The 72,089-nt window shown below is 36.0% G+C and overlaps 4 protein-coding genes and 1 non-coding gene across 9 annotated transcripts; 3 read left to right on the top strand and 2 right to left on the bottom strand.

Annotated features, from left to right (window-relative positions):
- Window positions 1-20,467: 20,467 nt before the first annotated feature.
- LOC140183412 (serine/threonine-protein phosphatase 7 long form homolog) lies at window positions 20,468-21,683 on the bottom strand. The gene is made up of 2 exons (XM_072231826.1): window positions 21,044-21,683; window positions 20,468-20,790 (listed from the first exon to the last, which is right to left on the bottom strand). Exons 1-2 carry the CDS (start codon window positions 21,681-21,683, stop codon window positions 20,468-20,470), a joined length of 963 nt encoding a protein of 320 aa, XP_072087927.1.
- Window positions 21,684-24,758: 3,075 nt separating this feature from the next.
- Window positions 24,759-26,462, top strand: LOC112776133 (uncharacterized). Its single transcript, XM_025820159.1, has one exon. It carries the CDS (start codon window positions 24,759-24,761, stop codon window positions 26,460-26,462), a length of 1,704 nt encoding a protein of 567 aa, XP_025675944.1.
- Window positions 26,463-32,704: 6,242 nt separating this feature from the next.
- LOC112790255 (uncharacterized) lies at window positions 32,705-54,213 on the top strand. Of its 5 annotated transcripts, none has more exons than XM_072232792.1 (6): window positions 32,705-32,974; window positions 51,663-52,038; window positions 52,154-52,392; window positions 52,489-52,683; window positions 53,212-53,304; window positions 53,431-53,522. In XM_072232792.1, exons 1-3 carry the CDS (start codon window positions 32,840-32,842, stop codon window positions 52,357-52,359), a joined length of 717 nt encoding a protein of 238 aa, XP_072088893.1. In that variant the 5' UTR covers window positions 32,705-32,839; the 3' UTR covers window positions 52,360-52,392; window positions 52,489-52,683; window positions 53,212-53,304; window positions 53,431-53,522. The 5 variants fall into 5 exon arrangements, with proteins under 5 accessions (XP_072088893.1, XP_072088892.1, XP_072088894.1 ...); XM_072232793.1 differs by lacking the exon at window positions 32,705-32,974 and adding exons at window positions 50,671-50,806; window positions 53,641-54,213 and having other exon boundaries at window positions 51,663-52,392; window positions 53,431-53,532; XM_025832568.3 differs by lacking the exon at window positions 32,705-32,974 and adding exons at window positions 50,672-50,806; window positions 53,641-54,196 and having other exon boundaries at window positions 52,154-52,683; window positions 53,431-53,532.
- Window positions 37,791-39,436, top strand: LOC112776147 (uric acid degradation bifunctional protein TTL-like). Its single transcript, XM_072233751.1, has 4 exons — window positions 37,791-38,027; window positions 38,168-38,269; window positions 38,936-39,029; window positions 39,128-39,436. The coding sequence occupies exons 1-4, from the start codon at window positions 37,791-37,793 to the stop codon at window positions 39,304-39,306; spliced, it is 612 nt and encodes a 203-aa protein (XP_072089852.1). The 3' UTR covers window positions 39,307-39,436.
- On the bottom strand, window positions 43,748-43,855 carry LOC112792881 (small nucleolar RNA R71). The gene has a single exon (XR_003197601.1). It is a non-coding gene; the product is annotated as a small nucleolar RNA R71 (small nucleolar RNA).
- Window positions 54,214-72,089: the final 17,876 nt, after the last annotated feature.

The raw sequence follows: 72,089 nt of genomic DNA on the forward strand, positions 1-72,089 counted from the left end.
GAAAATTTCATCATCTTTTTGAACCACTTCAATGCCAAGAAAGTAAGACATCGAGCCCATATCTGTCATTTCAAAGTGCTTTATCATAGTCTCCATGAATTCTGTAATTATCTTCAAATTATTGCCAGTGAAGATCAAATCGTCAACATAAAGACACACGATCAAGATATTTCCAGGTTCAACGAAATTGATATAAAGAGTATGTTCAAACAGACATCTTTTGAAACCATTCTCAATGAAATAAGAATCAATCTTCTTGTACCACGCTCTTGGTGTTTGCTTTAACCCGTACAAAGCTTTCTTTAATTTGTAAACTTTATCTTCTTTTCCAAGAACTTCATATCCTGCAGGTTGCTCAACATACACTTCTTCTTCTAAAGTGCCATTTAGAAATGCAGACTTAACATCCATTTAATGTATCTTTCACTTATTTTGGGCCGAGAGTGAAATAATCATATGAATAGTGTCTAAACTAGCAACAGTAGCAAATACTTCAAAATAATCGATACCTGGCTTTTGTTTGTATCCCTTAACAACTAATCTTACTTTGAAATGATCAACTTCACCGTTGGGTTTGTACTTAGTCTTATGAACCCACTTTATTCCAATCGGCTTCTTATCTGTTGGTAAATCTGTCAGCTCCCATGTGTCATTCTTTTCAATGGCATGAATCTCCTCATCCATTGCTTTCTTCCAATTATTGTTTTTAGAGGGTTCTTCAAAGTTCAATGGCTCACAATCTGAAAATAGAGCAAAGTTTATGATTTCTTCATCGGACGGATCATTGTCATTGCCAACTTCATAATCCGCTAATCTAGCAGGTAGTCTCCGTTCTCTTTGTGATCTTCTAGATGATTCTAGTTGTTCAGTTGTGTCAGGTTGCCTTTCTTCTACTTCATCACATGTATTTGGAATTATAATCAGCTGCTTTTCTATCTTTGTGTTCCAGTCCCACATGTCTTTCTCGTTGAACGTCACGTCTCTGCTGATGATCACTTTCTTTGATACTGGATTGTACAACCCATATGCTTTTGAGTCTGTGCTATAGCCAATAAAGATACACTTCTCGCCTTTTTCATCTAACTTCTTCCTTAATTGATCTGATACGTGGGCATACGCAATACACCCAAAGACTCGGAAATGATGGATGGAAGGCCGCTTTCCACTCCAAGCTTCCTCTGGTATTTTATCACGAACACTCTTTGTTGGACATCTGTTTAAAATATGAATTGCTGTTGCAACTGCTTCTGCCCAAAACTCTTTATGCATTTATTTTGACTTGAGCATGCATCTGACCATATCCATGATGGTTCTATTCTTTCTTTCAGTGACTCCATTTTGTTGAGGAGTATATCTAGTTGTTAGTTGATGTTGAATTCCGTGTTGCTTAAAGTATTCTGAACATGCAAGATATTTTGTTCCTCTGTCTGTTCTGAGAATTTTGATTTTGTAGCCACTTTGTTTTTCGACAAACGCCTTGAATGTCTTAAAGACATCACATGCTTCTGATTTTTGCTTCAAAAAGTATACCCATGTATATCTACTAAAATCATCAATAAAAATGATAAAGTACCTACTACCACCATTACTTGAAACTTCTACAAAACAGAGATCTGAAAAAATGAAAATGCTTATACCGCATATGCCATAACCAATTATCATCAAGTATCACAGAACTCATGCACGAGGGATTAACATATTGAATTTTTAATGGAAACATTCTGTTTGAAGTCATCTTTGCTTTATCTATGAACCTTCCGTTGCTGTTAAACACAGTGCAATATCCATGATAAGTTATCATCTTATATCCCTTCTCAGATAATTGCTCCATACTCAGTAAATTGTAATCAAGTTCAGGAGCATAGAAAATATCAGAAATATAACTCAGAGAACCATCTTTCAATCTAATTGGTATGTGCCTTTTTCCTTCAATAGGGATCTTTGTACTATTACCAAACTTCAATAATGGTTTAACTGAATCATTTAGAGAAGAAAATAACTCCTTTCTACCAGACATATGATTACTGCAAGCATTATCCAAGTACCATATATTTGCATCTTCAGCACATGAATTACTTGTAAAAAATAAAGTTTGAATACCCGGATTATCATCAGTATTTTGATGCTGATTTTCTGCAACGTGTGCTTGATTGTTATTCACCATTTTGAATCTGCAATCTGCTGCTTTGTGTGCATACTTTCCACAATGAAAGCAATTAAAATTGGTTCTTTCTTGATAAAAATTTCCTCGACCTCTTCCTCAGTTGACAGGCCTGAAATTCGTTCCACCTCTTTCTTGATTAGGTGGTGTAAAATTATTGTAACTTCCTTGGTTATAATTGCCACGACCTCTACCTCTGAAGCTTCCTCTGCCTCTACTTTGAAAATTAAAACCACGACCTCGTCCTTCTTTTGTATGACTTGATGCTACAATATTGTTTAAATTCACTCGATTTTTCAGGGCTTCCTCGGTTGATTTTTCTGATTTCTTCAGTATTCTACTGATGTGACTTTTCATGGTTCCTTGCAACTCTGCAATCGTTATGGCATCCATATCATGAGACTCTAGTATCATAGTCACCACATGGTCATACTTCATCAGCATGGTGCGAAGAATTTTCTCCATCACTTTGCTATCGGACATATTGATACATAAAAATCAAAATTTCACATGCAACCGGCAAGTATTCCGGATCGTATCAAGTAGTAAAACTCACTGGAGTGAGGTCGATCCCACGGAGATTGGTAGATTAAGCAAATTTAGTTAAATGGTATTTTAGTTAGGTAAACATTGTTTTGATTTCATGAGATTTCAATTCTTGAAAACAATTGCAGAGAATTTAATGACAAGGAATTTAAAAAACTAAAGTAGGAAAAGCAAATTAAATGACTGAATGTAAATTACTTGAAGCTTAAATGGCAAGAAATGTAAATGACATCAAAAGTAAATTACAAGAAGGTAGAAGTGCAGAATTATAAAGTGCAGAAAAGTAAATTGCAAGTAATTGAGAGCAAAATGTAAATGGCAAGAATGTTAAATTGCTAAAAGATAAAAGGGAATTGAGTAGTGGGTATTCAAAATAACTACTGATCAATAGAAATGAGAATTGATGGAGGAGATCATTAGGGATCAGAGGTGTAAATTCTCATGAATTGATGGTGATCAATTCCTTCTCAATCATGGGGATAGATCCATGGCGGATTGTGAATAATTGAGTCCCAATCTCTTGGTGACTCAATTTCTCTCAACACAATCAATTGCTACTCTCGTGATCTAATTGTTCACGAGAAGAGATGAAGCTCAATAGCTAATCCTTCATGCCACACAACTCTCAGAATCTCAACCAAGGGTGGTTACATCTCACATACCAACCCAAACTATATTAATCAAGAGAATTGTGAAAGGATGAACTCTAATCTGAATTATATGACTTCTTTCTCAAGTTCATCACAAAATTTAAGTAGATCCAATCCCCCTATCGGTAGTGATTGGATCTGTGAAGAGCAAGAGTTTCCTCTTGGAGCAACCACTTAAATTGAGAAGAAAAGAAAAGCTACCAATTCATTTGAACAAACAGAGCTCCTCCCCCTAGTGAAATTGGGGTTTAGTGAATCATGGCTCCAAAATCAACTACAATTACAAAATAAAAATTAAACTAAGTGTAGAGAGGAGCGAAGAGTGAAGAGGAAGAGTTCTTAAAATTCAAGCTCGAAGAAAACAAAATAGCCGACGGATATTCCTCCCAAAAATGCAGTACAAAAGTAAAGGTAAAAGTGTAATGTAAAAGTAAAAAATGTCTAAAAATCCCCTTAAGTACAAAGCTTTCTCCTATTTATACTAGTCCTTAAGCTCTTTGAGAGGCCCTCAATCATGTTTGTTGGGTTAGCAATTGGGCTTTGTTCTTGTTGGATTAGCTAGCTCATGAGTGGAGTTGCTGCCCCTTAAGGAAAATAGAGAAAACAGAGAGCTTGTTCACATCAATTCTGGCCCATTGAGCACGTTGCTGGCAAACACGCCTATGCAATTGCAAGTTAGCAACGTGCATGTAAGTTTCCCGGGCTGTGGCTTGGTGAGGGCGTTGCCAACTTGGTTTTCAAGTTGCCAACGTGCTTCCTGCTCCTTGGATTCAATTCTTGTGCTTGTTTTTGGAGCTTAAAGTTTCCTATGGTTTGAGCTTCAATTTTGTGCTCCACTATAGACTATTATACATGGTTGGAAAGCTCTGAATATCAGCTTTCCAACGCAACTGAAAGAACCTCAATTGGATCTCTGTAGCTCAAGTTATCCTCTATTAAAGAGAGCAAGGTCAGACTTCCAAAATCGCGGGTGTTGTTGGCAAACACGCCTTTGTTCTTCCAAGTTGCCAACGCCTTCAGATTCTGAAGATCTAAATGAAGCCAACTTTTGAAACTTTAAATGAATGTCAACCCCATACTATGATATATGGTTAGAAAGCTCTGAATGTCTACTTTCCAATGCCATTGAGAGGGCATCATTTGAAGCTTTACAACTCAAGATATACTCCATGGAAGAGGGCAAGGTCAGGCTGCCAGGGTTGCCGGCGTTATTGACAAACACGCCTTTGTTCTTCCAAGTTGGCAATGTGGATTGCTTCCTTCCAGGGCTAGAACTTCTGTCGCAGGCATTGCTGGCTCACACGCCTTCGTTCCCTAACGTTGGCAACGTGGGTTGCTCTCCAAGGTTGCTTAGCTTGCTGGCGTTGTTGGTGGACACGCCCTTGCAAGTCTAAGTTGGCAACGTGCTCCCTCTGCTTCCTAGCTCCAAGCTTGCTGGCATTGCTAATGAACACGCCGTTGCAAGTCTAAGTTGGCAACGTGCTCCCTCTGCTTCCTTGCTTCAAGCTTGCTGGCGTTGCTAATGAACACACCTATGCTCTTTCAAGTGGGCAACGTCACCTTCATTCTTCATCATCCAAAGCTTCCTAGCATTATTGCTGAACACGCCAATGATACCTTGAGTTGGCAACATTCAAATGGCTTCAATCTTACCATCCAGGGCTTCCTAAGTTGCCAAGCCTGCTGTATTCCCAAGCTTTTTTGCTCCAATTCTTGCTCCAATGCCTTCTTGCTTCATTACCTATCATTAACCAAAGAAACTTCCTCAAAGTATTGCCATTCTACGCAATCAATTTCAAGAGATTCATCCACATTAACTCATTTATAAGCTCTTTGAATTATTTGCATGAATTTGGCCAACATTTACCTAGTTCTTGGTGTTTTAATGCATGGAGGTAAAACTCATCAAAGTGTTTGTTTATTTCAAAGATAATGAATGAAATTAAGCTAAAACTAATTAACCTAACTAGCTAATATAGCAAAGATGCAAATGCATAACATATCTTCTCCATAGACTCTCATCTTATTGACAAGGTTTGTAACACGAGTAAAATATTGCTCAACAGTTTCTGAGCTAGACATCTCGTACCTTTCATATTCTCTTCTCAAAGACTGTAGCTTTGCTTTCTGAGCTTTATCTATGCCTTTGAATGACAGCTTCAACGTGCTTAATGCTTCTTTTGCACTTTTGGCATTTGCTATTTTGCCAAACACCGTATAATCTACTCCTTGATGAATTTGAGATAGCGCCAATTGATCTCTCCTCTGTTGGGTAGCATCTGCTCCTTCTTGCAAACCTGGTTCAATGAAATTCCACAAGTTCTGGGCCTTCAAATGGGTAGACATCAAAGTCTCCCAATAACTATAATCGAGTTTTCCATCTAACTTGGAACCGGACCACACAATATTAAAAGTGTTTGCCATACCGACTCTATGAATCAACAACTATGTGAGAACTCTCCCACACCTCACAAACTCTCACACACCAGACGCTGGATTAACCAACTCTGATACCAAATGAAAGTATAATACCCACAACTTACTTGGCCCTAGGATCACTCATTCATATAAATGACGCTATCATATTTTTCATCTCTCAAACTCACTAATACTCATATGAAATAAGGTAACGTTTGTTTTGAGGTACTGAGACAGAGACTGGGGGACTCCGTCTCAGTATTATGTTTGTTGGCCTAGAGACTGGTACTAAAATTTTAGTCTCTGTCTTAAAAATTTCAGTATTTCAGTACTTTCAAAAAGTAGGGACATAGAGACTGAGACGGAGACAGAAATTTAAATAACAATTTATGTCCAAAATACCCTCATTCTAATTATCTAATTCCTAATTTGCCCTTTTGACCAAATCAAATAATCAAGGTTGAGTTCTTCTAATATAATGTCAATCAGACCTTGGAGCTAACCCTGAAGCTGCTGCCACTGCCCATTGCCGCCTGCAAGACCACTACCTCGTCGTCGAAATCGTTGAACCACCATGAGCAAGGTTAGTCGCTATCACACCTTCATCTTCATAGGCATATTTTTCAATTCATGGTATCCTCGTGAAGCTTCTAGTTCTCTTCTCGTCTCCTCCATATTTGCATTTTGCTTGTCGTCTCTTCGTGTATCTTTCGCATTTGTGTTGCTTTTTATTGTAGTTTTATAGAAGTTGTATGGAGTTATATGATTTTTTATTCAAAATTTCTACTACTTTGCTTGTTGAAATTTTTGGTAAATTTCAGTGCCTTCTGAAGATTATCTTCTATTTCGGTATTTTCTGTTTTTGTTTCTTGCATAATTTAAATTTGTACTCGAAATTGCTTGCGTGGAAATTGTTGTCGTGTTTTTGTTATGCACTTTTCTGAGACGAATCCCTAGCTCCCTTCTGGTGAGTTTATCTTCACACCTACCATTCGTCTCTGTCCACAGTTTCATTCTTATTTTTTCAATTTTTAATATCTAGCTCGTATGGTACTCGATTTACATCTCACAAATTATTCTACATTTATTTGCAAGTTGAAAACTTTTCTGTAATAACCAACAAAAATTTTTGAAGCTAACTTTTTTATTTCAGATCTAGAATTGTAATGCACAGGGTATCTAATTAATTCATGGTCTATGCAAACTGCAAATGCATGAATTTTTCTAAGCTATGTTGCTTCTGATTTTATTTTTTATTTTTATTTTTCCCCTTTTGACCTTTTTTGCTAATAAAGCTGGCTTTTTTTGCAGGGGACAATGTTTTGATGCTCAAGGGGAGCACCATAGTAATGAGTAATAAGATTTAGGGTAAGATGATTGGGGAATTTGGGGGAGAATTATGCAAATTAAAAGAAGATTAACCAGGAGAAGAAAGTTCAACTATCCTCTAATGCACTTCCTATTATCCTATTTATACTAATTCCTTCAGTAACTAATTCCATTGCTATAAATTGTACTACTTTAGGCTATTTAGGCCATAGTTGTTACATAGGAATTAGAATTTGAAACGCTGAAAAAGATTAAGCGTGTGATTGTACTTTGATGGCTTACACTTTTCTTTAACCATGCCTAATTTTACACATGGTTTATAAATATAGCCTGGCAATTTTTTGTTCTCTTATCCTACTTATATCTAGTTTAGATTTTGATTTGAGTAAATTGAATGTTTATGCTTATTTTGTATGAAATGATTTTGTTAGGAAGGAATGGAACGGTCGGAGATTATTAAACGATGTGTTTCTTTTTATGAAACGATGAGATCGAAGCATGATAATTTGATGTTGAACTTTGTTCTTACATTATTTGTGTACTTTAGGAATAGAAGTAGTGGAGAAGTGTCATTAGGCGGAAGAATGAATAGTAGAATTAGATGTGATGCTATAGAACGTATTATTGTTGAGGGTGAAAGGAATTGTATTTGGGAGTTAAGAATGAACACAAATGCCTTTGCTAATTTGTGCGAGTTGCTTCAAGTCCAAGGAGGACTTTGTGAGGATGGTAAAGTAAGCGTGCCGGAACAAGTTGCAACTTTTTTAATTATCTTAGCTCATCACAAGAAAAACCGTAGTCTACAAGTTAGATTTTGTAGGTCTGGGGAAACAGTTAGTAAGTATTTCAATAAGGTTTTAAAGGCTATTATACGTATGCAAAACTTGTTATTCGCCAAGGCATCACTAGTTGAAGAGGATTGCATAGACCCAACATGGAGAAAGTTTAAGGTAAACCTAAATAGATTATGTATGTAATTTGTTTTAAGCCTGGAAGGATTGTCTATCTAAAAGTTGTAATTTTTTTGTGAATTATAGGGTTGCTTGAGAGCATTAGATGGCACTTATATAGAGGTGACAGTTCCGGAGTCTGATAAGTCAAGATATCGAACAAGAAAGAGTAAAATATGTACTAATGTCCTAGGAGTGTGTAACCGAGATATGAGCTTTGTTTATGTACTTAATGGATGGGAGGGATCGGCATCTGATTCAATAATACTTCGAGATGCAATCACTCGTGGTAATAATCTCAAGATACCTCATGGTAATATCTAATTTATAAGTCATAAGTTAGATTTTGACATTAAGCTTGACTGCACAGTTGTAGAGCTTATTTTGTTTGTATGTAATATTTATAGGTAATTACTATTTAGTGGATGCGAGTTACACAAATGGTCCTAGGTTCCTAGCACCATATAGAGGCACTCGCTATCATGTTAAAGAGTGGGCTCAAGGAACACGTGCACCTCGCAACTACCAGGAGTATTTTAATAGAAAGCATTCTTCTGCTAGGAATGTCATAGAGCGATGCTTTGGATTACTTAAGAAGAGATGGTCAATTTTAAGAAGTCCTAGCTTTTACCCTATAAAAACACAAAATCATATCATAATTGCTTGTTGTCTGTTGCAAAATTTTATTCGGAAGAATATGGATATGAATCCGGAAGAGTAAACTAGCTTCTTAGATGAATTTCTGCCCATCGGAGAGGAAGCACCAGATGAGTTGATCGATGTGGTTGAAAATACGAATGAGTGGACACAATGCCGTAACAACATTGCAATTGAGATGTATGAAGAGTGGCGAACTAGTCGTACGGAATAGGAAAGCTTATAGGCCCAACTTGAATCTCTTTGTTTAATTTGGCATGAAACTTGTGATGTAATAGCTAAATTTGTGTGCGAAAGACTTTCCATTGTTTTGTTGGACTTTTTGTCATTGAAATTTTTAAATGATTATTGTAAGCCTTGTTTGTAATATTCATAATTATTAATATGACTAATTATTGCGTTGTTAGATTTCTATTATCATAGGTGATGTTTGATTTTAATGGATTGTACAACTTATTGCATGTTACATTTCTTCTTAGATGACAATGGACAAACGCATGTGGACTGATGAAGAAACTGAAGCATTTGTTGGTTTCAGGAGGAGTGTATTGTTGATGGTTTGAAAGCTGATTGTGGACAATTCAGACTAGGAACTTTTGAAAAATTAGCCTTGAAGATGTTGGAAGCATTCCCAACTTGTATGGTAACTGCCAAGCATTTCAAGAATAAGCATAAGCGACTGAAGGAGAAGTATCAATATGCCTCTGAGATGCTGGCATATAGTGGACTTGGGTAGAATTCTGAAAAATAGTGCGTAGATATTGACAGTAGAGACGTTCTTGATGCGTGGATGAAGGTTGTTAACAAACTTACTGGAAATTATTTTATTGGTGACTTTAGAATATGTATACTAACTTTTGTAAGTTTCATCACAGGCACAACCAACCAAATTTTATACTCCTGGTAAGCCATTCCCTTTGTTCCACAGATTAGAGGGTATATTCAAAAAGGATTGAGCCACGGGTGCAGGTGCAATAAGTGGTTTTGACGCACAAGAGCAAGTTCAAGAGGAGGAGGAAGATCATTGTCCAAATTTGGACGATTTTGGAATGTCAGCAAATGTAAGTTTTCTTGAAGGACAAGGAGCACGTTCACACTTTGATGCTTGTGCAGCTAGCAGAAGACATTCGGGAAAGAAGCAGAAGCAAAATGATATTCTAGAGAGGATGGTTGAACAGGTGCAACTTTTTACTGCTAAACAAGGAAGGAATGCCCAAGTTCTTGCTGATGCTATATCTGGGGTGAATGAGAAGTTCATGGTCTGTGAGAAACTTGAACAGCTTGGATTCGATAACGATGAGGTGGTGCAGGTTGCAGTGAAGTTTGCTAATAATGCACAAATGGAGAAAGTTTTCTGGGGTTTGAAGGATTCTCAGAAGAGTGGTTATGTGCGATCCATTCTCAATTAGAATAAGTGGTTCTAGTTAACAATTCTTGTTGAACATAGTTAGGATGATTTAGTTATTTTTATGAATTCAATAACTAGTTAGGATGATTTAGTTATTTTTATGTAGTTATTTTTATGAATTCATTAACTTATTAGGATGATTTAGTTATTTTTATGAATTCAATAAATTATTAGGTGAAATGTCCTAATTCACAAGTTATTACTAGATTCTGACTTTTCAACTTATTGCTTCATAAATTTTCAAGGTAATATTAGATACTGAATATTCAAACTAATGCTTCATGAATTTATATTAATGATTTCAATATGCTAAATTCAGTCTCCTTCCATCTATGTTATTAGCAAGTTGTTATTCCCATCTATATTAAATACTTTGTATGATATTATGATAATATATCTTTTTAGTTGGATCTGATTTTGCAGTTGTTTTGTTTGGAATTAGGTAAAGAATACAAGAATTTTCCAAAACAGCTAATCTAATTTCAACAATTTAATGTCAACAAATCAGTCAATCTAATTCATTAATATACATGCTTTTACAACATGTTTACAAATACAAATAAATTACACACAAATACTCCTGCTGCAATTTAAAACTCAACACTATAACTTAATATGTAGTTCCTTTTGCCTTCAAGAGATTCTGTGATGCATAAGTTATGTATTCACTAGGTTTCTCACTTGTATATCATTAGCTTGCTTGGATTTCTCACTGGTGTGCTCAATGAAGTTTAAATGTCTCGAAATAGATGATAGCGTATGTAGCAGATCTATAGATGAAATAAATTAACTTCAACTTTAAGCCAAAACAGCTTGAAATTTGATTGTAGAATTTTAGCAAAAGAGAATACAAAAGCATAATAATTAAATAGAACACAAGTAAAAGAAATATAGTGTGCATAAAGAGCTTAGATATTTTAGTAAATAGAGATCTCACAATGGACCTTTTTATAGTTTCAGCCCTATCACAACAAAGAAACCAAAATTAACATACCGTGTTTGATTTTTGAAGGCTTCTGAAATCATCAAGAGATATAGGACCCTTAAGAGCACCAATGCCTAAACCCTTCAATCTCTTGTTTTCAGAAACAAACTCCTATACATACAAGGGGGAAAAGTTAAAGCAAAAAGAAAATCAGTATCAATCTCGATACAATATAACCTATACAATCGAATAAACTTGTCTCAAAGCAACATCCTGCAACAAAGCATAGCAAAATTATGACATTTATCACATATGAAGCTTTAAACTTTGACAAAATAGAGGTCTGAGTCTGCTTATGAGCATAAACCAGAGTATAATGCAAGAATGACTAAGAATAGTATGTATGTGAGCTGCTAATCATAATGCTACATGCTTTCTGTTTGAGAACTGCATTATCTGTTGTGGGAGTGGACACAACCACCTCTCGATATACAAAAGCATATGCAAACTCTGTTAAGATAAGACAAAAGTTTTTCAATAGGGAAAGAGAACAGAAAAAGTTTCCTTTTGGAAAGAGAAAAAAAGATACATTGCAAATTCTAACAAATATCGATGCAAGTGTGTGGGGGGTGTGATGAGAGTGAGTTGTACAATGGTGGGATTGGTATAAAAGATAAAATCGTAATAGAATCACTGAATTCCAAAAGGAACTCATATTACCATGTTGAGGGGGAGCTGAAAATGATATAATATCTCCATGATGAACTTTTATAGCAGCATTATTCTTTTTCAATTTCTCCCAGTTCAGATAAGTCCCATTTGTGCTAAACAAAAAACAAAATATGAAGGGAGCAAGACAAATTCCAAATTATACAACTTGCAGCACTTAAATACAAAATGACACATCTTCAACAGAAAGAAAAAAATTAAAATGACTTGCCAATGGATGATACAACAAAAATAATAAATCTATACCACTAGGTGGGACAAGCTACATGTAAATTACACCTCAGTAGAATACATGTAAAATAAATCCAAAAAAGAAATGGCAACAACCTCGTATCTTTCAAGAATACAGACATAATGTCCTCCATATTTTCATTGGTAACCCTCATCCTATAAATTTTGCAATGGTTTGCACTAATAGAGCTGGAATCAATCTGAAAACGCACATCCTCCACCAATATGCATATCAACTGCAAGCAATTTTGGTTCTTGAAAAATAATGAAAAACAGCAAAGACAGACTAGGTTATATGCTCTAAAACTCAATCACCATGTAATTTGTAACACCCTAATATGCAAATCTTTATGCTCGAGTCATAAGTCAATGATATTACGGTGGTACGACTCACGGGTGGATTTTTTTTAATATATAAATATAGGTAATTTCGAAAGGAGTATTAATCGAGGAGCCTGAAAAGAGTAGAAACAAAATTGCGAAGACGTATCACTCACGTTTTGACAACGAAAAGTTAAACTGTGAAGCCGAAAACGATATACGGACAAGGCATAAAGGAGATTAAGAGATAAATAACGGATAGATATATATAACATAAGTAATAGCCACTAGTCGCGACCCGCGAAGTTTAGGCCGGCTAGGGTACAGTATGAAAGTAGTTGACAACAGTATATCCTAATCTCTCTCAAAGGAAACATAAGAGCCTCTATAGGCAAGTTCCAAAAGAGTTCAATACATAATATAATCATTTCAAAACAAGGGTGGAGAGATTTTAAGCAAAACACAAGGTAGAGAAAATAAATATCTTCGCCGTCTCTCAGACGAACCGCAGCTCACTTCTGAGCACCTGAACTTGTATCTGAAAAACAAGAGATATATACGGAATGAGAATCCCGGGCCCATGGGTTCCCAGTACGGTAAAAGTGCCAAATAAATACAATGCACTGCAATAAAAACCCACTAAGCATCCTAAACTTCTTCACCAAATATCCAGCCTAGATTCTCACTAATCCATGAATAGGCAACTGTTGTAAGGGAATACTAAATCTAGTTCATGTTACACATGTTTCCCAACTCGCTGACTCTTCCACGAATCAGACTCAGAATCATAAGCAAACCATCACCAGTTGTTCTGCCTCAGCAACTCTATATCAATACATCATACCCTCGCCTGGAGCTAGTGAAATCACATCACTGCGTCTACCCAGGGGGCTCAAATTATCTCATTCAAAAATCATCATCATCATGCAATCGCATCACCAATTCATCTCATCAAGAACAACCCCCAACATCCACCGACACCAGCATGAGGGGCCTCTCAGTTGTACAAACACAAGCAATACAGGCAAGTAATACACAAATAAGGTACAAGTAGAACAAGTAGCACATAATCAGGTAACATAGTATATATGATGTAGAAATCCAAAACAAATAGGCAAACCCAAACAATTCAAACATATGCAAATGATGTATGCCTGCCCTATGGCTGATGATATCATCTGTCGGTTATATAGCCAACCCAACATGTCCTGGTAGCTAACCATTAGACAGAAACACCCCTTGCGGAGCAAGTAGGTTTGAGCTACAACCCCCTTGCTACTACCCGCTCAGCCCAGAGCCAGTGGAACAACCACTACTGCGGCTACTACCCAGGCGGGTGTTTAACAGCTCAACCTGGAGCGAGTGGATTCACCACTACTGCCGCTACTACCCAGGCGTCACAATCTCTGACCTGGAGCAAGTGGGACGAACCACAACCCTTGCTACTGCCCAGGTATCTTAAGCATTAACCCGGAGCAAGCGGGACGAACCACAACCCTTGCTACTGCCCAGGTATCTTAAGCATTAACCCGGAGCAAGCGGGACGAACCACAACCCTTGCTACTGCCCAGGTATCTTAAACATATATTCATTCAATCTCAATTCATATTATCAATCCTCATTGTTATCAAATCTCAAACATTAACCTGGAGCAAGTGGGACGAACCCCAACCCTTACTACTGCCCAGGTATCAGAGTTACATTCATTCAAAACTCCATAATTAACTCATTTATCATAAACATCCTTTTCCGTCTCATACCCGGAGCAAGTGGACAACGCCACTGCCTACTACCCGGGGTTACACATCACATTTCAACATTTTCCATTATTATCCATTCAACACATTCATTCATTAATCATATATGCATTTATACTCAGCCATAATCAATAATGGCTTTTCCGTGACCCGGCAATAACTCAGCCATCCGGCTCATGGTTCAATCAAGAACCAGCCATTTATCAATAGATATAGCCCTTCGGCTCATGGCATACACGGTACTCCTACCGTCATCCTCCATATCTCATATAATCATCGTTGATCACCATTGATCATAACTTTTCCCCTTACTTCACTCGCAAGTTACCACAACCCCTAGTTCCTTTCTCATTACTAAGCATATCATAATGATTTAATACATAACGGGTGAGATCGGAGGCTTAGAAGTATGAGATTTGGCTTTTAGAACTCAAAAATCAACTTTGGGATGAAAATAGGGCCACGCGTACGCGTACTTCACGCGCACGCGTGGATGCCCACAAAGCTCATCGACGCGTATGCGTCATACAGGACGCACAGATTGAAACACAGCCAGACGACGCGTAAGCGTCAGCCACGCGTACGCGTGGGTGCATTTGCGCCCCAGGCACAAAACTGGCACAACTCTGGCACAACTCTCGGGAAAATGGCTGGGCATTGGGTGCAGCGCATCGACGCACACGCGTACACCACGCACACGCATGGATGGTGCCTTTTTGAAAAACGACGCGTACGCGCCAAGTGCGCCTACGCGTGGAGGGTCATTCTGCTAAAAATTTTCTAAGTTAAAAGCTGCAGAATTCACAGATTCAACCCCCAATCTTCCGACGGACATAACTTCCTCATTTTAAATCGTTTTTCACCCGTTCTTCAAACAGCAGGGACATCCCGGATCCAATTGCATTTCTAAACAGATTTGGTACAAAATAGAGATCCGTAGTCCAAGTTATGTCCCGTCAAAGTATGCCCAAAAACCATATTTTTCATACAAAACCACAAGGTGCCCTTTTCAAAACAAGCCATTTTCAACCCTTTTTAAAATCAACCAAAACATGCTAGTTTCAACCCTTTTTGAAATCAATCAAAATATACCAAAATCAACATCAAGCCTCCTCAACTCATACATTAATACTTTACCACGATGCACAAAACCGCCATATAACCATTTTTACCCATTTCAAACAAATGGCTAAATTACAAACACATTAACATGTCATACATCTTTCCTCATCCCAATTTCCAACAATACTATTTCCAATCAATCATCATTACACATAATCAATATTATACTCACTGTCACATGGTTTCACCCACAAATCAACCTTAATCATTTCTCAAGTATATACCACAACATACATATCTCTTATGCATCATCATACCATCAAGGCATCAATAATCATGATCACATATATGACCACATAACATACCTCAACCAAAACCAAACATACCTCATCTATACAATTTCACCCAAAATTACCAATTCCCACACTTCAACTCCTCAAACCTCATTATTCAATAACCAACCCAATCATTCATATATTCATTATCTAAAATCCATCCAATCACTTGTGTCATCATACAATGCACACATCAACTTACCTTCCTTACCTCTTACCGGCCTCCGGCCCAAAATTTACGGCCTCTGGCCCAATTTCACAATTTAAATGCATAAACCACAAATCAATACTCATTACCCAATACATCAAATTTTCAATACACCAAACATACAAGGCCACACAATTCTCAATCCAATCATTAATTTTACATTACATACCAACTATGCATATTAGCACCAACCATTTACACAATCCAAACTTAATCCTAGGGACATCTAGCCTAGGAATTCTCATCACACCACACGGTACTTAAATGAAACTTAAACTGTACCTCTTGTAGCCAAACCAATTGAGCCTCTTCTTTAGAAGTCTCCACCAACCTTAGTCCCAAGCCTCACTAAAGTTCCTCAAGCAACACCAATCTCCCAATTGTGCACCAAGATCATCAAATGCACTAACATAACCAATATCACATACATACATCAACCTAGGGCTCATAAAATGACAAATTACAAGGGTTTGAGCACTTCTTACCTCAGCCCATATGAAATAGGGATAGAACCCACTTGGAATCCATGTTGGAGTATCCCTAAACACCCAAAATCACAAGATTTCAACACTAACTACCCAAAAACGTATAACAGTGGGGAATTTCAAAAACTGGGCAGAGATGAATGGAATACTCACCACAAAACTTAGATAGAATTATAGAGGATGAAAAGAGCGACGCGTGGCCGCAAACGGCTCGTCAATCGGAGCTCCGTAGCTCAAGTTATGGTGATTTGAAGATCAAAGAGAGTTAGGTTTTCTCTCTTCTCTTCTCTCTTCTCTATTTCAACGCCCCAACCTCTCTTTTAGGGTAAAATGAGCTGAAATGCTCATAACTAATGTTTATATATGTTGGGTCTTGGGCCCACTTAGGCCCAGTTCACTTATTTTTTTTCCGTTGGCTCAATTTTGGACCAAAACCTTTAAGATTAGCGCTCTAAATCGCACTTCAAATATTTCTACCTCCCCTAATCATAATTCCTCATTTCTTAATCCTATTTACTCATAATCAATTTTTTTAGCTGCAGTACCAGACAGGTCTCAGCCGGTACTCCCGGTCAAAATTTCACTGCGCGCTTTTACGCAGAAAATTATGTCTTCTGACTCGGAAAAATTCACTGAATCCAGATATCATATTTAAATCATCAAATTCCAATTGCCAAATCTTTCAACCATATTCGCTCCTACTTAACTCATTATTTAATTAATTTCGGTTAGACCGGGTATTACATAACTATTTTTTCCTTTTAAATTTCAGACACCACAAACTCAAAATCACTCACTGTGAAAAACAACTTTTCAAATCGTGACTTTATTCAAAGTTAACAACGATGCTAACTATCTCATATCAGTGTCATTATCGAATCATCAGAAATTTGGTATCAAAATTATTATAATCATCAGCTTACATACCTTATTCGGAGGATAGCCCCTGTTTCCAGCATGAAAGTGAGAGAGAGCGAGAGAGAGAGAGAGAGAGAGAGAGAGAGAGAGAGAGAGAGAGAGAGAGAGAGATCGAACGTGAGAGAGAGAGACAGATGGAGAGAACCGTAAGCGAAGGAATTGATGAAACGGTGGCAAGGCTTCCTCGTCGACGGTGAACTTGACGCCAAGCAAGAGATTGACGCGGCCAAATTGGGTGAACTGACGGGAGATTAAGGATTGAGAAAGGAGGAAGGGAAAATAGTTGTCTGAAGGATTGGATTTGGGTTTTATTTTTGTTTTTTTCTTTTAATTAGTAGGGATAATTTGGTTATTTCATTTAGTTTAGTCTCTGTATTATATTTTGAACGATATTTTATACCAAACGCAATACTGAGACTTATTTTAATTCTTGTCTCTCTGTCTCTGTCTCTCGGTCTCTGTATCTCTACCAAATGCTACCTAATAGAATAAAGAAGGACTTCACATAATCATATCTTTTTTCATTACATGGAACATACAAAATACATAAGGCATATGTGCTTTTATATAGGCAAAGTTTCATACTAAAAGTTTATGATTCTACTAGCTTCTTAATACACATATTTATCCAACTTTGTTTTCTTACTTTGACTATTTAAATAAGTAACTTCTTGTAATTTCTAGCACATTTTAAAAATTTGTTATTAAACTTAGTCATCAATCTTAAAATTTTCAATGCACTTCATAATTTTTTTAGTATTTTCTTAAATATTTTTGATTTAATTTTCTAACAAGATCTTCTCAAGATAAAAAGGGTGATAACCGTCCCCATTCTAGATCTGTTTAAAGCAGAACAAAATAACAAAGGTTATGCTAATGTATCACCCAATCATTGCTATTTTTTATTTAAATTTTGCAACTTTACATGAGGGGCATGATGATAAAGGGAATCAGAAAACCCCAACTTTACATAGTGAGAAGCGGAATTGTGACTTTCAATTTATTTTCTTAATATTTGTTTCAATTAGTTCCCTCTTTTTTAACTATGTTTACCCTTATTTCAATTAGTACAATAAAATATCTAATTAATATTAATGGGTATTTATTAATATTTTTTTATTGTCTAAAAAATATTATTTATTTTAAATTTAATTAATACTAGTGAGTACTCATTAATATTTTTTATAGTATAATAATATTTAAATATACGTTGTAAAATAGAAAAATAAGGGTAAATATAATAAAAAATGAATAATAAATTGTTGATAATACGATGCAAAAAAATTTATAATATATGCCAATAGTAAAAAAAATTATTATAGATATCCCATAAAAATAGATGATTTTTTTATATACAAAAGATATTATTTTATTATTTATAATGTGTGTTTAATTATTTTTAGGTGGCAGAATATGATAAAATTTGTCGAGAAATTAGACAAATTTTTTCAAAAAAAAAATTGGTTCCTGAAAAATAAAGATGGATGAATTTTTTTTAATTAAATCTTTTTATTTTATTTCAAAAAAAACTCCTATTTTAATGCTATTAGCTGTAACTCTATTTTAATATTTTTGTTTTTTAACTTAATTTATTTGTTTATATCTACGTATCTGTTGCAAGAGAATCTTAAGTATAACATATTTTTAAAATGTGTATATTTAATTACGGTGCAACTAGGTATTTATCAAAATTCATCTTTTAATCAATCATCATCTATAAAAATTTAAACAAATTGATGTAATAATTACTTTTAGATATTTTCTCTCAAATTTCTCTCTCATATATTTAAATTTTAAAATTATATCTCGTTAAATTTAGAATATTTAAATTTAAGATTAAACTGAATAAAAAAAATAACAAACTAAAATTAGAATTAAAATAATATTATCAAAATCAATTTTTTTGTTCTAACTGTGGTATATAATTATTTGGGCAATTTACACATAAAATGATTGAAGAAAACGTTTACGCAAATACAACATTGACGATTTCCAGACGCAAATGCAACAAACGTAACTATATATAATCCGCTACACTCTGCAGCGGAACTTAATTGCACGTAATCCACTACAGGGTATCGCGGATTACGTTGAGGGCGGGGTTACTCATAAACCGCTACATCCTGTAGCGGTTTATGACCAAATGGCTTTTATGCATAATCCGCTACACCCTGTAGTGGATTATGAGTATAGTGGTGTTTATATGTTAGGGTTAAAAACCCATGATGCCAAATGCACGAATTGATACAAAATATAATCGTCATTCGCATTAACTCGTACAAAAATAATACAGGTATAACTACATAACTAATACAGATATAACTGTCACAAGTCGTTAACCCTAACAGAAAATAAATAAGTTATAATTCATACATGGATAACTGTCAGAAATTAAGAGAGTCGGACGCTACTGCTGGTCACCGTCAACATCATGATCGCCTCCGAATGGACCAAGTAAGTGCGAGTCTGTGCCACATCGAATCGGACGCCTAACCCTAGCCGCTCGCCGATCTCTCGCGCGGAGCCTCCTGTGCCCCAACTCCAAATGCAGATGGTGGCGTCCCCCCATCCCGAACCAAGTGTCGTATGGGCTGCCTGCGGGCTCATTCAAGTCGACCGGAAGTTGGGTCTCAGGAACATGGATCTCAGGAACCTGGGTCTCAGGCATATCTGCTGGCTGTGGCCTATACTCCGTAGGGTCTGAAGGGCCGCCTGGAATCGGGCTCTGGTACTGATGAACGTCGTCACCCCGTATGAACTCACCAAAATCCGCATAGAACTGGGGTCCATACAACTGATCGTCGAAATCCATGGTGAAAGAAGTGGTAGCAAGATCGGCTAACAGCTGTGTGCACACCCAGGTAGTACCTAAGAGCAAGATACGTGGGTAAAAGGTGTACCACCCATACTAGCCTCTGCGGTGCCACTAGCATGAGTGTCTGTAGGGTGCTGACGGGACGATCCTGCCTCGTCATCGTGGTGGACGGGAGGTGCTCTTCCACCACGAGCAGCCCGTCGTCTAGCAGAAGATCGACGAAGGCGATGATTTGCCTGGCCTCCGTCATCACCACCAGTCTGCTCCTCCTGCATCCTGTCGTATAGCGAGCGCCAGTCGCGATCAGTGGCACATGTACCGATGCGTCGTCTCCGCTCTAAACGTCTGTTATTCGGCATATCGGACGCTGGAACTCTAGTCGATGTCTGCGACGACCCTCTGAGTATAGCATCGTCCGGAACCTGGGTCGGCCTGGGTCGGCGAAAGCAACTCCTAGTGACAGAATCCTATGTGCAACACGGTGCCACCAGTCCAGGTACTCAGGAGATGGACCAGGATCAGGAACTCTCTGGACACTCAACACAGAACGAAGTCACTCGTCCTAATGCTGATGCCATGTCCTATAGTAAGTGGGGAACCATCTATCTCCACCCCTGCCGTCCTTACTATGAAGATACTCTATGTTGAGCGCTGGCTCAGGCAAATGCTGTATGCCCCCTAGCTGTGGGAAGACCCTGTCAACCTGATGCCACTCAATAACTGCAAAGTAGATCAGGTTGGTGACATCCCGCCATAACCGGCTGTGCTCCTCGGTCAGTATCTCCGGATGGATGACTGCCAGTACGTCAAGCGAACCATAAGGCTCCCACACAATCTGATAGACAGGAGGCAAGGTCAGCATTATACCAATGTATTCATATAAGTCTGAAAAAAACAATTAAAATAACAACAAACAAAAACAAAATACTTACATCTCGATGAGTCAGTCGATCCAAAGCTAGACGATACTATATAATCCGCCGTTCCTTCCCATCAGAAGAGGGCAAATATGTGGCCCATCTGAGTAGCAGAAATAGCACATAAGTATGTAATTTCAAATATATAACGTAATGAACTTGAAAGAAAGAATGAATTAAAGTATACCTGGATGCCAATGAAAAAGAGAAGGCATCAAAACCCCGCGGCCTTAGTGTAGAAAACTGCCAAAAGATCCATGACTGTAGCAACTGTAGGGGTCCAACCCAGCTGCCCATATCGTCAAGTCTCGCCACAAAAGGCAACCAGCGAAGGGGGACTCGATTAGCACTCTTGTCCATGAACAGCTGTATCGACAGAAGCATCATAATATACGCGCGTGCATATATGCGCACGGTTTCCTCTGAAGCATCCGCTTGTAACATTCTGAACCGCTCATGAAACCATGTGAAATGGACTGTATATAACTTTCTCTTATCCGGCGGTGGAAGCTCACCAAATAACTCCTCGAACCACTCCCATGCCGGCCTGGCCCCCTCGATGTGCATGTGGAAGTTTGTCATGCACCCGGAAACAGCCTGGCCATCCATGGGCAGCTCGAGCTGGTATGCCACGTCCTGGAACGTGATAGTACACTCTCCGAATGGCATATGGAAAGTGTGGGTCTCAAGCCGCCACCTCTCAATAAATGTGCTGACCAGAGGTTCATCTAACCAGAACCAATGCGCGTTCAGTCTAGCCAGGTGGTACAACCCAGCCCTCTCTAAGTAAGGTATGATCCTATCATGTAACGGCATATTCTGTTGCCTACGGACGCTATACACACATCGGATTGGCTGCATTTTCAGAAATAAAGAACACCGGCTTAATTTCTAACAATAACATCACCAACCAAACTATAGCTTGTATTTCTAGTCTTAAGCTACTTGGGTTTTGAAATTACTAATTTACCTCTCTACCTTGACTATTAAATGTTAGATGTCAAAGTTTATATTTCAAATTTTCATTTACAAACCAAAACCTAAACTAAGTCTCTATCTATCTAATTAATGAATTACTTCCTTAATATTGAATAAAATATACATTTATTAAAATAGTGTTTGGAAATACAGACACTTACCTCTACATCGATGGTTCCGGCTACGTGAGCAACGCCGTCGAGCCGGTACAACCGCCGTTCATCCTCAATTCTTCCAAACTACTCAAATATTTTAAATTTTTTCTCTCTTCTCTCTACTTTCTCTCTCTAACTTTCTTTCCAAAATAACTCAAATGATTTTCGCTACAGCCTCATGCGGTATATATGGACAAACCACTATACTCATAATCCACTAAATGGTGTAACGGATTATGCATAAAAGCCATTTGGTCATAAACCGCTACAGGGTGTAGCGGTTTATGAGTAACCCCGCCTTCAACATAATCCGCGATACCCTGTAGCGGATTACGTGCAATTAAGTTCCGCTACAGGGTGTAGCGGATTATATATAGTTGCGTTTGTTGTATTTGCGTCTGGAAATTGCCAATGTTGTATTTACGTAAACGTTTTCTTCAATCATTTTATATGTGTAAATTGCTCTACTTATGTACCACGAGTAACAAACACAATTATACTTCGATTAGTTTTGGATATGTTAACAAAGTTATTTAGTGAACAATCTTATAATTTTATGTGTTAAAAAATAATTACTGCTTATAAAATACGAGGACAAATTTTGGATATGTATCAAAAGAATTTTGTGTGTTCTTATTATGTTAGATAGATGTGTTTTAAAATAATTTATGTTAATAAAAATATAAATTTAAATTTAAATAAATTTTAGATATTTATTAAAAATATTTTATATTATATTATTATTTTAAATGTGTTATGAAGATATGTAAAATCATAAATAATTAATTTGACTATTAATTATTATACTCATATTTTCGTTTTGTTCAACAATAAAGTAACCTCTTCTCGTGCATGGAGAATTCATGTGTACGTTATACCGTCATTTTATTTTATTTTATTTTAATGAAATAGTAGTGCAAAAAGAAATAAAAAAATTTAATGTTTATTAGTGAAAAAAAAAAAAGATATGCAATCGATCAACGAAAAAAAGGAAGATGCATTTTGTTTTAACAAGAAAAGTTATGACAGCGACAACACAGTAATACCACAGTGATGACAATGACAATAACAATTATAATAACAATAAATAAATAGAAAAAGAAATAAAAAAAAACAAAAATTTGATGCAAGAAAAAATAAATGAAGCAGAAAATTATAGACACAATGACAGCAAATTATTGATGATGTTGACCAGTATATTAAGAAAGAAATAATGAAAGATAAAAGAAACAAAAGTAACTGTTTTATTTCCAGAGAGGAAGTTAAAAAAATTTTAGTTAATGAGAGTTAAATTAAGGGTAATATGTTACCTAAAAAAATATGAAAGTAATTCAATCAAAGAATAATCAAATAATATTATTAAAATAAAAGACTGAACAAATGTTAAAAATTAAAAGATGGATAACATTTCAATATACTCTGAGACTTTTTTTAAACCGATTTTGTTTAGCAACATTGATTAGTCGTCACAACAAATATTATGGGAAAACAAATTCAATCTGCTATCATATGTACATTATTGAGAAGAAAAACTGCTATCATATCAAAATCTGTGTTATAAAACTTACATCACAAATACAATCATGCCTTATTGCCTTATAACTTAAATAATAACCAAGTCTATCCAAGATATCAATTCCCTTCAACAGAACAGAACTATGAGCGACTCAGTCGTGAAACTTGTATTAGCAATGGCTAAAGCATATTGTATCTGTGTTAATGACCTATGCATTTTGTTCTGTTTTCCTTTTGAAATCTGGCACAAATCTATTGGCTCTCTGGATTCTATCCTCATTTTTATTAATAACAGTCTCAAGACAAAAATATAAAAATATTAAAATGATTATTTTTCTATTGTTTCAATACCTTATAGTTTATATAGTATTTTAACGTGACTTCCATTTCTTCTCAAACATTTAGAGTTATATCTATAGATTGCAATGATTCCCTGTTCCTAACTATATATTTTGATTTTCTAACAACAACATATACATTTGAAGCAGCTTTCTTAAAAGATTCCCTCTCTCTGGTGCTGCAAAGTTAGGGTTTCCTATGACCAGGTACACTACCCTTTTCATTTCTTCAATTATTGCTTGTTGTAATTTCAGCTCAGGTATTAGCAGTTGTCAACTTCTGCTTATTCTTCATGTGTTGATTTTGCTTGATTTCTTGTTAGCTAGTTTTAAGTTTGTTAGAATTTGAAATTCGGTTACTGATTAAGCATTTTGTTACTAGCTGATTCTGTTTTCTGGTTTAGCTTCTTGGAGCTTAGTTAGTTTTCTGCTTCTTTGTGAAGTATGAGGAATCATCAATATTGAAAGAATATTCAGTTTTCTGCTACCGAACTCAAGATTCTGATATACTCTTTTGCAATATTTGATATTTCTATGCAGCATTTCACAGTGGGAATTGTAGTGGTGTGGGTCAATAGAATCTTTTGATCAAAGAAACAATAGTGGAGTATTTGGTTCTTCAGCATATACACTATCACAAAGTATTGGTAGAGTTTAAGACTCCCAAAAAAGCTATTCAAGGTTTAACCTTCTACTTCTTTATTTATTTATTATCACTGTTAAACTATTGAGTTTTATTTTATCTTTATCTTTATCTTTATTTTCTCTGTTAAATTATTATGCATGCTTATCTATACTTACTTATGTATGCTTGTTTGTGTAAACCATTCATAGTGAAAGTATAAATTATATTGATGATAAGATTTATTTGTTGTGGTTTCTCGTTGAATAAAAAAAATTAAAAAGTGAATATTATCCCTTCGATATGTAAGAAATTAAATTCATTAATAATGAAAAACCAGAACCGAAGCTGGATGTATGATAGAACGTATGATCAGAGGCGGGGTCTTAAACCCAGTTTTATTAAAGGGGTAAATGAATTTGTGGATGTGTGTACTAGAACTCATGAATTTCTCAGAGGAGGTTTAGTTAGGTGTCCATGTGCCAGATGTCAATGTGGGACGTTTAAACAGTTGATCGACATTAAGATTGATCTATATACTCATGGGTCTAAACCTAATTATTGGGTTTGGACAGAGCATGGAGAAGAGATACCCACAGAGAATCAGATTAGGATAGAAGAAGATATTGAAAGTAGCTCTGAATTAGGTGGTGTTACATGGGAAGAAAATTTTGATCGTTATCATGAGATGGTTGTTGATGCTTTGCAACCTGAGTTTCACATGTACATGCAACCAACAGTGGAGGAACCAAATCGAGATGCCAAGAGATTTTATGACCTCTTAGATTCAGTTAGTAAACCCTTGTGGGAAAATTGTATCCATTCACGATTGTCACTTGCTAGTAGGATGCTGAGTATAAAATCAGAGGGAAACCAATCCCAGGGATCTTTTGACCAGTGGGCAACTTTGTTTAGAGAAATGCAAACAACTCCAAATGAAATTCCTGCGAATTACTATGAAGCTAAGAAAATTGTTTTCCAACTTGGGTTTAAGGAGGTTAAGATAGATTGTTGTGTCAATGGTTGTATGATATATTACAAAGAGGAAAAAGATCTTAGACAATGTAAATTTTGTGGGGAGCAGAGATTTAAGCCTAGGAAGGAAAAAAATAAAGAGGTGCCATATAAAAGAATACATTATTTGCCATTGATTCCAAGGCTACAAAGGTTGTATGCATCAATGAGTACTGCCCCTCATATGTTGTGGCATCACCAAAATCGCAGAAATGACGACGTGATGACACATCCTTCCCATGGTGAAGCATGGAAACATTTTGATACCAAGCATCCTCATTTTGCAAGCGAACCGCGTAATGTTAGACTTGGACTTTGTTCTGATGGGTTTTCTCCTAATGTTCATTTTAGCACACCGTACTCTTGTTGGCCTGTTATAGTTACCCCTTATAACCTTCCACCTCATATGTGTATGAAAGACCCTTTTTTGTTCCTAACGTGCATCATACCCGGAAAAGAAAATCCCAAAGCAAAAAGTGATGTTTATCTTCAACCATTGATAGATGAACTTAAAGAGTTATGGGATGAAGGCGTCCTAATATACGACATTCGTAGCAAGAGAAATTTTCAGTTAAAGGCTGCATTAATGTGGACAATTAACGATTTTCCTGCTTATGGAATGTTATCTGGTTGGAGTACGGGGGGAAGATTAGCGTGTCCAGTATGCATGGAGGATACCAAGGCCTTTTGGTTAGATTATGGCGAAAAGAATTCGTGGTTTGACTGTCACAGGAGATATTTACCTGAAGGTCATCCTTATAGGCGTAATAAAGTTGGTTTTAAGAAGAATGTTGACGAGGATGAAGAACCTCCTATTACGCTTAGTGGCGAACAGATCTGGGAAAGAGTTAGACACTATCCTAAAATAGTTGACACAGGAGGACAAGTGAGATTGAGCGGATATGGGGTGGAACACAATTGGACCAAAAGGAGTATATTTTGGGATCTCCCATATTGGAAAGATCATTTGGTTCCTCATTGTTTGGATCTAATGCATATTGAGAAGAATTTTTTTTGATAACATAATGAATACCGTTATGGATACTGAAAGAACAAAAGACAATGAAAAGGCAAGGTTAGACATGGCTGTGCTTTGTAAGCGACCAGATTTGAATTTGGTGCAGGTACGCGAAGGTCATTGGGCAAAGCCTAAGGGCAACTATGTCTTGACACTCCAACAACGAAAAATCTGTGAGTGGTATGACCCTACTATGCCTCAGGGAATGCGTAGACACAAAGACTACAAAATAATTGAAGTATTACTCACTAGGAGATATGGGAGTTACGATCCATTCATCCTTGCGCAAAAAGCTGGACAAGTGTATTACATGCCATATCCACAAGGCTGTAAGTCTAATTGGAAGGTTGTGATTACATGTAAACCACGAAAAATAATGGAGGAGGCACAAAATGAATCTGAAACCGAGGTGTATCAGAATGATGAGCCTCCACATTCTAGGATCATTTCAGAAACTGAGTTTCCACCATCATTAGCATCTACGTCAGGAGATGTTGATATGATACAACTTCAAGTAGTTGACCTCCAGGTTCCTAACGTAAATAATGAGGAGGACGATGACATTGAGAACTATGATGACGATGATGCTTACATTGATGATGATGGAAGTTCAGAATTCTCAAATTGAGGTTTTAGTTGTAAATTCTTAGTTTGCAAATTTATTAATTTACTTTTAAGACTCTTGAACCTTGACTTTAAGAACTCTCAGCCATTGATTCCTTTAAACTTTGAAGCATGCATTTTTTGACATTTTTCTAAATTAAATTACAATTTTTATTCTTTACCCAATTTCACTTTTTTTTTATTAAAGAAAAATCTGCTTCTGCTATATTCTTTACCCAATTTGTGGCATATCTCCCAAAACACGCTGCTTTTTACTACTAGCTGATGACACTACTAGCTTATTTTACTTTAATTGCATATTTGCTAATACTCCTCTTGCTGCTGCTACTTCAATGAGCTGGCAGTGCAGGGTTAGAATATGCTGTAAAAAATCCTGCAGCCACTGATTCCTTTAAACTTTGAAGCATGCATTTTCCTCTCATCTTCCTACTCTTCCTTCCCATGCATTTTCCTTCCTACTCTTCCTACTCTTCCTACTCTTTACTGAATTCAAATCTGCAAAAGTATTTTACTACTAGCTGATGACACTACTAGCTGATTTTACTTTAATTGCATTTTACTTTAACTAGTATGGATAATAACTTGCTTATTTTAATGTGTACAGGATATGGTTGGTAGAGATGGAGATTGCGGCCGTGGCCGTGGCCGTGGCCGTGGCCGAGGCCGAAAGGGGAGGCCTAGGCTTTCTACTGGTCAGCCCCTTGACTTGCATGCGGATCCATACTCTCTCGTTGGGTCATCATCCGACACGACTGCTCCAACCAATGGGAGACCGCCACCTATTGCTACTACTACCCCCTCCCGTCAGGAGCCTCAGATACAAATGATGCCTACTCCGGGTGTGCCAAGATCATGCACTCAACAAGCCAATGAACCTTCCAATACTGCCTCACATGGTATGCAGAGTGATCCAGGTATTGTAGCTCCCAGTCGACCAGAATCTTGTGGGGAACGACAAACCACATCTAATAGTACCCAAGATGCTCAGGGTCAAGGAACATCCACTGCCACTGGTCACTCCAGCACAAGTGCTCCAAAGCTTAGATATGATGGTGCCAAATGGTTTTTTATTTGCTTTAAATTTTATGAATAGCATGTCTCATTTTTACTAAGTAATATGTCATTATCATTTTTTGGTTTTTGATGTAGTTGGCACCCACCTAAGCTTGGATTGAAACGTATTTCTCAGGTTTTTAAGAAAAACTACAACAAGCCTTGGCTGAGTTTTGATGAGGCAGATGATGATATTCCGAAAATATGGTGGACTGAGTGGAGGGTAAATTAATTCAATTGTTCTTATTATATTTTTTGTTTATTTTGGTTTCCTGAATTTAAGTTGTTCCTCTTATCAGCATTCTAATCTGTATCTGCTGTGAGATAATTGATTTCAAAGGTGTATTTTTCTGGACATCCCTGCAACTGCAAGTGTTGGTTGTTTTTGCTTCTACTTTTAAGTCTTTGCGTGAAGTAATAATGAATGAGTTAATGAAACTAACATAAGTGGAAAGGGGTGTATAGTGATATTAATGTCTCCGATGGAGGCAACCACCAGATCCTACATGTTCTGATTGAGATCACGGTGGTGGGGCCTCAATCACTGAATCTCCCAAGTAACGTTAAGGAACACCAATTTTTTAATAAACTCTCTTCTGCTTCATTTGATTATTAAAGCCTAATATTGTTGAAGTTTACCCCTGCTGCCATCCATGTGCAAACCTTTGATTTGAATTTAAATCTGCACAAACATCAAACATGACACCCATGGGATTCTCGACAATAGTACTATTAAACTTGTGACTAGCCCAATCATGTGTAGTTGTGTACAAAGTTATGCATATCTATTATTATGCTTCTCTGTTTCACTTTTTTTTATTATTTTCTGTGTGGTATGAGAGAGAGAGATAGAGAGAGAGAGAGAGAAAAAGAGAGGGTGTGTGGGTGTGTTTGCGTGTGGTGTTAGTATTGAGAGAGCGTAGCTGTCTGTCTGCTTGCTTGTTTTTCCCTAATTTATTACTAAAAGTGACTTATGAGAGAGAAAGCAAGTGTGTGTATATGTGCAACTGTGCATTGCAAATTGAAACTAGTTGCAGGATAAAGCTTAAATTATCTTTAGATTTAGCTTAAATTATGATTACAAAGTAAACCAAAAGTACTATAGATTAGTCGTATTCTTGTCCTTTAAATTGATGGCTTATATATAATTGTACCATAGACCTAAAGTTGTGGCTTTTGAGCTCCGAAGGATCATGTCCACAATCTAAATTAATAGCTTTCTTTAATTTAATTATTACCTTAATTTTTTCAACATTGTCTTAGATGAAACTAGGCACTCAACTCGAACTAGAAAAAAGATCAGCATATTTAGATGATTTTCACTACATGATTGTATTATCTAAACCTCATTATTGTTTTTCGTTTTATCCTAATATTTTACATAATTTTGCTATTAGAGAGAATTCTTATATCTTTAGATTATTATTACTTGTTAAACTCAGCATTACTTGTTATGTATTTGTCAGCAAAATAAATTTGTATCTGTTCAGAGGCTAAATTTTATTCCAATGATTTTTTTAAAATAGAAATGCTTTGACATTATTGATACGGAAGAGGATGATATCTATCAAGCTTGGAGGTTTAGGGCTGCCAAGCGCTTGCGAGGTATGCTCCATGCCATTCACAAAAAAGGTGCCTGTCCATATTGGATCCCACCAGAAGTTCTTGGTGAATTGATGAGACGTTGGAACACTGATGCCTATCACTACAACACACGCGGTGGTTCCCTGTGCCAAATTTCCTGCGGTTTCACAAGACGCAGCAACTAAGGGTGAATTGCTGCGATTCATCCCCAAAATTAGCCTTCCGACGCCAATTCCTTCTGCTTCTGCGTCGAACCCACAAGCCCACCGCTAACCCCAAACCCTCTACCGATTTTCTAACCCAATCGCGCCTCATAATACCCAAAATCAAGTATTTTAGAAACCCGCCAAAGGAGAAAGCAGAGCGCGCGAAAGTCTTCCCTACTCTACCGTGGCCCAATCTGTGACTGTGGAGTCTCGTGCATGTCCATCCAACCCTCTCCCTCCTGCCGTCGACCCTTTCCAGAATCAGATCCGCACCTCAGCTCTTCATCGCGCGAACACATAAGGGGCAGAGGCACAAACACATCTCCCCGCGCCCATCCTTGCTGCCGTTCAAACAAAGAACACAACTACAAGCTGAATCTTGCTTCTCGTTGCCGGTGGATCCATCGTCGACCAGCATCGTGGTTTACAATTTTGGTATGTAGAAAACCCCTCTTTTCTTGTAAGGTTCTAGTTTGTTCTTTATTTGTTAGCTCTGTCTCGCATATGAATTGTGCCGTTGTTTTTATTCCACTAAAAGTAACTGGTATCTGAAAGGGTAGATCAAAGGTTTGCGGGGTACTTTTTCACCAATTTTGCCTGAAACCATAAGCCATAGAAATAAATTAGAAGTGGCAACCCCTTTCCATGTAGCAGAACCTACCACCAAATTTTCAAGTGTTAATGTTAATGAGGTTGTATGAGCCCTAAAACTAGAAGCAGATAATTTCTATCAATTATATCTACAATTATAGTCCAAAATAATGAATTCTGTTATCAAATATCAATGAAATAACAGATTGGTTTGAATTTGAGTATATACTCTATCGATCCGAAGCTCATTTAGTGGGACTAATTAAGAACTTTACACAAATTAGCATTCAAACAAAAACCTGTTCATTGGTGCCATATAATTTTAAATAATGAAACTGCAGAAGGTTAAGAAGACTAATGGGTTCAGCAGAATTGATGTAGTAGATAAGAGGTTATAGCATAACACAATCTTGTTATTATTGCTTTTTTGTTTTTTATTTTTGTACAAGCGCAGTAAAGTTCATATAATTATAGATAATCCTGTTAATTCATAATTATGTCCTGGTTAATGTATAATGTGTTTTGCTCAGTAAAAGTGTTTAGCCATTGAAATTAACAATTTGACAAAATGGCCATTTATAAATCTAGTTTGAAACTTCATAGAGTATCGAGCATTGAAATAGAATATTTTAAGTGAAGAAAAGCAAGAGTAATTAATAAGTTGAGAAGGTTCTTTCTTATAATTGGTTGTGACATCAAATCAGCCTACTTGATGTATGTATTGCGTGTTCATTCAGAGAATCACTAATCACATTGTCACGTTTGCAACTACTCTTAGAATCACATTGTCTAGTATCTTCTGCAGTGTCTTATTCTCTTGCATATTTAAAACTACAAATTCAAGAAAGTGAACTTCTATTCCAACCATTTTTATATGTCTTCTAATTCCAAACTCGTGCATTAACAAACATGCAAAAATGAAAGTAGGAATTATTTAAGCAACATGTAATTATTAATTAATAAGGAGTTCCAAGATTGATGATGAGATGATATTTTGTTAATTTATTATAATACCTAAAGATTCTTATTGCTCTATGGTTAGTACCTCTACTAATAGACTACTACTCCAGATAACCCTTTTTTTCAATTTTATTCAAATAGCTTGCCAGTGTACCAGTGCTAAAAATTGGTCAACTTAAGACAAGCTTTTGTTAGTTATAATTGTAAAGTATTTTAATCGCATGCTCCAAGTGCTTCATTATGATTATTTTATATTCATGATCTTAGCCTTCTTTAACATAATTGATTCTGGATAAACATTATTTATTTAAGTAGTGGACCACGTTAAGGAATATCCTCGACATTACTTTGATCGTTCCATTGTTCAAAACCTGGTCTTTATTATTATTATTTAAAAGTGAATCATACATACAGAACAATATTCTGATTTTGTATAATTTCTAAGGTGAGTTTACTCTCTTTCCGCCATTTCAATATATTGTTTTGTTTCTATAGAATTTCCCTTCCTTATTTCTTTTAATTAGAAAACCTCACATGATTTATTATAATACGTGTCACCTAAAGCTTCAACATTATGGTGTGATCAAAGAATGAGTAATTATTTAATAGAGAATTAAATCATGGGGTGATAATGAAGATCAGATGTCTGAGTTGCTGTCAATTTAATTAACATGTTGGTCGAATGCCATTAATGTTTATTTATTTTTTATTCATTCTAATGATTGACTTGATCATGTAAGAGTTTGTCTCATGGTGGTGGTGGTTAACACTGGCCGTGTCAGATTGCATGAACGTCAAGACTGACATGGCTGGATGAGCAGCAGCTGTATATTTAATGGAATGGTAAAGATTAGACCAATAAGAAACACTGGCTGGTTAATAAGTTATCCCAAATCAAGATTCAAGAAGCAAGAATTCTGTTTAGTGTTAACATAACAAAAGTTATTCACAATATAAACTGAGATTGGTAAATGGAGAAGCTCACCAAATGAAGTGAAGATAAAGTTTCAGTTCTAAAGTTTGATATGTGTAGGATTGTTATCTTTGCAAAGAACTCAAGTATTATATTATATATAGCATAGTACACATGTTAGATTATTATTCTTGTTTCTCAGTTCCTGGTGTCTCATTATTACTTATTTCTCATCCCAACACACTTATCAATTACTTATTTCTCATTAGTTACCAAACTTAGCTTTTGTGTTTTGTTAATCACATTTTGTTTCCTCTTGCTCTGTTCAATTGATGCAACTTCCGTGATAGTCCTCTTATAATTCTGTTTGAAATAAGTTTGAAAGTTATATATAAAGCCACGCTTGTGCCAATGTGGATGTTACATATATATTGTGCCAACTTGTCATGTTTACCAAGGTATCTAATTCCACATTTGGTATAAAAAGGTCAAGACTGTTGAAGAACGATTCAAAGCTTCTGTTGAGGACCGAAGAGAAGACTTGGAATCCCTCCTGCGTGAGTGCACGAAAGAGGACGCAGGTACATTATTACTAGAAAATTACATCATTTTCTTCCCCTGCCTCATATTTCCTGATTCATCCGATAATAAATTGGCTTTAGGATTTCCACTTTCTATGTTGTACTATAGCTTGGTTTGCTTATTGGGAATGAATAGAAATCTTAGCAATGTGTGATTGCGTCATGTCAATCAGCAACTCTCCTAAAGTCTGATTCTTGGCAATATTCTGTGATTGTACATGTATTTATGTTTATCTTGGCTGGTGATTATTCTTATCCAACGGAACTTCTTATGCTGTTAATAAGTTATACTCTATAACATTCAGCTAGCTTAGTAAAGCAGTATTTAGATTTAGTTATTTATAATCAAGCAGTGTGAGTTGTGTTCAGGATAGATATATGATTTTCCAATTATGCCGTGAAGTTAATTTACTATATATTAACTTATATTTCGTAATAGAGAAGTTTGATTAGCAAGGGTGTATTCCTGAACATCTAATAAACAAGGATACCGCAAAATAAAAAGGCAATATGGAAGATGGGAAACAATGGCTGGAAGTTAATACTAACTATTTTGAATTCATTAGACTAGCTAATGACGTTTCAGGAAGACGATAGTGCAGTATTTTTTTGTTCAATTTTTTTCTGTTATTTATATTTTTGTTTTTTGTATTTTTACACTCTAACTTCTGTTCCTCCCCCTCCTTTTTTTTTTACAAAGGAAGCTCTTCTTTTCTATTTCATTTTTTCGCTTTGGAACCAGAAATTCTTTCTTCCAGTACTTTTTTACAAGTGCAGAATTAGACCATGAGTAAGCAACCTTTCCTTCTACCATTTATATGCTATCTATTATCCCGGATACAAGTACCTTTATCTCTGTTTCATTCCCAAGTTATGCTCCCATTCTCTCTATAGGATTACTTATTGAATTAAAATATGTTATTACTCTCCCATTAAATAACTGTGATAAATTTAATATATGCCTTTGGATTACTTATCATTCGTTTATACGATATCGTTAAAGTAGATATAGATAAGAGTTGGATCTCGAAGCCTCGAGGTAGTATCGAATATAGGGCCGGCTCGAACAAATTTTTGGACTTCGCATTTGCGAATGCATCATCCGATGGGATGATACAATGTCCATGTCCTTCGTGTGGGTTTCGGCTTTTCCAATCTAGAGAGGATACCTACGATCATCTGCTGTTAAGACCGTTTCCTGCTAAGTATACCTTCTGGTTACATCACGGCGAGAGACGTGTAGGAGAGAGATCTACTGAGACACAAGAAGCTGACCCAGATAGCGTCTACCGAGATCCAATGCGCGACATGCTTCATGAGGCATTCAACCTGCCAGGTTTCATTCCTAATAAAGAAGAATCAGGCAACATGGATTTTGGGAGGGACGCCGAAGAGTTGCCGTATCTGTACAGTGAACCTAGTCAAGCGGCCCGTAATTTTGATGAGCTGCTTCAGGATGGAGAGCAGGAATTGTATCCGGGATGCGCAAAATTCTCAAAGCTGGCATTCTTAGTGAGGCTATACCATATAAAGTGCCTGTGCAGAGTGAGCGACAAGGCTTTCAGAATGATACTAGAGCTACTAGGTGAGGCCTTTGAGCATGCAAAGATTCCGGCCTCACTCCACGATGCGAAGAAGACCATACGAAAGCTCGGCATTGCGTACAAGAAGATAGATGTATGTCCGAATGACTGCATGCTATATCGAGGCAGCAACCAAGAACTATCTAGGTTCAAGGAATGTGGGACGTCGAGGTGGAAGCAAAAGACTAGGAGGAATTCCATTGTCCGGATCAATGTAGTTGTTAAGAAGAATGGGAAGCCGCAGGCGGCGAAGGTTCTTTGTTACTTTCCCCTTATTCCACGACTACAGCGGATGTTCATGTCTAGTAAGACATCGACTGACATGTTGTGGCATAAGAAAGGTTCTAACTCAGATGGTTTTTTGAGGCATCCAAGGGACGGAGAGGCATGGAAGGCATTTGATAGAAGATATACTGACTTCAGTGGTGATCCGCGCAATGTTCACTTAGCCTTGGCTAGCGATGGCTTCAACCCCTTCGGAAATCTCAACTCAAGGTACTCGATCTGGCCCGTGATCCTCATCCCCTATAACCTACCCACATGGATTTGTATGAAACCCAGCTCTTTCTTGCTGTCTATGATTATTCCCGGTCCCAAGATGCCTGGTAATGACATAGATGTCTACCTACAGCCCTTGATAGATGAGTTGAAGCAGTTGTGGGGTGGTGTTGATACGTGCGACACTAGCGAGAAAAAAACATTCAAGATGCATGCTGCGTTGATGTGGACAATCAGTGATTTTCTAGGGTTGGGCAACTTATCTGGGTGGAATACGTACGGTGGGAGAGCTTGTCCTACGTGCAACTTAGATGCTGAGCTTAAACGACTCACCTTCAGTCAGAAATGGTGTTTTATGGGTCATCGGCGCTTTCTGAGTCAAGGTCACAGATTTTGGCATGACCGGGTCAGATTTGATGGCAATGTAGAGGTCAGACGTCCCCCTGTAACATGTTCGGGTGGAGATATTTTGAGACAGTTGGATAATGTGCATGTCAAGCATGGCAAGAGGCAAACGGTTACCGGTAGAAGAGCACGCGGACAACAGGTTGCATTACAAGATGAATCTCCTTGGAAAAAGAGGAGTATATTCTTTGAACTACCATATTGGGAATATAATTTATTGCATCACAATATGTACGTGATGCACATAGAGAAAAATGTGTGCGACAACATACTGAACACAATACTGAATGACAGTGGTAAATCCAAGGACAACCTCAAAGCTCGAAAAGACCTCCAACTGATAGGAATTAGGCATGAACTCTAGCCTCGAGAAGATGGAAAGTATCCCACTGCAATATTCTCCATGTCGAATTCACAGAAAGACGTCTTTCTTAGGAATTTAAAGAACGTGGTCTTCCCAGATGGTCATTCGAGCAACATATCTCGTTGTGTTGACCTACAGCAGCGAAAACTATCCGGCTTGAAAAGTCACGACAACCACACTCTCATGGAACATCTTCTCCCAATTGCATCAAGGAATGTATTGGAAGCCCCAGTGGCAGTCGTCCTGGCTGATTTCTCATCTTTCTTTCGACGACTATGCAGTAAATCTATAGACCCTCAACAACTTCCTCTCCTACAGGAACATGTTGTCATCACTCTTTGTCAACTGGAGATAATTTTTCCACCATCTTTCTTCACAGTCATGGTACACCTAACCGTGCATTTGGTCGAAGAGGTACGCCTAGGAGGCCCGGTGCATTATAGGTGGATGTATCCAATTGAAAGGTAACAAAAGGACTAATTTTACAATGCAATTATTTTGAAAGCGAACAACCTAACACCCATATCTTGCTCATAAAGGTACCTATGTCGTCTCAAGCAGTACGTGCGTAATAGGGCAGCACCGGAAAGATCGATTGCCGAGGGCTACTTATTCGATGAGATTCTCACTTTCTGTTCATGATACCTGGATAATGTTGAGAGCAGGATCAATCGACCAGTACGTGTTGATGATCGACCGAGCGAAGATGTGACTGTTACTGTTACAAGCATGTTCCCATCGATTGGCAAAGCGGTAGGGGCTTCAGCATGTATAAATCTTTCACCAACCGAGAGACTCCAAGCACATCGTCACGTATTGGTCAATTGCACAGCGGTGGAGAATTTCTTAGAGTAAGTGTAGTTATTTCAGCTCGGCTGATGATGTACCCCAAGGCAATATTTGTTAAATCATTTGACAATAAATCCATGTGGTATGTCCAGGGATTTTAGGGCTAGCAGAAAAAGACAGCTACGAAGTATTGGAAAAAGAAATGAAGCCTACATTGACAAGGTTGTCCACAGAGAATTCGCCGAGTGGTTCAAGCATGAGGTAAATCTTCTGTATGGCTATTCCATTTTTAGTTTCGATGGTATCTTGCCTTCTTTTACCTAACTGAAAAAAAAAGTATATTTCATTAGTAGATACCATTGGGAAGTACTATGCACCCGAGAGAAATGCAGTGGCTCGCATGTGGCCCCAATATTCAGGCAAGGCGCTTTACGACGTACAATGTCAATGGATTCAAGTTTAGAACCCTATCAAGAGAGGATGGAATGAGAACCCAGAATAGCGGGGTTTGTGTCACTTCTGACACTAGAAGTTATGCAAGCGCTCGTGACAGTAACATGGCTGTTGGTGGCGTTGTGTATTACGGGAGATTGGTAGACATCATTGAGCTGAATTACAGTGGTCAGTTTTCCGTGGCCTTGTTTAGATGCATATGGGTAGACACCACGCCTGGTAGAGGCATAAAACAAGACATTTTTGGCCACACCTGTGTCAACTTTAGTAATCCGATACACACTGGTGATCGTGAAGATGACGAGCCATACATTCTCGCATCCGAGGCTCGCCTAGTATACTATGTAGACGATGAAGTCGATAAGGACTGGAGTGTAGTAGTCCATGTGAAGCCGAGAGATTTGTTTGACATGGGTGAATACAATGAACACTGTGAGGTCGAACTTTCCCTCCAACCAAGTCTGACTGATTTGTCTAAGCATGATGTTGACGGTATTTCATTGACCAAAGATGGCGACTTAGAAGAACCCACGCCTGATGCCATCGATACCGGAGAAGAGGCTGCTGATTCATAGATAAATTTGGCTAGCAATATATGACGTGCACACCAATATAAAGAGAGTTATTTAATTGTTTTTTATTTAATTTCGCTTTTTTTATGGGTTTGTACCTTGAGAATTGATATCGTTGACTTGTATACTTAGAGTTCTCTTGCTCAACTTTTATGTGTTGGGACCTAACAGGGAAATTGGAGGAGAACAAGCTCTTTATCTGTGCAAGCAGCTTCCACTTCATCCACTCGATGCAAGAGGCATCTCCGTTCTCTTCCCTTGAGCACGCAACATCATTCGCTCGGGAGTTATGGTTCAACAATTCGCCTATTAGATCATGGTTGGATGCATTCTCCGCACACAGGCACATAGGAGTTGCTATTGGTAGAGCGCCTACTGAACTAATATCGGTACGTGGTCAATCTGGCCCACCGCTCAGGGGTCCTTTTACTTCGTCTACCGGTGACAACTATTTGAGTGGGTTTAGTATCCTGTAAACATAATACAAAGCAAAAATATCTTATGATTTGTATGACCCGTAATGTTGTAGGATTTGTGTCAACTCGGAGCAAAGTACCGGAAGAAATTTGGCTTCGAATTCTTTACAACTACAGACATGAGACATTCGCATAGGATACTGGCGGAGGTGAAGGTAAAAAGTCTTTTTACACATTAAATCTATGATTTGCCCAGATGGGACCACTTATATTATATTTATATGTGATATTTAGATATATGCCATCAATTCTTTCTTTCACCACTGCTTTCTCAAGTACATAAATTCTTTTGTGCTGTCATGCTATTAATTGACTCTTTTCAAAAAACTAATTATTTAAATAGAAATCTGTTTTTCTTGTCTCCTTCTTGGTCATACTTGCTGATTTGCATTCTTTTGGAGTTCTGGCATATCGATCAGGCTCTCTTGCTCCTTCAATTACACGAATCACATTTTCAATTGATTCAAAAATTTCCCCTGCCCCTGAACATAGTAAGATTTTCCTATGTACTTTCTTCTTATCACTTGAATTGCCAAATTGTACTGATGATGTCAATGGTTTGAGTTTATGCTGGTGTGTTGTGAAAATGGGAAATCATTTAGAAATTGTGACAAATCAGGTTGATCAGTTGCTGTTGTGTGTTGTGATGTTATGGATTGACTCTTTTATAAAGCCTCGTTGTTTAAAGCAAAATCTTTGTTTCTTGTCTACTTCTTTCTAGCAACTTTGAGAATTGTTACCATAGTTCAGATTTCATAGGCACTGTCTCCCTAGCTCTTGGATTGCCCCATTGTTTTGATGCTCACTTTGTTCTGATATAGGCCCGATGCGAGAACAATATCCTGGTTGAACTGGATATTGCGTCCAAACAGGAATTCATTTTCATAGAAAGAAAACTTACTAAACTCTGGAAACGTAAGTCAAACAAGCCTTGCAGAATATAGTAACCTGACCCTGTTATCTATAAAATGTGTAATTTTATTCCAAGCGATTTGTTATGCTCTAACTTTCAGGACTATCTGAAGAGAAGCTTCAAGAGGACACAGACGACATAGGGAAGATAGGTCAAGACTCACTGGAAGAAGAACTACTGCCCAGCAAGAGTTCCGATGAGGTTTCTTCGACCCGTCAAAAGGCTTGTTTGAGAGATTATGACCTCAATAAGACACCAGACGAGAACGAGAGACTTTGATTCATCTCTAGTTTGTATTCTTGTGATGGTGTCTTGTCGAATAATGTTTCTCAGTGTCTATTTCCCTAAGGGCCTTTTATGTCTTGGATGTTATTTCTACCACTATCTTGAAGATTCCCACCTCTTTCTTTTTTTTCAAGAATGTGCACATGTCATTTAGATAAAGACACGGATTTTGGTGATACCATGTTTTAAATATTTATTTAAAGATTATTATACAAAGATATTTAACCAACGTTATAATTTATTTTGTACTTCTTTATTACATGTTGAAAATTGTTTTCACAATAAATATTAGGTGTAGAATTTCATTTTTAGATTTGAATTCCAATATTCAATTACATAATTCAAATAAGCAGCTTAAGGGGTCTCATCCCACAATATTTCGAAATATGCCATGGAAAATGAATCAAGTATGTGCTAGTGCCTCCTGCTTCCTCAACACACTCACTTAAAGAGGATAGAAAATGAATCATTATATCTTTCCTGGATCAAAGGTGAATAAATCATATTGATAGTGATGAGCGGATAATTTGTACGCTTTTTTGCATTGTTTTTAGTATGTTTTTGGTATGATATAGTTAGTTTTTAGTATATTTTTATTAGTTTTTAGCTAAAATTCACTTTTCTGGACTTTACTATGAGTTTGTGTGTTTTTCTGTGATTTCAGGTATTTTCTGGCTGAAATTGAGGGACCTGAGCAAAAATCTGATTCAGAGACTGAAAAGGACTGCAGATGCTGTTGGATTCTGACCTCCCTGCACTCGAAGTGGATTTTCTGGAGCTACAGAAGCCCAATTGGCGCGCTCTCAACGGCGTTGGAAAGTAGACATCCTGGGCTTTCCAGCAATATATGATAGTCCATACTTTGCCCAAGATTTGATGGCCCAAACCGGCGTTCAAAGTCACCTTCAAGATTTCCAGCGTTAAACGCCGGAACTGGCACCCAAATGGGAGTTAAACGCCCAAACTGGCACTAAAGCTGGCGTTTAACTCCAAGAAGAGTCTCTACACGAAAATGCTTCATTGCTCAGTCCAAGCACACACCAAGTGGGCCCGGAAGTGGATTTTTATGTCATTTACTCATCTCTGTAAACCTTAGGCTACTAGTTCTCTATAAGTAGGACCTTTTACTATTGTATTTGGGGACTTTGGTAGCTATCCTCATTTTTATGCTATCTTAGATCGTTGAGGAGGCTGGCCTCATGGCCATGCCTAGACCTTGTTCTTATGTATTTTCAACGGTGGAGTTTCTACACACCATAGATTAAGGTGTGGAGCTCTGCTGTACCTCGAGTATTAATGCAATTACTATTGTTCTTCCATTCAATTCCGCTTGTTCTTGTTCTAAGATATCACTTGTTCTTCAACTTGATGAATGTGATGATCCGTGACACTCATCATCATTCTCACCTATGAACGTGTGACTGACAACCACCTCCGTTCTACATTCGATTGGGTGAATATCTCTTGGATTCCTGATTGCACGATGCATGGTTGATCGCCTGACAACCGAGTGCTCGCCTGACAACCGAGCCAACCATTCTGTGAGATCAGAGTCTTCGTGGTATAGGCTAGAACTGATGGCGGCATTCAAAAGAATCCGGAAGGTCTAACCTTGTCTGTGGTATTCTGAGTAGGATTCAATGATTGAATGACTGTGACGTGCTTCAAACTCCTAGCAGGCGGGGCGTTAGTGACAGACGCAAAAGAATCGCTGGATTCTATTCCGGCCTGACCGAGAACCAACAGATGATTAGCCATGCTGTGACAGAGCATAGGAACGTTTTCACTGAGAGGATGAGAGGTAGCCACTGACAATGGTGAAACCCTACATAAGCTTGCCATGGAAAGGAGTAAGAAGGATTGGATGAAGACAGTAGGAAAGCAGAGAGACGGAAGGAAAGGCATCTTCATGCGCTTATCTGAAGTTCCTACCAATGAATTACATAAGTACCTCTATCTTTATCTTTATGTTTTTATGCGTTCATCATTATATCCATTTGAGTTTGCCTGACTAAGATTTACAAGATGACCATAGCTTGCTTCATACTAACAATCTCCGTGGGATCGACCCTTACTCGCGTAAGGTTTATTACTTGGACGACCCAGTGCACTTGCTGGTTAGTTGTGCGAAGTTGTGTTAATGCCATGGTATTGAACACCAAGTTTTTGGGGTTCATGACCAGGGATTATGAGAGTTGTGAAAAGTATTGTTCACAATTTCGTGCACCAAGTTTTTGGCGCCGTTGCCGGGGATTGTTGAGTTTGGACAACTGACGGTTCATCTTGTTGCTTAGATTAGGTATTTTATTTTTCGAAATTCTTGAAGATGAATTCTAGAGTTTCATGATGATTTGTTGAAGTCTGGCTGGCTGTGAAGCCATGTCTAATTTCATTGGACCGAGGTTTCAACTTATCATCACAAGAGCTTGTTGATTTCTATCAATCTTGCTATTGGAGCAGTGATCTGCTAAGGCTTGGCTGGCCTTTGGCCATGTCTAGTATTTTGGACCGAAGCTTTCTTTGAAAGCTTGGCTGGCTGTGAAGCCATGTCTAATTCCTGGACCGGAGTCTTAGACTAGCATTGCACTAATTCCTGGAATTCTCATTAAGAATTTTGATACCTTTTTCCTTTTAATTTTCGAAAAACACAAAAAAAAATCAAAAAAATCATAAAAACCAAAAATTTCTTGTTTAAGTCTAGTGTCTCATCTTAAGTTTAGTGTCAATTGCATGCATTCATTCATGTGTATTAAGGATTTTCAAGTAATTCTTGATAATTTTCATGCTCTGATCTTTGAATTCAATTGACTTGAGTGTTTTGTGTGTCTCATATGCATTTTCATTTTGTTAGTGTCAGTAGTATACAAACTGCTAAGTTTGGTGTCTTGCATGCATTGTTATTTAATTCTTGTTGCATTTTGATTTGTTCTTATTATTAAAAATCCAAAAATATTTTTTAATTTGTGTCTTCTCAAGTCAATGATACAGAGAATTGAAGATTCAGAACATACAGCAGAGGAATTATACAGAAAAAGCTGGGCGTTCAAAACGCCCAGTGAAGAAGGACAGACTGGCGTTTAAACGCCAGCCAGGGTACCTGGTTGGGCGTTTAACGCCCAAAAAGGTATAGTTTTGGGCGTTAAACGCCAGAATGTGCACCATTCTGGGCGTTTAACACCAGGATGGCACAAGGGGGAAGATTCCGTTTTTCAATGCAATTTTTTTCAGGTTTTCAAAGTTTTTCAAAATCAAATCTTTTTCAAATCATGTCTTTTCAATCATATGTTTTCAAAATCAATCTTTTCAATCAAATCTTTTTCAAAAATCAATTTCTTTCCTTTTTCAAAGATACTTGCTATCAATTAATGATTTGATTCAACATTTCAAGTATGTTGCCTTTTCTGTTGAGAAAGGTTTAATGTTTGAATCATATCTTTTCTTGTTAGCCAAGTTTTTAATTTTCAAAATCAAATCTTTTTTTTTATGTTTTTCAAATCATATCTTCTCAATCACATCTTTTTAAAACCAATCATATTTTCTTAACCACATCTTTTTCAAAATAGTTTTCAATCAAATCTTTTTGGTTTCTAATTTCAAAATCTTTTTCAAAAAACACTTTATTTCTTTCCCACTTTCATTTTCGAAAATTAAGTAATGTTTTTCAAAAATATTTTCAAAATTTTCTACTTAATTTTCGAAAATCACTTCCCTTCTTCTCACATCCTTCTATTTATGGACTAACAATATCCCTTAATGCAAAATTCGAACTCCATCTTCTTTGATAAGTTCGAATTTTCTACTTCTGTCTTCTACTCTTCTTTTCCTCTGACACTTCAAGGAATCTCTATACTGTGACATAGAGGATTCCACATTTTCTTGTTCTCTTCTCTCTCATATGAGCAGGAGCAAAGACAAAGGCATTCTTGTTGAGGCTGATCCTGAACCTGAAAGGACCTTGAAGAGAAAGCTAAGAGAAGCCAAAACACAACTCTCTTTAGAGGACCTGACCGAATTCTTCAAAGAAGAAGAACACATGGCAGCCGAAAACAACAATGCCAACAATGCAAGGAAGGTGCTGGGTGACTTTACTGCACCTACTCCCGATTTCTATGGGAGAAGCATCTCTATCCCTGCCATTGGAGCAAACAACTTTGAGCTTAAGCCTCAATTAGTTTCTCTAATGCAACAGAATTGCAAGTTCCATGGACTTCCACTGGAAGATCCTCATCAGTTTTTGGCTGAGTTTTTGCAAATCTGTGACACTGTCAAGACTAATGGGGTTGACCCTGAGGTCTACAGACTTATGCTATTCCCTTTTGCTGTAAGAGACAGAGCTAGGACATGGTTGGACTCTCAACCTAAAGAAAGCCTGGACTCTTGGGAAAAGCTAGTCAATGCCTTCTTGGCAAAGTTCTTTCCACCTCAAAAATTGAGTAAGCTTAGAGTGGAAGTCCAAACCTTCAGACAGAAGGAAGGAGAATCCCTCTATGAAGCTTGGGAAAGATACAAACAATTAATCAGGAAGTGTCCTTCTGATATGCTTTCTGAATGGAGCATCATAGGTATTTTCTATGATGGTCTCTCTGAACTATCCAAGATGTCTTTGGATAGCTCTGCAGGAGGATCTCTTCATCTGAAGAAGACGCCTACTGAAGCTCAAGAACTGATTGAAATGGTTGCAAATAACCAATTCATGTACACTTCTGAAAGGAATCCTGTGAACAATGGGACTAGTCAGAAGAAAGGAGTTCTTGAGATTGACACTCTGAATGCCATCTTGGCTCAGAACAAAATATTGACTCAACAAGTCAATATGATTTCTCAAAGTCTGTTTGGAATGCAAAATGCACCAAGCAGTACTAAGGAAGCTTCATCTGAGGAAGAAGCTTATGATCCTGAGAACCCTTCAATGGAAGAGGTGAATTACATAGGAGAACCCTATGGAAACACCTATAATCCTTCATGGAGAAATCATCCAAATTTCTCATGGAAGGATCAACAGAGACCTCAACAAGGTTTCAACAACAATAACGGTGGAAGAAACAGGTTTAGCAATAGCAAGCCTTTTCCATCATCTTCTCAGCAACAGACAGAGAGTTCTAAGCAGAATACCTCTGACTTAGCAACCATGGTCGCTGATCTAATCAAAACCACTCAAAGTTTCATGACTGAAACAAGGTCCTCCATTAGAAACTTGGAGGGACAAGTGGGTCAGCTGAGCAAGAAAATTACTGAACTCCCTCCTAGTACTCTCCCAAGCAATACAGAAGAAAATCCAAAAGGAGAGTGCAAAGCCATCAACATGGCCGAATTTGGAGAGGAGGAAAAGGCAGTGAACGCCACTGAGGAAGACCTCAATGGACGTCCACTGACCTCCAATGAGTTCCCCAATGAGGAACCATGGGAATCTGAGGTTCAAAATGAGACCATAGAGATTCCATTGGACTTACTTCTGCCATTCATGAGCTCTGATGAGTATTCTTCCTCTGAAGAGGATGAGTATGTCACTGAAGAGCAAGTTGCTAAATACCTTGGAGCAATCATGAAGTTGAATGACAAGTTATTTGGAAATGAGACTTGGGAGGATGAACCTCCTTTGCTCACCAAGGAACTGGATAATTTGTCTAGGCAGAAACTGCCTCAAAAGAGACAGGATCCTGGGAAGTTTTCAACACCTTGTACCATAGGCACCATGACCTTCAAGAAGGCCTTGTGTGACTTAGGGTCAAGTGTAAACCTCATGCCTCTCTCTGTAATGGAGAAGTTAGGGATCTCTGAGGTGCAAGCTGCAAAAATCTCACTAGAGATGGCAGACAACTCAAGAAAACAAGCCCATGGACTTGTAGAGGATGTTCTGGTTAAAGTTGAAGACCATTACATCCCTACTGATTTCATAGTCCTGGAGACTGGGAAGTGCATGGATGAATCCATCATCCTTGGCAGACCCTTCCTAGCCACAGCAAAGGCTGTAATTGATGTTGATAGAGGAGAGTTGATCATTCAAGTGAATGAAGAATCCTTGGTGTTTAAGGCTCAAGGATATCCCTCTGTCATCATGGAGAGGAAGCATGAAGAGCTTCTCTCAAAGCAGAGCCAAACAGAGCCCCCACAGTCAAACTCTAAGTTTAGTGTTGGGAGGCCACAACCAAACTCTAAGTTTGGTGTTGAACCCCCACATTCAAACTCTAAGTTTGGTGTTGGGAGGTTCCAACATGGCTCTGAGTATCTGTGAGGCTCCATGAGAGTCCTCTGTCAAGCTACTGACATTAAAGAAGCACTTGTTGGGAGGCAACCCAATGTTTTATAATTAACTATTTTCTTTTGTTATTTTATATTTTTTGTAGGTTGATGATCATAAGAAGTCACAAAATCAATGAAAAAAGCAAAAACAGAATGAAAAACAGAAGGAAAAACAGCACACCCTGGAGGAAGAACCCACTGGCGTTTAAACGCCAGTGAGGCTAGCTGTTGGGCGTTTAACACCCAGTCTGGCACCATTCTGGGCGTTTAACGCCAGAAAGGGGCACCAGACTGGCGTTTAACGCCAGAAAGGGGCACCAGACTGGCGTTAAACGCCAGAAAAGGGCAAGGAGCTGGCGTTAAACGCCAGAAATGGGCACCAGCCCGGCGTTTAACGCCAGAAAAGGCTAAAAACGTGTTTTTTTTCTTGCTATTTGGTGCAGGGATGACTTTTCCTTGACACCTCAGGATCTGTGGACCCCACAGGATCCCCACCTACCCTACCACTCTCTCTCTTCTTCACCCATTCACCAATCACCTCAACACCTCTTCACCAAAAATCCTTCACCTATCAAATCCCATCTTTCTCTTCACCACTCACATCCATCCTTCATAAAACCCCACCTACCTCACCATTCAAATTCAAAAACCCTCCTTCTCCTATATAAACCCTCCTTCACTCCTTCATTTTCACACAACATACACACCACTTCTCCCCTTCTTGGCCGAAAACAAAAGCCATTCCCTTTCCCCTCACTTCTTCTTCTTCTACTCTCTTCTTTCTTCTTTTGCTCGAGGACGAGCAAACTTTTAAGTTTGGTGTGGTAAAAGCATTGCTTTTTGTTTTTCCATAACCATTTATGGCATCCAAGGCCGGAGAAACCTCTAGAAAGAGGAAAGGGAAGGCAAAAGCTTCCACCTCCGAGTCATGGGAGATGGAGAGATTCATCTCAAGGGTGCATCAAGACCACTTCTATGAAGTTGTGGCCTTGAAGAAGGTGATCCCCGAGGTCCCTTTTTCACTCAAAAAGGGTGAATATCCGGAGATCCGACATGAGATCCGAAGAAGAGGTTGGGAAGTTCTTACCAACCCCATTCAACAAGTCGGAATCTTGATGGTTCAAGAGTTCTATGCCAATGCATGGATCACCAAGAACCATAATCAAAGTATGAACCCGGATCCAAAGAATTATCTTACTATGGTTCGGGGGAAATACTTGGATTTTAGTCCAGAAAGTGTAAGGTTGGCATTCAATTTGCCCATGATGCAAGGAGATGAACATCCTTACACTAGAAGGGTCAACTTTGATCAAAGGTTGGACCAAGTCCTCACAGTCATATGTGAAGAGGGCGCCCAATGGAAGAGAGATTCAAGAGGGAAGCCGGTTCAATTGAGAAGGCATGACCTCAAACCCGTGGCTAGAGGATGGTTAGAGTTTATACAACGCTCAATCATTCCTACTAGCAACCGGTCCGAAGTTACCATAGACCGGGCTATCATGATCCATAGCATCATGATTGGAGAAGAAATAGAAGTTCATGAGGTTATAGCCCAAGAACTCTATAAGGTGGCGGACAAGTCCTCTACCTTAGCAAGGTTAGCCTTCCCTCATCTCATTTGTCACCTCTGTTATTCAGTTGGAGTTGACATAGAGGGAGACGTCCCCATTGATGAGGACAAGCCCATCACTAAGAAGAGGATGGAGCACACAAGAGACCCCACTCATCATGAGATCCCTGAGATTCCTCAAGGGATGCACTTTCCTCCACAAAACTATTGGGAGCAACTAAACACCTCCCTAGGAGAATTGAGTTCCAACATGGGACAACTAAGGGTGGAGCATCAAGAACACTCCATCATCCTCCATGAAATTAGAGAAGATCAAAGAATCATGAGAGAGGAGCAACAAAGACAAGGAAGAGATATTGAGGAGCTCAAGCACTCCATAGGATCTTCAAGAGGAAGAAAGAGCCGCCATTACTAAGGTGGACCCGTTCTTTAATTTTCTTGTTCTTTATTTTCCTGTTTTTCGAATTTTTTTTTTGCTTATGTTTATCCATGTTTGTGTCTTGTGATCATTAGTGTCTTAGTGTCTATGCCTTAAAGTTATGAATGTCCTATGAATCCATCACCTCTCTTAAATAAAAACGTGCTTAATTGAAAAAGAAAAAGAATTGCATGAATTTTGAATTTTATAACAGTTTAATTATTGTGATGTGGTGGCAATATTTTTGTTTTCTGAATATATGCTTAAACAGTGCATATGTATCTTGAATTTGTGGTTCATGAATGTTGGCTCTTGAAAGAATGATGAAAAAGGAGACATGTTACTGAGGATCTGAAAAATCATAAAAATGATTCTTGAAGCAAGAAAAAGCAAAAAAAAAAAAAGAAAAAGAAAAGAAAACGAAAAAAAAGAGAGAAAATAAAGAAATAAAGTTGTGATCCAAGGCAATAAGAGTGTGCTTAAGAACCCTGGACACCTCTAGTTGGGGACTCTAGCAAAGCTGAGTCACAATCTGAAAAGGTTCACCCAATTATGTGTCTGTGGCATGTATGTATCCGGTGGTAATACTGGAAGACAGAGTGCTTTGGGCCACAGCCAAGACTCAATAAATAGCTATGTTCAAGAATCATCATACTCTACTAGGAGAATCAATAACACTATCTGGATTCTAAGTTCCTAAAGAAGCCAATCATTCTGAATTTCAAAGGATAGAGTGAGATGCCAAAACTATTCAGAGGCAAAAAGCTAAAAGCCCCGCTCATCTAATTAATACTGATCTTCACAGATGTTTTTGGGACTCATTGCATATTCTCTTCTTTTTATCTTATTTGATTTTCAGTTGCTTGAGGGCAAGCAACAATTTAAGTTTGGTGTTGTGATGAGCGGATAATTTGTACGCTTTTTGACATTGTTTTTAGTATGTTTTTTGGTATGATATAGTTAGTTTTTAGTATATTTTTATTAGTTTTTAGCTAAAATTCACTTTTCTGGACTTTACTATGAGTTTGTGTGTTTTTCTGTGATTTCAGGTATTTTCTGGCTGAAATTGAGGGACCTGAGCAAAAATCTGATTCAGAGACTGAAAAGGACTGCAGATGCTATTGGATTCTGACCTCCCTGCACTCGAAGTGGATTTTCTGGAGCTACAGAAGCCCAATTGGCGCGCTCTCAACGGCGTTGGAAAGTAGACATCCTGGGCTTTCCAGCAATATATGATAGTCCATACTTTGCCCAAGATTTGATGGCCCAAACCGGCGTTCAAAGTCACCTTCAAGATTTCCAGCGTTAAACGCCGGAACTGGCACCCAAATGGGAGTTAAACGCCCAAACTGGCACTAAAGCTGGCGTTTAACTCCAAGAAGAGTCTCTACACGAAAATGCTTCATTGCTCAGCCCAAGCACACACCAAGTGGGCCCGGAAGTGGATTTTTATGTCATTTACTCATCTCTGTAAACCTTAGGCTACTAGTTCTCTATAAGTAGGACCTTTTACTATTGTATTTGGGGACTTTGGTAGCTATCCTCATTTTTATGCTATCTTAGATCGTTGAGGAGGCTGGCCTCACGGCCATGCCTAGACCTTGTTCTTATGTATTTTCAACGGTGGAGTTTCTACACACCATAGATTAAGGTGTGGAGCTCTGCTGTACCTCGAGTATTAATGCAATTACTATTGTTCTTCCATTCAATTCCGCTTGTTCTTGTTCTAAGATATCACTTGTTCTTCAACTTGATGAATGTGATGATCCGTGACACTCATCATCATTCTCACCTATGAACGTGTGACTGACAACCACCTCCGTTCTACATTCGATTGGGTGAATATCTCTTGGATTCCTGATTGCACGATGCATGGTTGATCGCCTGACAACCGAGTGCTCGCCTGACAACCGAGCCAACCATTCCGTGAGATCAGAGTCTTCGTGGTATAGGCTAGAACTGATGGCGGCATTCAAGAGAATCCGGAAGGTCTAACCTTGTCTGTGGTATTCTGAGTAGGATTCAATGATTGAATGACTGTGACGTGCTTCAAACTCCTAGCAGGCGGGGCGTTAGTGACAGACGCAAAAGAATCGCTAGATTCTATTCCGGCCTGACCGAGAACCGACAGATGATTAGCCATGCTGTGACAGAGCATAGGAACGTTTTCACTGAGAGGATGGGAGGTAGCCACTGACAATGGTGAAACCCTACATAAGCTTGCCATGGAAAGGAGTAAGAAGGATTGGATGAAGACAGTAGGAAAGCAGAGAGACGGAAGGGAAGGCATCTTCATGCGCTTATCTGAAGTTCCTACCAATGAATTACATAAGTACCTCTATCTTTATCTTTATGTTTTTATGCGTTCATCATTATATCCATTTGAGTTTGCCTGACTAAGATTTACAAGATGACCATAGCTTGCTTCATACTAACAATCTCCGTGGGATCGACCCTTACTCGCGTAAGGTTTATTACTTGGACGACCCAGTGCACTTGCTGGTTAGTTGTGCGAAGTTGTGTTAATGCCATGGTATTGAACACCAAGTTTTTGGGGTTCATGACCGGGGATTATGAGAGTTGTGAAAAGTATTGTTCACAATTTCGCGCACCAGATAGCAACACTATAACTTAGGCACATTGATAACTTCCCACTCATTAACCCTTTTGATAATATACATTGCATTTAATTTCTTCTAGAGCTTATTGATGCTTAATCTGTTTCTCTTTTTGGTTGGGCCCATTTTAAAACAAAAACACAGCTCTATTTTTTCATAGATAGATAAATCCACAGATAAATGTTACAAACATTTATTTTGGAGTTCTCAATAGCATCATTTTAGCTATTTATTTTATATATTTTTTTCTTGATAACAAAAGAAAGAATACCATTAATGTATTATAATTATGGAACCACTGAAATTGGAGTAGTATTATAATTGAATTCATTCATTCCTTTTTTTTATAAATAGTCAAACGGGTTTGAATATACTAGTATAGTAGTATACTATCTTTGACCCATATCCAGAGGATCTTATTCTTTCCATATCTCAAGGCCCACACTTAAGTCAAACTTTGAAGTGGTTATTCTAAATATTTAAATACCTAGTCACTCCTTAACCCCACTCCCACGCTAACTGAATCCTTATTTTCACTCCCCAAGCCGTCGGATCAAATCAGCATAGTCGGCATTGTTGCGCCCTTAGCTCCCTCACGGCGGTACCATCAGTCAACTCCTCTTCCACACGGTTGTCGTCCTCGTTAAGGTAACAACTTCCACCTCTATCATGCTAATACTTATGTGCCTAATATTGGATGAGCCCTTATGCTCGTTGAGATTCTGACCCTTTCTATTCGCATGCAATCAATCCATCGTATTTAATTTTTTTCAACCTACCACTAACTCCCCTTCTATGTGGGTACAAATATTCACAGATAAATTATAATTGGCTTTGGGGAGAGGGGGGATTGCATGTTCATATCTTAAACGTCACTATAAAAAGGGATTAAATAATTAGCCTTTGTTAGTTTGATCTAATTTCTGATTTAATTTTTCACAAGGGGTAATGATGGCTATTAATTTTAGGCCTATTTTCATGAATAAAAAAATCGTAATGGTAGTGGTGAATCTAATGGAGTAAGTGGTGCTAATGCAAAGAGAGAATAATAACTTTATGGAAATTTAACTTAATTAATTCTTTTGCTGAATATTAATGATGGCGGTTAATTTTAAGTATAGTTTCTTAGTTAAAAATATCTGGAATGTTTGCAACTGTAATAAATAGGAATATTAATAATTGTAATTAATAATCTAATGTACTGGACATGGCTTATGCAATTAGAGAATTAAGAAAACTCATAATTTATTTATGCTATGTGTACTGGGTTTCATTGTCCCAATAGAATTAAGAAAACTAGTAATTTATTTATGCAATGGCTGGATCATTTGGAAAAAGAGATTATATTAATGTAATTAATATATGTACGTATATATACTGGTATATATATTGGGAGTAATGCTATTAGCCTAAGACGCGATGGCTCCTTTACCAGCCTGTTGAGGTAGATAATTTTAACATGAGATAAAAGTTTATGTTGGCATGCTACATGTGTTTACATTAGGATTTTAAGATGCCCAAGAAAGCTCGCTTCAAGAAAAACGCAAGAGTGTCGCCACCGCGTCAGCAGCCTATAGCTGCACCTCCTGTGTCTCCACCATCCGATGACGATGACTGGCTCATCCCTCCACCCCCCAATAATGGTGGTGTCTCTAGTGGGGCTATTCTGCAACCCTTTCGTCCACCCAGGAGCGAACCAAGACCTGTGTCACATGCCGCTAGTGGTTCACAAGTGACGGAACCGTGCAATGAAGACATTGACTCAGAGGCGCAAGAGGTAGATTCGTTTGAGGAACACATTGAAAGGATTTTAGAGAATTCTGATGCTGAAAAGCGCAAAGGACGAAAGACCACTGAGTTTTGGAATGTTGATCTCATTGGTAACCGGTGTTGAACCATTAAACTTTTTAATTGCTTAGCTAATGATATACTTAGGTATGGCTTACATGTTGGGCACGTTGAACATGTAAATACCATTTTTTTAATTTTTTATAGATTCTGAAGGAATTGTCAAGCCAGCTAAAATGAGTGTGAGAGAGGCTATGGAGCAGTCTCTTAATGGTAGCAAGATCATATTGAGGTTCAATGAAGAACTGCAAGCAGTCGGAGATAGAGCTGGCCTGTTGAGTGGCATTCTAGGAGCGCTGGGTTCTGATTATAGCAAATTTCCTATCTGTGAAAAGAGTTGGGCAAAGGTCTAGGGCAAAGATAGGGTTTATGATGATTGCATAAAGGTAATGACTTTCGGCGTTGTTTAATCATATCAAACCTTAGAACTTGCAACTACTTACAGCTGAACTTTGTCGTCGTGGGAGATGTTCCACTTTCAGGATAGTAGTGGTATAATCAAGAAAACACTTTTACAGCAAATGGGAAAGTCCTGGAAGGACACAAGGGGGAGGCTATATAACTCCCATTACAAACCATTATGGACACTTGAGCAGAATCTTGAGAAGCGCCCGGAGGGAATTCCTAGAGAGCACTGGAAGTGGTACATTGACTATCGTAATGATCCTGCGACAAAGGTACCCCATTAATTTAATTATGATGAAATCCTTTCAAGTCTGAACATGCAATTTTGATCATTTTTTGATCTGATCTGATATATATAAATAGTTTTATTAAAGTTGATTTGAATTTGAACCCTGTTATTTAATATACATGTTTAATTAAATTTAATATAAACATATATACTCAGCACATGTCAGGGTCCAGTAAGAATGTTTGGATAAAATCATAATATACACTTGCATGATAATGAGATTGATGTACACCAAATTTCATTAGTACAACCTTGTTGTTTGTATGTTACCGTATAGGACTTTTGTTTTAATGTGAGTACCCCTATTATTATAATTTATGCAATATTATAATTGTTATTGGGCTGTCACAGATGCCTGGTAAAGCTTTTTTTATAGAGGTTGTATTTGCATATTAGAAATATAATAACATTGTTAATTACTTATATATGTAAATAGGGCCCGCATGCATATATGCTACATAATTATATTTATTACTTTAGTGAACAGCAGTTTATTGTTGATTTTTAATAGGCGAAATGCAAGCAAAACAGGCTGAATCAAAAGAAGCAACTTTACACACACACTGGCGGTTCTAAAAGCTTGGCTAGGGCAAGAGAAGAAGAGGTAATATAAATTTGTAGTCAAGTATAACTGGCATTTAGTGTTCATTTATTTAAATAGTAAAACAACATAGAATTATTGGAAAACTCTAAAGAAGTGAGATTCATGGCATAGATTATATTGTCACAGTCAGAAAAGCAAGGGAGGAAAGTTGGTAAAGGAGAAATATTTATCCTAAAGCACAAAAGATCTGATGGAAGTTATATACATGAAGAAGCTCGGAAGATTGGTGTAAGTACAGATAATCATTTATGCTGTATCATGTTGGGTTTAGTTATTAGAATGTCTTGAGAATGCTATTAGCCTAGTGAGATTGTGTAATTTTATTCATGCTGGCAGGAAAAAATACATGAGATTGAGCAGCTGGATGAATCTACAAGATTATTGTCACAAAATGATTCACTTGCCCAAGCTCTCAGTAAAGAGCACCCGGGTAGAGTGCGTGGGATGGGACACGGGCCGACACCAAGTCAACTCTTCCGTCCGAGTTCGCAGCCGCCGGTGGATAGAGCTCAAGTAGAAGAGACCCAAAGGATGCTGCGTGAACTACAGGCGGAGGTGACAACCGCAAACTTGAAGTGAAAAGCAATGGAGGATGAATTAGAAGCTGAGAAAACGAAGAGGCAGGCAATAGAGAGTGTGCTGAGTTATCTAGTCCAACAGCATTGTGGGGAGCTGCCTCCGGACATCGCTGCACGGATGAATTGTTTGGACGGACATGGCAGAAAATAGAGATTAGGCTATATGTGATACTCTGTCTTTCAGTATATGTTTAGTTTATGTTAAGTATGCAGCATTAATTATTAGCCAAGTACTTTACCTTTTTGGGTGACTATTAAAATACTCTATTGACATTATTAAAATATATATGTTAATTTGCTTCGCAGTTAAATATTCATGAGCTATTTTTCCATAGTGCAGAATTTTAGATATAAAAAAAGGTATAATAATATTTAAATAAAAAGGATGAAAGAAAAAATTAATAAAATATAAATAAAAAGTTTAAAAAAAATTAAATAACGATAACATTGTTTAGATAAATTCAAATATATAAAAAAATTATCCAGGTTTGTAAAATCAAGCAAAGTAAATTATTAAATAAAATAAATCAGACTAGCTGCGGTTTTAAAGTGCCGCGAATAACGTCTCTAAAAAAATAGCAACTAGCGGCGGTTCTAAACCGCCGCGGATAAATAACCGTTTTAAATTTGCGGCGGTTGGTAGTTGTCGCAAACACTCTCGAGAAATCACCTTGGATGATATAGCGGCGGTTATAAACCGCCGCAAAACCATTAGCCGCAAAATTCATGATTTGCTGCGGTTATGCCAGCGGTTGCTGGAAACCGCCGCAAAGTGTAATTGCCGCGCCTTTATGCCTTGCGGTTCCCGTTTCGCTGCCAATCTGTTTAGCGGCTGTTTCAAACCGCCGCAATTCGGCAATTAAACCGCCGCTAATCTCCGTGCGTCCTGTAGTGTATAGACAATTACAGGCGAGAAATACAGCTGCCAGGAAATCGACTCGAGGTACTTCTCTTCACACTGCAGGAGGCACCACCTTTCCAGAAGCGAGGTTACGCTTGGTAAGTTGCTTATAGAATTTGTAATTTATATTTATATTATACAGAATTTGAATATAAATTGATAAAATAAATAATATGTATTTGCATGCACTATACATAGAAAGGACACAGTAGATAGCCTGCTTTATAATTCCTACTAATTATTAGATATTAGATTTGGTTGTCCCTAGTGAATCTATTAGAAATGCAAACAAGGTTGTCCCTGATCTAGGCTTATGAATCTAGAGTAATCCGGGGCCTATGATTCACTTCCTTGGTCACTTAATGCACTTAATGCACTTCATGGGAACCTGTGCTACTTGATTGCTGTTGCTATTTTTAATTCAGTTGTGAAACTTTCAGCCACTAAATCAATCATCTAAGAGTAGATATTGTTGCTGTCTTTCTACATGGGTATGGCATTACTACCACATATAGAAGTAAAGAATTTGTTCTTTAGTTCAGTATTTGTTTAGGTACCAATTGTTTATTCAAGCTATTCCCTTGCATTTTGATTGTTTTTTCTTCCCTTCCCTTTAGTTATCAAAACTTAATACATCTCCTGAAGTTGCTTGATTTTCATGAGGTTTATCATTAGTAGTAAGGTTCTGCACGAATTTCCTTGCTTATTTTATATCCAAATCTTCTGCATATGTAGATATGATTGAATTGGTTATTTGGTTATGCTTTGGTAAGCCTTAATCAATAGAGAGTGAAATCCGTTCTTAATAATGATCTTGATCTAGTTTCTTCTTGAATTGATGTAAACTGCTGAGTTTTATTTTCTGCTTAATCAATTGCTTAGTACAATACATCCCATATTACATGATAATTTGGTTACATTATGTAGAATCATTCGCTTGGAAGACAATCACGTATGGATGAGTTTTTTGAGCACACTCATACTCGCAAAGAGGATAGGACTCAATGGGTTGATGAACACTCCCAAAAGACAAAGGTAACTTACCTTTATTAATTGTAACTATTTTGTTATCAAATTGTTATACATTATTAATACTTATAGTAGTTTATCAATCATTTCTCCTCATTCTAGGATATATTTCAAGAGCGTATGTTTCAGGCCGAGCAAGAGCGGCAGGTTGCTATAGAGGCTGGTGTAATTGATCCACCGCCTGTCTCTGAGAAAAGCATATGGATTGAGACAGTGGGTGGAAAACGAAGAGGTAGGGTATATGGCATGGGTGAGGTAAGGGACTCTTCCATGGTGCGGCCTCGAGTTGATGGGCCAACCACGACCACCAGCGCTGATGTTTTGGATCTTAGAGAACGAATCATAATACTCAATAGGAAAGTTGAACAACATGCCGCTAAATATAGAGAGCTTGAAGACCGCTACCAAAGGGAGAAAAGAGAGTGGCAACAGACTGTTGAATCCTTGCGTGAGGATCTCAACACCAGTAACTCACAGATAGATCAATTTAGTCATCAGTTGAGCAGTTTGACTGAGTATGTGAGAGCCATGGGTCCTAGTAGTTCTGGATCACGTGTTCCCCCACCTCCTCCTTTTACTTTCCCAAGCTCTCAGAAAAGCACAGCCCCAGCCCCAGGTAGAAAACTCCCACCTATTCTGCAGCGACCAGGACAACCACAGAGTTCCCAAAGGGAGGATGATTCTGACGATTTTGATGACTCAGATGATTATTTAGACGAGTATGAGTAGGTTATTTAATTACTTTACTTTGAATATTTTATATTATTAGTAGATTGCAATTTAAACGAATATAACTCTAAGTTTAGTTATTTATCTTGTCTTGAGTCTTTATGTTAGAGGGTTATTTATTATTTTGATAAGTTTGTAAACTCATTATCTAATATTTAGTATAAATTTTATTTTTATATTTAAAAGTTTATTTGTCTTGTTATCTAATATTCTGTTTAAATTTTATTTTTATATTTAAAAGTTTATTTGTATTAACGGTTTACTATTTTTCAAATAGAAAAAAAATAAAACATATAACTATTAAAATCGACGGCAAAGTTGTCGCTTTTAAAAGTTAAAATAGACAAATCTAAATAATTAAATCGTCGGCAAAGATGTCGATTTTATTCAAGCACATATCGACGGCTTTGACGTCGATTTTATTAAACATATTATAGACAAAAGTGTTGTCGATTTTATTGAGTTAAATATCGACACAAAGGCTGTCGATTTTATTGAATCAATTATCGACAAAGAGGACGTCGATTTTAAATAATAATATCGACGGCAATGTTGTCGATTTTATTAAGAATGTAAAATTCTCACACCCATATTACAGACGGAACCAACGTCGATTTTATTAAATTATTATCGACGACCATGAAAGCCGTCAATTTTATAAGCATTTTGAAAAATCGACAGGCTTTATAGCGACCAATTGCGCCGTCTATTTTGCCGTCGAATTTCAATATTATCGACGACTAAACCGTCGATTTGGCCGTCGATTTTAACGACTTTTCTTGTAGTGATTTTTTTTCTTGATTCTCTTCTAATTTCTCCATATTATTATTAGACCACTTTTGTCTTTTTTTTTTATATATTTCTTCTTTTTATTATAGGTTACACTTCAAACTCAGTTTGTCCCTGTTTTTTGTGATGGATAAATTTTTATATGAAAAATTTTAGAGATCATCAAAATTTATTATTTTTATTTATTAATTAATTATCAATTTTTAAAAATATAAAATAAAATATATTATTTGATTACTAAATTAAAAAAATTAAATTAATAACTAAATAATAATAAATTCTAATAATTCTCAAACATTTCTCTTTTCAAATTATTGTTCGATAATGTGAACTTTAACTTCGTTAGTAATGTTATAAAATTGAATTTCATTACACGATAACTTTATTAAATGGAATAACCATTATAGGATTTAATAATGACGATCCACGTAAAAACTCTACACAATTCGTATATCATGATTCAAATGCATTATTTCCATAATCTTCACAAGATATTTAAAAACATAAAACAAAAATAAAAATGAAAATAAAATCATGCATTCTCTTTCTTCCTCTGTTACTTCTTATTCTACCGTTGTTATATTTGGTTTCATAGCACTTAGTAAAATTATAAAGTAAAACAACAAACTTATTTAGAACATAATTTAAATAAGAGGTATAATAACACTTGCAGAAAAGTTCAGGCGTAAAGCATAGTTCGAACAGGAAAAAAAAAAAAAAAAAGACGGACCAAAAAGATAACCTAAAGAAAAAACAAATCACGAAATATTTTATAATTCTTAATAATCAATCTTGATAATTCTTAATATTTGATCATTCTTAAATATTCTTAATAATCATTCTTAATCACAAAATATTTTATTGTTCCTAATAATTCTGACCAATGCAGGTCTCTTTTAATTATTAAATTTTTCTAACGGCTCTATACACTAATTTTCTCTTAAAGCAATGTTACTCTTTAGACTTCATAAATTTTAAATAATTTATAAATTTACTCTCTCGTATAATTCATATTACAATTACATTAATAGTAACAATTCACAAAAGTATTTTCGTTTATCTGACATTTTAATTAGGGTACAGAAAGATTCATAATATATTCTCACACTTTAATAAAAAAATTTATAACATATTCTCTTAATTTTGGTGAGTCAAAAAAATACAGAATAAAAAATAACATGAGTTACACACTACTTACACTTAAAAAAATTAAATTGTACAAATTTGTTAACAAAAATTTTAAAAAAATCCTGTAAATTTAAATTTAAAAATAAAATATTTTATTTTATTTTATTAAAAAATTTATTAACGAAAATTTTAATTTTAAATAGTAAGATTTTTAACAAGCCCTTAAATTAAAAAGAATCTCCCCAGACCCCCACACAATTTGGCAAATGAAAAATCCTGTTCTTCGTGCGAAATCTAATTCTCCTCCTCTCACCCTTTTCTGCGCCCACTTTTTTAAGATTCTAACTGCTTTGTTCTTCACATTTTTTCATTGATTGCTTCTTCACATTTCTTCATTGATTGCTGATGTTCGTGGTTATGTCTCTGCTGTTCGCATTCCATTACTGCTGTTGTTCGCAATCATAGTTGCAGCTGTACTTCTATGCAAAGATAACAATTTGATAATACACACAGATGGAAACTATTAGAATTTATAACCTGATTTTTAAATTGCATGTGTGGTAGAAAATAAAAGAGGAATTTGTTGCGATGATTATACAGAGCTTTATTTCTTTAGGTTAATGTGTCCTCCATTTAAAAGAATTGCTACTTGAGTCTCTCTCCAACGCTGACTCCATCACCATTTGCAAAGAGAAGAACTTGTCCTCATTTCTCTCCAAACAGAATTTTACCGTTACCTTTATGTGTTCAATATGTATGTCCCTTTTGATGTAATGTCTAGTTGATAAAAAATTCTACTATGAAAATTCGTTGAGAACTTTGATCTTCTTATTAGCTTCTTCCCTATGGCTAAGATTGTTAAGGACTTTAATAAGGAATTTATAAGCTTAATTTTCCTTCCAATTTTTGTAATGATAGACTTCAAATGTTGCAATAATAATGAGTGCTTATCACTAATATGCTTGAAGTACTCTTGATTACTATTGTTGTTGTTAATAAGTCTTGAAAATGGATTACTTAAGAATATGAATAAATTGATCCCGGAAATTATAATATTGAAATTTTCTAAGGATTCATCATCGTCAACAACAATAATAATAATGTCTAGTGCCCTTTGTATGAATTGGTAATTGGATTGGACTTGTTTGATGCTTTTGAGAATATGGATGCAAATGTTTAAAGCCTGTAAGTGATGTCAAAGTAACTTAACACCATACTCCTTAGTTCTTGATGTGATCTCTTTGGAAAAGATTCTTGTTGTGTTGTCAAGAATGGAAGGTATAGATTCTTGGTATGGTTCAAGGAGTCTCTCTGATAAAAGTTTAATCTGGTTGAAATAATTATTAATGAGTAATTCATGAGCTTTATTAAGGAAATTAACATAGGATTTTGTCCTTAAAGCCATTTGGTACTCCTCATGGAAGTTCATGTTTTTTTGTTCATCTTTAGGGTCCTTCAATCCTCCTGATGATGCATGCTGCAAATTAAATAAATGAAAAAAATTATATCTATGGTACCAAGTTAATGTTTTCTATCTCTTTTTTCTCCGTGATGATACCAAGTTATTCTTAAGAAGCTTGATACATTCAAAGATTATTTAGTTGTTATACTGAACGATGTAAAACTTATACTATCATTCAATTAGATGCTTGTGTTTATGTGACTTTTTAGATAGTGGGTGGTTAAGTCAAATATTTTTACAAATATAGCAATACATAATAGGATGTTTGTACATATGTATTGATATTTTTTACATTCATCGTGCATACAAGTTATATTTATGCTTTTTTAATTAAAAAAAGAGTTTACGTTGGAATTTATTTTGCTAGACATAAAAATTATTCATTAATCTTCATCTAAAAATTTAATCTTTTTAGTTTCTAGTGAAATTGGCTCCTGACAATCTGACATTGTAGTAGAGCTCCTATAATCATTTAGTCTCCGGTTTGTTTCTACTACTATTCTTTGAACTAAAATGTTGAATTTTAGTACATTTTCTGCTACTATTCTTTGAATTAAAATGTTGAATTTTAGTACATGAGGGATCATCTTATTTTCAGTACATGCAAATCTTGCTTTGCTTCTTCATTCTGTAATACCACATGCATGATTTGAATGAAGTTTTATTTTGAGATAATTAGATTTAGTGTGTATATACATTTTAAGGTTTGAATTTTCTTGCTCTTCCAACTCTGAAGGTAATTGATTGTGCATTATTACACAGTTCTACTTGTATGTGTTTATTTTTTTCTGTTTGTACTTAATCACCTTAAGAAAGATCATTGGATTATAAATTCATAATCAATTTCCATGTTTCTTATGGTAGTTACTTATGAGATCCCTTATATTATTACTATGTGAATATTTATGTACATTATTACTGATCACGAATTCAGAAGAAAAATCTAGCTGAATTTTATCAACAAACTACTAGTATTCTTATTAAAAAAGTATCATACTATTATTAAATTATTGACATCAACAAAGAAAGAATGAATCTAGCAAAATCAAGTAGAACCTCTTCCGATAATATCACAAGTAATGCTAACAAGATAAAAAAACTAAATTTGTTTAATTTTTTAGTTATCTAACATTTTCGTACTATCACATACTAAAGTCAGCAAAATATATATATATATATATATATATATATATATATATATATATATTATCTTTTTTCTTTTTATTTGTTGATGCACATACTAAACTAAATATTTTTTTATTTTTGAAAATTGTTCTTGCAATATTTGAACAGTTGATTTGGCATATTTGTTGCTTCTATTTCATTGATACATTCGGTTTTAATCCAAACTATTGTGTTGAATCTTTTTACAAGGTAATTTTCAAGCTCAATAGAGTAGTTACATGTTTTTTATTCTGAATAAAATAGTTATTGTTGTTAAATTCTATGTATCTCATTTTTGGAATTTTATTAGTTTATACGCATCCTCCCTTCTAGGTTATAGTAATTTTTTTTCTACTTTTAGTTTATTTAATTGATTGGCAATGACAGAACTTCAAAAATATTTTTTAGGGACTGAAACGTGAACATAAAAAACACATAATAACATTTACATGAAAATAAAATTTATAAAATATAACTCTTTTTAAAGTTTCTTACCAACATAAAAATAAATGATTAATTGTATAGATAAATATTTTAAAATAGTTTAGAATGGTATTTTTCGATTCTTGAATGGTTTAAAACATCCAATAATTAAATTAGAACTTAATTTTTTATACTTAGAATGCTTGACATAAAAAATTAGAATATTTAATGAATATTGAATATATTTTTGACAAAATTTAATTAAAAAACTAACCCAGTATAAAATAATACCAAATTAATTATATATAAAATAATTATTCAAATTCTTAAAGGTGATACGAAAAAATATATTTACTTCGAATGAAGTTTAGAAGATTAAAACTTCAAAGTTACAACTTGTTAAAATTCTCTATTAGTCTACACCAATAAAATGACACCAATATTTAGAAAATATTTTAATATTTTTGTGTAAAAAAATTTAAAGAAAATCAATAAGACATAAAATAGCATCAAAGAGACAAATTACTTATTATAATGATTATGATTATGAGTTTTAATGTAGTAATTCCTTTACAAAAATAAATTACTTATTTCTTTTCTATGTTACAATTTTGTTTACTTTTTGGTTGAATAAATTAGTTATAAATGGATAGAATGCGGATTGAAAAACCTCGAACAACAAAGAAATACAAAAATGGCATAATTAGATTCCTTAATTTTGCTTTTGTGAGAGTGACCATTTGAAATAGAATATGTTGTCCATGTTCACGATTTGCATTTGAAAATGACATAAAAGAGACACAATTCTAGATCACTTACTCTTAGAGCTGTTTCCCAAAACTAGGTTGTTTGAAATCATCATTGTGAGATATAACCTGCTGAGCCAAGTAGTCTAGAAGTGCAAGCGACACCTTACCAAGAGAATCCGCTAGATACATTAATAAATGATGTATTCGGCCATTACGGGGATGCAGGTATAACGGGAATATGAATCTTTTAAAATTACAGAAATAATTTGTCATGATATATTCGGCCAAGAAATTATGTAACTATGCCAACTCTGAAAAAAAAAAACCAATTACCTCTATAACACTGCCAACGACAACCATCCATGCTGAGTAACAGCGTATGGATTGAGCGTTGGTTTTCATGAATTGAAGAGAAGTCTCTACTGACGCTTCCTTTGTTTGCATTGCGAGCAAACTTTATGTGTTAGCTCTGGTGACGGTGCAGACATTGGGTACCGGTAAGCAGAAAGATGGACGGAGAGAGATCTGATAAGGGAGGAGAATAGTTTTATTTATTTTCATGCCCTTATTCCTTTCACTGCGCCATATAATATGACACATCTTTTTTTTCTCAGAACCCATACATAATGTTTTTTTTATTTTGGACAGCTTCAGGCCCCATTACCAGTCCCCAACTGACCGAACCCGCAACCCGACCGACTGAATATGAAAAAAAGAAAAACGACGCCTCTCCTTCATTCTCCATGACTGCCGCTGCTGTTATTCATTATGCTTAAAGAAGACTTAAAATTATTTGGCAAATAAATAATTAAAGAATTAATTTCCACCCAAAGGTGGGCACAAGAAAATCAAAAAGACATATATGTAAAGGAACAAAAACATATGAGCTATCTATATGCATATGCTCGAATAATGGTTATTCAATTTTCTTTTTAATTGTCATTTAGGGTCAGGGAGAAAGAAAGACTGTAACTCCCTCCACACATATAAACCATTTAGATATCTCTTTGTTTAGTGACTAACTAATTAAAAAAAAGTAAGCAAAGCAAAGAGAAGAGAGAAAGGAGTTTCAGCAGAGGTACAGAATAAGAGTTTGCGTCAGTAGCATCTTTCTTGAGATCCATCTGAAGAGCAAACCAATGTTCGAACCATCCATGTGAAATGTCATCTACATCTGAATTCTAACAGTCTCTCTTAACACTAAGAGAAACAAAAAAATTTCATTTTTTGTAATTATTCTAATACAATTTCTTTTGCAGTAAGAGGAAAAACCGTTAATCTCTTCTCTAGTGCTGAGAAGACGATTAGCAACATCACAAAACTAAATGGTGGTGCATACAGATAGAAATGATACCAATAGATAAAACACTGAACCCTCGTTGATCCTTACGCTGGATGTCTATAAGAAAATGAACATACAGTAACACTCAATTGGTACATGACATAGGAACATACTACCCTAGATTGGTAAAATTGCTAGTTCCATTATCCCATATTTAGTAAAAAAAATTTCAAATCATACAAACTTAATTAGGTTTCATAGGTCACAGTTTTAACCCCTTTCAACCAATAATAAAGACGTGAAAACTTAATAGGTTATACATTCTTAGAGATCTCTTTTTATCAGTCAGAAAACTTCAAAAATTTTGTTTTAACGCATTAAACTCATTATTAAATGGCCAAATTCTGTTTTGAGCTCAGTATAAAAAGATAACTTCAAAAAGAAATTAACAAACAATTTATTTTAAGTACTTAAAAATAAAGATTCGTTAAAAGGATAGATGAAATTTAACCCAATTGAACAAAAAAGATTTCTTAATAATTTCATTTTTTGAGTAGTTTTTATATAACTTTTTATGTAGTTGTGTTAAAAATAATTTTTTTCGAATAAAATAACAGATATATTAGTATAAGATTCATGAAATAACTGTACTCATTAATAATTTATCATGTACCAAAAGTGTTGTTAGTTTTTTATCTGATTAATTATAATTATTGTTTAATTAACCATTTTTATGTCATATTTTATTAAGCTTGGCTTGGGTTGAAGTAACTTATGTCGTTGGTTGACTCTAAATCTTTCCATTCAAATTTTTTTACCACTCAATTCAGTTACTAAAGGCACTGAAATTAATTATGGTATCTACAATTTGTATTTAGCTTCAAAATAATCATCCGACGATCACATTCTGTAAATGATGTTTATAGTCTATATGTTACTATCATAGCCATTTTTTTATTTTTTTTACTCTTATAAAGCTTAAATATATCAGTGAAAAATGACTATTTACTTTAGACAATACGGATCCATTTCTTAGAATACAAATAATCAAATTCTCGCTAACCTATAATAGTGCTATTATATGCTCTCAAAAGGTTTATGGCAACCCAAGAACATTGGATCAAAGGAAAAGAAGAAATTCTGAGGTTTCGACTATATGACGAGCAGGTAACAAAATACATGTAATATTATGTCTTGTATCTTAAATAGCTTATGAGGGAAAACATTTAATTTTAGATGTAACATGCAATATAGGGAGATAGAGCTCTACCACCACGTTTTGTAACAATTTATAGCCACCAATTAGGGTCTTTATGGTACGTAATTGATGAGTGGGATAATTGTCTGGTGTTGGATCTAGAAAGTAAAACTAAACAGAAGATCATAACTAAGGGTTCAATTGAGCTTATTAGAGATTTCTATTTTGTTGGGAGAGCGACTACTATACAGTTTACTTATGCGAGTTTCGGGATATTTTAATGTTCATTGTGCAATTAAATGAACCAACCTTTTAAAATTGATTTGGATAAAAACTTTTAAGTGAGGGACCGATTGGACCAAAATATATTGCATAATGTAGAAAGAGCATTTCATCTAAAGTACGGCAGCAACAGTGATGCCTCATCACCTGATGTTATGGTACTATCCAAGTCCGAACCATCTGAGCTTTAGGACTCGTCAGATGAAAATGAAGATTTAACAATGGATGGTAAAAGCCCTAATACTCTAAAAGTTATGTGGGATCAAAGCTATTCATAAGTTGAGTTTCGCAAACAAAGTTCTGAAAGAGAAGAAATACCTGACAGCGGATAATGTGACACTTAATTTTTGTTTTCACCCATAAATTTTATTTTTGGATAACATTGAACTACATTTTAGAATAGAGACTAACAATTTAAAGTATCCACAAGTAGATACATTCCATATGCTTACTATAGGAAGACCTTGATATGTGCTGACCTGATTGGAAGTATATTGACAAGTTGATTCTAAATAATTCATCTCAATTTTATGCAAACACGTCAAATTTTGGTTATTCATTTATGATAGATAACCTTAACAAATTCTCCATAAACACTAACAATGGTTCATTTGTTGTAGTACCTGGGTATTAATTTTGCTGCACATCTTATTCTATCTGAATATTGTTCGATTTGGCAGATCGTTGGTCCACCTTCTAGCAGAGACAACGTCTTTTTTTTCATCTACTCAAGAGTGAAGGGAGAAATATAGAGTAAAAGTTCGGGGTTGAATGGACCGAATGTTGTAAAATGTATAAGTTGAAGTATTATCCTGAAGTTGGATTTCCTGCGCAACCGCTAGATAGATCTGATAATTGAAAGATTTAAAAGCGTGTGGGTGATTTGGATCTTAAGCTGTATCTTGACCATATTTTGAATTATGTCATGAAATGTATTATTCATATTTTATCCTGTTATCTATAACTATGTGAGAACTCCTATTTGAATATGACCAACAATGACAACTAACCACTGGTCTTTACATGAACTCTATATTATAATGAGTAAACTAAATGTATATCTTAGTATATACATTGTGTATATCTTACTCATTATATTATAGAATTCATGTAGATACCAATTGTTAGTTGTCATTGTTGGTCATATTCAAAATAAGAGTTCTCATATAGTTATAGATAACAAGAAAAAATATGAACAATATATTTCATGACATAGTTTAAAATATGGTCAAAGTAAAGTTTAAGATCCCAATCACCTACACACTTTAAAATCTTTCAATTATCAGATCTATCTGACAGGTCCGCAGGAAATCCAACTTCAGGATAATGTTGTCCTTTGCCTTTAACTTATACATTGGACAACATTTGGTCCATTCAACCCCGAACTTTCACTCTATATTTCTTCCTTCACTCCTGAGTAGATAAAAAAATATGTTGTTGCCTCTGCTAAAAGGTGGACCAACGATTTGCCAAATTGAACAATGTCCAGATAGAATAAGATGTGCAACAAAATTAACACCCAGGTACTGCAACAAATGAACCATTGTTAGTGTAGGAAGAATTTGTTAAGATTATCTATCATAAATGTATAACCTGAATTTGACGTGTTTGCATAAAATTGAGATGAATTATTTAGAATCAACTTACCAATCTACTTCCAATCAGGTCAGCACGTGTCTGCGTCTTCTTATAGTAAGCATATGGAGTGTATCTGCTTCTGAATATTTTAAATTGTTAGTCTCTATTCTAAAATGTAGTTCAATCTTATCCAGAAATAAAATTTATGAGTAAATACAAAAATTAAGTATCACATTACCCATTGTCAAGTATTTCTTCTCTTTCAAAACTTTGTTTGCTCAACTCAACTAATGAATAGCTTTGATCACACATAATTTTTGGATTATTAGGGCTATTACCTTCCATTGTTGAATCTTTATCTTTATCTGACGAGTCCTGAAGTTCACATGGTTCGGACTCGGATAGTACCATAACATCAGGTGATGAGACGTCACTGTTGTTGCTGTACTTTAGATGAAATGCTCTTTCTATATTGTGCAGTATATTTTGGTCCAATCAGTCCCCCACATAAAATTTATTCGGAACAATTTTAATAGGTTAGTTTATTTCATTGCACAGTAAAATGAAAAATATCCCAAAACCCGCATAGGTAAACTGTATAGTAGTCCCTCTCTCAACAAAATAAAAATCTCTAATCAGCTCAATTGAACCCTTAGTTATGACCTTTTGTTTAGTTTTACTTTCTAGATCCAACAGCAAGCAATTATCTCATTCATCAATTATGTAGCATGAGGACCCTAATTGGTGGCCATAAATTGCTACAAAATGTGGTGGCAGAGCTCTGTCTCCCTATATTATATGTTACATCTAAAATTAAATGTTGTCCCTCACAAGCTATTTAAGATACAAGACATAATATTACATATATTTGTTTACCTGCCCGTCGTATCGTCAAAACCTCAGTGTCCCTTCTTTTTCTTTGATCCAGTGTTCTTGGGTTGCCATAAATCTCCTGAGAGCATATAACAGCACCATCATAAGTTAGCAAGACTTCAATTATTTGTATTCTAAGAAATGGACCTGTACTGCCTAAAGTAAATAGTCATTTTTCTCTGATATATATAAGCTTTATAAGAGCAAAAAAAAAAACAAAAAAGGCTGGCTATGATAGTAACATGTAGACTACAAACATCATTTACGAAATGTGATTGTCGGATGATTATTTTTAAGCTAAATACAAATTGTAGATACCATAATTAGTTTTAGTGCCTTTGGTAAATGAATAAAGTGGTAAAGAAATCTGAATTGAAACATTTAGAGTCAATCAATAACATAAGTTACTTTAATCCCAAGCCAGGCTTAATAAAATATGACATAAAAAATGGTTAACTACACAATAATTATAATTAATCAGATAAAAAAATTAACAATACTTTTGGTACATAATAAATTATTAATGAGTACAATTATTTCATGAATCTTATGCTAATATATCTGTTATTTAATTCGAAAAAAATTATTTTTAACACAACTATCTAAAAAGTTATATAAAAACTACTCAAAAAATGAAATTATTAAAAAATCTTTTTTGTTCAATTGGGTTAAATATCATCTATCCTTTTGATGAATCTTTATTTTTAAGTACTTCAAATAAATTGTTTGTCAATTTCTTTATGAAGTTGGCTTTTTATACTGAATTCAAAATAGAGTTTGGTCATTTAATAATGAGTTGAATGCATTAAAACAAATTTTTTAAAGTTTTTTGACTGATAAAAAGAGGTCTCTAAGGATGTATAACCTATTAAGTTTTCACGGCTTTATTATTGGTTAGAAGGGGTTAAAACTGTGACCTATAAAACCTAATTAAGTTTGTATGATTTGAAGAGTTTTTTACTAAATATGGGATAAGGGGACTAACAATTTTACCAATCTATAATAGTATATTCCTATGTCATGTACTAGTTGAGTGTTACTGTATGTTCATTTTTTTTATAGATATGCGGAGTAAAGATTAATGAGGGTTCAATTTTTTACCTGTTGGCATCATTCCTATCTGCATGCATCGCCATCCAATTTTGTCATGTTGCTAATCATCTTCTCAGCACCGGAGAAGAGATCAACGATTTTTCCTCTTATTGCAAAGAAATTGTATTAGAAAAATTAAAAAAAATTTTAGTTTCTCTTTGTGTTAAGAGAGACTATTAGAATTCAGATAGAGATGACATTTCACATAGATGGTTCAAACCTTGGTTTGCTCTGCAGATGGATCTTAGGAAAGATGTTGCTGGCGCAAACTCTTATTCTGTACTTCTACTGAAACTCCTTTCTCTCTTCTCTTTGCTTTGCTTACTTTCCTTTTAATTAGTTAGTCACTAAATAAAGAGATGCCTAAATGGTTATTATATGTGTGGGGGAGTTACAATCTTTCCTTCTTCTGGACCCTAAATGACAATTAAAAAGAAAATTGAATAGCCATTATTTGAGCATATGCATATAGATAGCCCATATATATTTGTTCCTTTACATATATATCTTTTTGGTTTTCTTAGGCCTACCTTTGGGTAGAAATTAATTCTTTAACAGTTTATTTGCCAAATAATTTTAACTCTTCTTTAAGCATAATGAATAACATCAGTGGCAGTCATGGAGAATGAACGAGAGGCATCGTTTTTCTTTTTTTCAGATTCAGCCGGTCGGGTTGTGAGTTCCGTCACTTGGGAACTGGTAATTAGGCCTGAAGTTGTCCAAAATAAAAAAAACGTTATGTATGGGTTCTGAGCAAATAAAAGAAGTGTCATATTATATGGCGCAATGAAAGGATAAAGGCATGAAAATAAATAAAACCATTCTCCTCCCTTATTAGATCTCTTTCTATCCATCTCTTCGCTTAATGGTACCCAATGTGTGCACCGTCACCGGAGCTAACACATAAAGTTTGCTTGCGATGCAAACAGAAAAAGCGTCGGTAGTGACTTCTCTTCAATTTGCGAAAATCAAAGCTCGATCTGTATGCTGTTATTCAGCATAGATGACTGTCATTAGCGGTGTTATAGAGGCAATTTTTTTGCAGAGTCGGCATAGTTACACAATTTGTTGGCCGAATACATCATGACATTATAATGATAATTTGGTGTTGTAAATTTAAACTTTAATGAATTTTATTTTTATTAAATTTTGCATTCTAATTAATATTTTATAAAATAAGAAAAAACTATATATATGCATAGTATAAATATTTTGACAGCACATTTCAAATTGCAGGTGTTCACAACTCTCACAAAAGAAAAAATTGTTTTAAGTATATGATATTCGCAGTGGTTTAAAATTTTCCACAACCTGAATCAAAATCGCCGTAACACAGGACCGTTGGATGTCTTTGGAAACCAATGCAATTTAGTTGAAACCGCCGCGAACAGCGAAGGGCAAAAAACCATCGCTATTCAAAGTTTAAAATAGAGTTAGTACCAAAAAAACTCTCGTAATTTATTGCAAGACACCTAATTGCGTCATTTTATTAAACCACCGTTACGCAATTTGTGGGGTTTAAAAATCGCCGCAAATAAGAAAAAAACTCCGCAAATTAGCGTGTTTTGTATAGTGTTAGCTGGAATACTATAACAAGACTGAAATTAGAAGATGGACTAAATTTTAAGGACCTAGGAGCTCAGAATTTGGCGCTATTAGCAAAATAATATTGAAAAGCTGTCTCTCGACCACAATCGTTCCTATCTAGACTCCTCAAAGATAAATATTTTCGATACAATTTTATAATGAATGCAGAGATCGAAGTAGTACCTTCATAGGGGTGGCGTAGCATATTGGAAGGGCGTAAGGTTATTGAAAAGGGATTGATTTGGCGAGTTGGTGATGGGTCCAGTATCCGAATCTTCAATGATCCTTAGCTTGCTCCTCCATATCCTTGTGTTGTCCCTCCATCTGAAGCTTCCAATCTACAAAATCAACTACTATTAATGGTCAAGAACTTAATACTTTCTAATGGTCTGTTTAATCAAACTCTAATTAGAACTATTTTTCTGAGGGTACTAGTCAGCGTGTGTTAGCAACAACAATTAGGGGTAGAGAAGATAAAATTTATTAAGCCATTAATAAAAGTGGTTTGTATGAAGTGAGTACTGGGTACCATGTGACTTATAGGTTCTCGCATCCTCCTATTGAATTTTGCCCAGAGATTATGAGACAACAAAACTTGTGGCGAGAACTGTGGAAGCTGAAAAATCTCAGCGAAGATTAAGATTTTTCTCTGGAAGGGCTTATATGAAAAGCTTCCACTGCTGCAAAAGTTTCGTCATCGCATCCCATCGATTCAACCCACCTGCCGAATATGCTTACAATTCCCAAAAACAATCAATCATTGTATCTTCCATTGTGAGAAATCAATGGAGATTTGGTCAAAATGGGTTTACCGACTGTTAGAAGGGGCACTAAAGACTCTGATTTCTATATTGAGTGGAACTTGAAAATGGGTCTTACGTACCCAACCCAATAACTCGTCTCAAAGGATGATGATGGTGGTTTTGAGCTGGTCCTTATGAAAGGCTAGGAACAGGTTTATCTTTGATAATATATCAACTAGTGTGGAAGAGATAATGGCGTCAACTTTGAAGCTGCAGAAGGAATTTCAACAAATCCTCAATTCCTAATTGATGAGCACTTTGCTTTCTTTTATTTCTCTTATTAGATTATTATATGATGTTATCTCTATAGTAGAGTATTGAGAGTCTTCCGTTTCTTTTGCTTGTCCCATATATGGACACTTATATATTTCTTTCATTTTATGAATGGAATTATCAGACTTTAGAAAAAAAAACAATTCACAAAAATGTAACATGATTTTGTTCTTGTCTTTTCCCCCCAGATTGCTAGCAATTATTAGCAGTTCATATTTTTTTTGTTGCCTACAGTATTTTTTAACTCAATAAATTAAGGACTAATCCATTGTGTATTTAAATTCTATTTAAGGATTTATCGCTGGCTAATAGATTACTGCATGCCTAAGGCGGGATTGGAACCCTCAACTTATTTAAATGGACGAATGAGTTGATTACTCGACCAACCCAAATTAATTAGCATTTCATATTTTTATTGACCCAACCTTGTAATGGGATTTCACACTGTGAGTGCCCAACCATCATCTTTTTGGTGTGATCCACCCAAAAAAAAAATAATTCGAGCTTTTTTCTTTTTCATTCACGACCCACATGATATAGACATTCTTTTTGTGAGTACATTTACGAATTTATCCTACGACAACCAACAACATTTACCACGCATCAAGTACACTAAGAATCCGCAATTAGCTCGTCATATGTCATGTGTTTATAGGTAAGTCAAACCTTTGCCATCTTTAGTCACTAGAGACCTTTTTTATTAATTTTTGTCATGCTAATTTAGATCATGGTGAGTTTGGATAAATAACTTAAATAACTTATATTAAAAGTAATTTATAAATAAATTATTTTGTGTTTTGTTTTTTAGTCTTAAAAATACTTATTTTAAAAGAATAATAAAAATATTTTATTATAAGAAAAGTCA

Source organism: Arachis hypogaea, chromosome 3, assembly GCF_003086295.3.
Source record: "Arachis hypogaea cultivar Tifrunner chromosome 3, arahy.Tifrunner.gnm2.J5K5, whole genome shotgun sequence".
In the NCBI taxonomy this organism is placed as follows: domain Eukaryota; kingdom Viridiplantae; phylum Streptophyta; class Magnoliopsida; order Fabales; family Fabaceae; genus Arachis; species Arachis hypogaea.

Coding starts and splice junctions, on each gene's coding strand:
- LOC140183412 (XM_072231826.1), bottom strand. CDS start 21,683: ATGCAGCCAATCCGATGTGTGTATAGCGTCCGTAGGCAACAGAATATG. Junction 20,791..21,043: donor TTCTACACTAAGGCCGCGGG/GTTTTGATGCCT, acceptor TGTTTTTTTCAG/ACTTATATGAATACATTGGT.
- LOC112776133 (XM_025820159.1), top strand. CDS start 24,759: ATGAAAAACCAGAACCGAAGCTGGATGTATGATAGAACGTATGATCAG.
- LOC112790255 (XM_072232791.1), top strand. CDS start 32,840: ATGTTTACCAAGGTATCTAATTCCACATTTGGTATAAAAAGGTCAAGA. Junction 32,975..51,662: donor GTGCACGAAAGAGGACGCAG/GTACATTATTAC, acceptor TGTTTACATTAG/GATTTTAAGATGCCCAAGAA. Junction 52,039..52,153: donor TTGGAATGTTGATCTCATTG/GTAACCGGTGTT, acceptor AATTTTTTATAG/ATTCTGAAGGAATTGTCAAG.
- LOC112776147 (XM_072233751.1), top strand. CDS start 37,791: ATGTGTTGGGACCTAACAGGGAAATTGGAGGAGAACAAGCTCTTTATC. Junction 38,028..38,167: donor CGCCTACTGAACTAATATCG/GTACGTGGTCAA, acceptor GTAATGTTGTAG/GATTTGTGTCAACTCGGAGC. Junction 39,030..39,127: donor ACTTACTAAACTCTGGAAAC/GTAAGTCAAACA, acceptor TCTAACTTTCAG/GACTATCTGAAGAGAAGCTT.